This window comes from Pristiophorus japonicus, chromosome 27 (genome assembly GCF_044704955.1).
Source record: "Pristiophorus japonicus isolate sPriJap1 chromosome 27, sPriJap1.hap1, whole genome shotgun sequence".
Lineage (NCBI taxonomy): Eukaryota > Metazoa > Chordata > Chondrichthyes > Pristiophoridae > Pristiophorus > Pristiophorus japonicus.
Window position 1 is genome coordinate 5,222,292 of NC_092003.1, and position 71,428 is coordinate 5,293,719.

Consider the following 71,428-nt stretch of genomic DNA (forward strand, 5'->3'; position numbering starts at 1 on the left):
CCAGTGGGAGCCTGCTGGGTGCGTCAGTGCAATCTTCTGTGCCTGGCCGGTGCCGTATGGTGTAGTCATACACAGCCAGCGTGAGGGCCCATCGCTGTTTGCGAGTTGACGCGTTAGCGTTGACAGCCTTGCTGTCGGACAACAGGGATGTTAACGGCTTGTGGTCCATCTCAAGCTCGAACTGTCTACCGAAAAGGTAGTGGTGCATCTTTTTCACACCGTACACACACGCGAGTGCCTCCTTCTCGACCATGCTGTATCCACGCTCTGCCTGGAGGCGTAAGCCACCGTCATTACCCTGCTGCAATACACACCCAACCCCATAGGATGACCCATCGCATGTTAAAACCAGTTTTTTACAGGGGTCATACAAAGTCAACAGTTTGTTGGAACACAGCAGGTTCCTCGCCTTATTGAAAGCCCGTTCTTGACAATCCCCCCAAACCCATTCACAACCTTTACGGAGGAGCATGTGTAACGGCTCCAACAATGTGCTTAAGTTCGGCAGAAAGCTCCCAAAATAGTTCAAAAGTCCCAGGAATGATCGCAACTCCGACATGTTGCCGGGCCTGGGCGCCCGGCGAATCGCCTCAGTTTTTGATCCAGTGGGCCGGATCCCGTCTGCGGCAACCCTCCTGCCCAGGAACTCGACCTCTGGGGACAAAAACACGCACTTGGCCTTTTTGCAGCCGCAAGCCTACCCGTTCCAATCGGCGTAGCACCTCCTCCAGGTTGCAGAGGTGTTCCTCGCTGTCTCGACCCGTTATAAGGATGTCGTCTTGGAATACGACCGTTCCAGGGATGGACTTGAGCAAGCTTTCCATGTTTCGCTGAAAGATAGCCGCTACCGAACGAATGCCAAATGGACACCTGTTGTCGACAAATAATCCTTTGTGCGTCGTGATGGTGGGCAGAAGCTTGGAATCTTCTGCCAGTTCCTGAGTCATGTAGGCCGAAGTGAGGTCCAGCTTCGTGAACAGCTTGCCACCTGCCAGCGTGGCAAAGAGGTCCTCTGCTGTCGGAAGCGGGTATTGGTCTTGCAGTGACACTCGGTTGATGATGGCTTTGTAGTCGCCACAAATCCTGACCGAGCCATCTGCTTTGAGGACGGGAACGATGGGACTTGCCCAGTCGCTGAATCCAACGGCCGAAATTATGCCCTCTCTGAGCAGCCTGTCCAGTTCACTTTCAATTTTCTCACGCATCACGTACGGCACCGCTCTGGCTTTGTGGTGCACTGGTCTGGCGTCCGGAGTGATGCGTATCACTTCTTTGGTGCCCTTGAACGTTCCGACACTGGGTTGAAAAAGTGATTCGAATTTTTGCAATACCTGCGAGCATGAACTTTGCTCCACGGATGAAATGGCGTGCACATCCCCCCATTTCCAATTCATCTCAGCTAGCCAACTCCTCCCCAAAAGCGCGGGGCCATTTCCCGGAACAATCCAGAGTGGCAGCCAGTTCTGTGATCCATTATGCGTTACAACCAAGTTTGCACTGCCCAGCACTGGGATGATCTCTTTGGTGTACGTACATAGCTGCGTCTCAATGCGTTCCAGTTTGGGCCTGCTAGCTCTGTGTGGCCATAGTCTCTCAAATTGTTAGGCGCTCATGAGTGACTGGCTAGCTCCCGTATCCAGCTCCATGTGCACCGGGATGCCATTCAGTGAGACTTTCCTCATCATGGGTGGTGTTTTAGTGTATGAGCTGTGGGGTGCGAGCAGGTCTTTCATCAGCGCATACGTCTGTGGACCACAGCTGGTCAGTAGATGTGCCCTCCGCTTGTCAGCCGCTGTCTCTTCCAGCCAGTCCTTTGTGACAAAGCTCTGCTGGAGTCTTTCCACAAAGTCGTCCCAGTCCTTACCCACACAGGAGCATTCCTGTGTGCCACCGGTGGCCATCCTCGTGGTTCGGTGATTCCCGTTTCTCGTCGCCAGATGTGGTGTCTCTGCACCTTGTTACAAACTCACACGAGGCATGTATATATCAGACACGGTCACTCTGTAACCTTCACTTTATTCCCAGGACCAAAGAGTGCTGACCCTGGGTGGGACCTCCCCTTTTATACCTGGAAACCCAGGTGAGGAGTGTCTCCCACAAGCTCACCCCCTGTGGTCAGGGTGTGCATTTCAAGGGTACAGGTACAGTGTGCATGAGTTACAGTTACATAACTATTGCCATTGCAAGATGGTGAAATACATGACAACGGGAACCAGTCTCTGTCACAGGTAGAACAGACAGTCATTGAGGGAGGGTGGGACAGGTTTGCCGCACGCTTTTTCCGCTGCCTGCGCTTGGTTTCTGCATGCTGTCGGCGACGAGACTCGAGGTGCTCAGCGCCCTCCCAGATGCACTTCCTCCACTTAGGCTGGTCTTTGGCCAGGGACTCCCAGGTGTCGGTGGGGGTGTTGCATTTTATCAGGGAGGCTTTGAGGGTGTCCTTGAAACGTTTCCTCTGCCCACCTTGGGCTTGTTTGCCATGTAGGAGTTCTGAGTAGAGCGCTTGCTTTGGGAGTCTCGTGTCTGGCATGCAGACAATGTGGCCTGCCCAACGGAGCTGGTCGAGTGTGGTCAGTGCTTCGATGCTGGGGATGTTGGCCTGGTCGAGGACGCTAACGTTGGTGCGTCTGTCCTCCCAGGCGATTTGCAGGATCTTGCAGAGACATCGTTGGTGGTTTTTCTCCAGCGATTTGAGGTGCCTACTGTATATGAGCTCTACAGGAGGGCGGCTATTACTACAGCCCTGCAGACCATGAGTTTGGTGGCAGATTGGAGCGCCTGATCTTCGAACACTTTTTTCCTCAAGCGGCCAAAGGCTGCGCTGGCGCACTGGAGGCGGTATTGAACCTCGTCGTTCCCGAGGCTCCCGAGGTATGGAAAGTGGTCCACGTTGTGCAGGGCTGCGCTTTGGATCTTGGTGACTGGGCCGCAGTGCTGTGTGGCAGGGTCAGGTTGGTGGAGGACCTTTGTCTTACAGATGTTTAGTGTAAGGCCCATGCTTTCGTATGCCTCAGTGAAGATGCCCCTGCATTTTGCTATAAAGAAAGAATTGTATTTCTCTAGCGCCTTTCACAACCACCGGACGTCCCAATGTGCTTTACAGCCAATGAAGTACTACTTGAAGTGTAGTCACTGTTGTCATGTAGGAATCTACAAGGCACAAGTCAGGAGTGTGATGGAATACTCTCTACTTGCCTGGATGAGTACAGCTCCAATAACACTCAAGAAGCTCGACACCATCCAGGACAAAGCAGCTTAATATTTTTCCATGCCCTCTCTTTGCTTTCCTAATTTTCTTTTTAATTGCACTGTCTATATTCTTCTCGGCTTTCTGCAGCATTGAGCCCTCGGTATCTGACATAAGCTTCCATTTTTATGCCTTATCCTACCTTGTAAGCCCCTTTACTTTCAGGGGACTCTCGATTTGTGAGTCCCACCCTTTTTCTTAGTGGGTACATACTTGCTGTGGACCCTCATTATCTGCTCCATGAATCTCTGACACTGCCTTCAAGTTGCTGCTTCCAACCCACTTCGGCTAAAATCACAGCTCAAAGACAAAAAAGACTTGCATTTATATAGCACCTTTCACGACCACCGGACGTCTCAATACTCAGTACAGCCAATTAAGTACTTTTGGAGTGCAGTCACTGTTGTAATGTGGGAAACGCAGCAGCCAAGTTGTGCACAGCAAGCTCCCACACACAGCAATGTGATAATGACCAGATAATCTGTTTTTTGGTTATGTTGATTGAGGGATAAATATTGGCCCGAGAACACCGGGGATAACTGCCCTGTTCTTCTTAGAAATAGTGGCAAGCAATCTTTTGCGTCCACCTGAGAGAGCAGAAGGGGCCTCGGTTTAACGTCTCATCCGAAAGACGGCACCTCCGACAGTGCGGCGTTCCCTCAGTACTGCCCCTCCGACGGTGCGGCGCTCCCTCAGCACTGCCCCTCCGACAGTGCGGCGTTCCCTCAGTACTGCCCCTCCGACGGTGCGGCACTCCCTCAGCACTGCCCCTCCGACGGTGCGGCACTCCCTCAGCACTGCCCCTCCGACAGTGCGGCGCTCGCTCAGCACTGCCCCTCCGACAGTGCGGCGCTCGCTCAGTACTGCCCCTCCGACGGTGCGGCACTCCCTCAGTACTGCCCCTCCGACGGTGCAGCGCTCCCTCAGTACCGCCCCTCCGACTGTGAGGCGCTCCCTCAGTACCGCCCCTCCGACTGTGAGGCGCTCCCTCAGTACCGCCCCTCCGACAGTGCAGCGCTCCCTCAGTACCGCCCCTCCGACTGTGAGGCGCTCCCTCAGTACCGTCCCTCCGACAGTGCAGCACTCCCTCAGTACCGCCCCTCCGACTGTGAGGCTCTCCCTCAGTACTGCCCCGCCGACAGTGCGGAGCTCCCTCAGCACTGCCACTCCGACAGTTCGGAGCTCCCTCAGTACTGTCTCTCCGACAGTTCGGAGCTCCCTCAGCACTGCACTGGGAGTGTCAGCCTAGATTTATGTGCTCAAGCCCCTGGAGTGGGACTTGAACCCACAGCGTTCTGTTTCAGACGTGAGGGTTCTACCCACTGAACCATGGCTGCTGACACAAAGCTTTAGACCCGAACCATTAACCTCTTTTTACATTTCCTTCTCCCGCTTTTTCTCTCTTTCCCTCAATGGTCAATATCTAATGTGTTATAAAATTGTTGTGAAGCGCCTTGGACGTTTTACTACGTTAAAAGCAAGCGCTCTACTCGGAACTCCTTCGCGGCAAACCAGCCAAAGGTGGGCAGAGGAAACGTTACAGGGACCACCCTCAAAGCCTCCCTGATAAAGTGCAACATCCCCCACTGACACCTGGGAGTCTCTGGGCCAAAGACCAGTCTGCCCTAAGTGGAGGAAGTGCATCCGGGAGGGCGCTGAGCACCTCGAGTCTCGTCGCCGAGAGCGTGCAGAAACCAAGCGCAGGCAGCGGAAGGAGCGTGCGGCAAACCAGTCCCACCCTCCCCTTCCCACAACCACTGTCTGTCCCACCCTCCCCTTCCCTCAACCACTGTCTGTCCCACCTGTGACAGGGACTGTGGCTCCCGTATTGGGCTGTTCAGCCACCTGAGAACTCACTTTAAGAGTGGAAGCAAGTCTTCCTCGATTTCGAGGGATTGCCTATGATATAAATAAAAGTTGTCATTATTTAATAAAATTGGCCTTTATCCTTTATTTTCAGCATAGGTGGTCCCTCGAAGCGAGGATGACTTGCTTCCACGCCAAAAAAGGGATGAGTTCACTGGTGTTTCAATAAAGGACCTAATATTCCCGATCCCGAACTACATCCTGAAGGATGGGAGATGCCTGTGCGTGGATTTTTTTAACGTGGGGTGGCCGTTGCACCCTTTTGTATCGGTACTGCCCACTATTTGTTGCACTAATACCGTATCGGCAATAACTCGACCAATGCAAAAGTGCTGATGAATCTCAGGAGGTCCGCAGGTGCCCTGCAACCTTCCCCCTCTGGGCTCCCCTGAACCTGGGTCTGAACAATCACTGCAGTGGGAACTACATGTCCCAGAGCGCTTTGCGAGAGTGCGCGCATGCGCAGCCAGAACACTGAGAGGTGGGGTGGGGGGGGGCAGGATGAGATGTTTGATTTAATTAGTTTTCAAAAGAAAGCTCCTCACATTTGAAAAGCTATGACGGGGGGGCGGGGGAATGATGTTTGTTTAAAAAAAAAAGATCTGTCGTAAAAGACTACAAGTCCCGTGGTGCCCTGCGGCCGGCATGCATGCGCGGTGTCGTGTTTACCGGTGAGGCGGTGCAGTGCGCAGGCGCGGGGGGCGCGGTGCGCAGGCGAGGAGCGGGTAGTGCGCAGGCGCGGGGGTGTGTGTGTTGTGGTTCCGAGTAAAATGGAGGCGGAGTGAGGGGAGGGATCGGGAGAGGGAGATATACACAGACACGGAGAGAGGGTCCGGGAGAGGCCGCAGCTCCCATTCTCCACAAAGACCCCTCCCCGGGGGCCGGTGCCGAGGATGTGACAGGCCCGACACACACACAGCCGCCTTTTATTGTAAGTGCCCGAAATGTTAATGGTGGCAGGGGTTGGGCACGGTGTGGGTACACTGGGGCGGTGAGGGCACGGTGTGGGTACACTGGGGCGGTGAGGGCACGGTGTGGGTACACTGGGGCGGTGAGGGCACGGTGTGGGTACACTGGGGCGGTGAGGGCACGGTGTGGGTACACTGGGGCGGTGAGGGCACGGTGTGGGTACACTGGGGCGGTGAGGGTACGGTGTGGGTACACTGGAGCGGTGAGGGTACGGTGTGGGTACACTGGGGCGGTGAGGGCACGGTGAGAGTACACTGGGGCGGTGAGGGCACGGTGTGGGTACACTGGGGCGGTGAGGGCACGGTGAGAGTACACTGGGGTGGTGAGGGCACGGTGTGGGTACACTGGGGTGGTGAGGGCCCGGTGTGGGTACACTGGGGCGGTGAGGGCACGGTGTGGGTACACTGGGGCGGTGAGGGCACGGTGTGGGTACACTGGGGCGGTGTGGGTACACTGGGGCGGTGAGGGCACGGTGTGGGTACACTGGGGTGGTGAGGGCCCGGTGTGGGTACACTGGGGTGGTGAGGGCACGGTGTGGGTACACTGGGGCGGTGAGGGCACGGTGTGGGTACACTGGGGCGGTGTGGGTACACTGGGGCGGTGAGGGCACGGTGTGGGTACACTGGGGTGGTGAGGGCCCGGTGTGGGTACACTGGGGCGGTGAGGGCACGGTGTGGGTACACTGGGGCGGTGAGGGCACGGTGAGAGTACACTGGGGCGGTGAGGGCAAGGTGTGGGTACACTGGGGCGGTGAGGGCACGGTGTGGGTACACTGGGGCGGTGAGGGCACGGTGAGAGTACACTGGGGCGGTGAGGGCACGGTGTGGGTACACTGGGGTGGTGAGGGCACGGTGTGGGTACACTGGGGTGGTGAGGGCACGGTGTGGGTACACTGGGGTGGTGAGGGCACGGTGTGGGTACACTGGGGCGGTGAGGGCACGGTGTGGGTACACGGGTGGTGAGGGCACGGTGTGGGTACACTGGGGCGGTGAGGGCACGGTGTGGGTACACTGGGGCGGTGAGGGTACGGTGTGGGTACACTGGAGCGGTGAGGGTACGGTGTGGGTACACTGGGGCGGTGAGGGCACGGTGAGAGTACACTGGGGCGGTGAGGGCACGGTGTGGGTACACTGGGGCGGTGAGGGCACGGTGTGGGTACACTGGGGCGGTGAGGGCACGGTGAGAGTACACTGGGGTGGTGAGGGCACGGTGTGGGTACACTGGGGCGGTGAGGGCACGGTGTGGGTACACTGGGGTGGTGAGGGCACGGTGTGGGTACACTGGGGTGGTGAGGGCACGGTGTGGGTACACTGGGGTGGTGAGGGCACGGTGTGGGTACACTGGGGCGGTGAGGGCACGGTGTGGGTACACTGGGGTGGTGAGGGCACGGTGTGGGTACACTGGGGTGGTGAGGGCACGGTGTGGGTACACTGGGGTGGTGAGGGCACGGTGTGGGTACACTGGGGTGGTGAGGGCACGGTGTGGGTACACTGGGGTGGTGAGGGCACGGTGTGGGTACACTGGGGTGGTGAGGGCACGGTGTGGGTACACTGGGGTGGTGTGGGTACACTGGGGTGGTGAGGGCACGGTGTGGGTACACTGGGGCGGTGAGGGCATGGTGTGGGTACACTGGGGCGGTGAGGGCACGGTGTGGGTACACTGGGGCGGTGTGGGTACACGGGTGGTGAGGGCATGGTGTGGGTACACTGGGGCGGTGTGGGTACACTGGGGTGGTGAGGGCACGGTGTGGGTACACTGGGGTGGTGAGGGCACGGTGTGGGTACACTGGGGTGGTGAGGGCACGGTGTGGGTACACTGGGGTGGTGAGGGCACGGTGTGGGTACACTGGGGTGGTGTGGGTACACTGGGGTGGTGAGGGCACGGTGTGGGTACACTGGGGCGGTGAGGGCATGGTGTGGGTACACTGGGGCGGTGAGGGCACGGTGTGGGTACACTGGGGCGGTGTGGGTACACTGGGGTGGTGAGGGCATGGTGTGGGTACACTGGGGCGGTGTGGGTACACTGGGGTGGTGAGGGCACGGTGTGGGTACACTGGGGTGGTGAGGGCACGGTGTGGGTACACTGGGGTGGTGAGGGCACGGTGTGGGTACACTGGGGTGGTGAGGGCCCGGTGTGGGTACACTGGAGCGGTGAGGGCCCGGTGTGGGTACACTGGAGCGGTGAGGGTACGGTGTGGGTACACTGGAGCGGTGAGGGTACGGTGTGGGTACACTGGAGCGGTGAGGGCACGGTGTGGGTACACTGGGGTGGTGAGGGCCCGGTGAGGGTACACTGGGGTGGTGAGGGTACGGTGTGGGTACACTGGAGCGGTGAGGGCACGGTGTGGGTACACTGGGGCGGTGAGGGCACGGTGTGGGTACACTGGGGCGGTGAGGGCACGGTGTGGGTACACTGGGGCGGTGAGGGCACGGTGAGAGTACACTGGGGCGGTGTGGGTACACTGGGGCGGTGAGGGCACGGTGTGGGTACACTGGGGCGGTGAGGGCACGGTGTGGGTACACTGGGGTGGTGAGGGCACGGTGTGGGTACACTGGGGTGGTGAGGGCACGGTGTGGGTACACTGGGGCGGTGTGGGTACACTGGGGCGGTGAGGGCACGGTGTGGGTACACTGGGGTGGTGAGGGCACAGTGGGTACACTGGGGCGGTGTGTTTGCACGGTGTGGGTACACTGGGGAGGTGAGGGCACGGTGTGGGTACACTGGGCCGGTGAGGGATGGTGTGGGTACATGGGCGGTGAGGGCACGGTGTGGGTACACTAGGGCGGTGTGGGATGGTGTGGGTACACTAGGGCGGTGTGGGATGGTGTGGGTACACTGGGGCGGTGTGGGATGGTGTGGGTACACTAGGGCGGTGTGGGATGGTGTGGGTACACTGGAGCGGTGAGGGTACGGTGTGTGTACACTGGAGCGGTGAGGGCATGGTGTGGGTACACTAGGGCGGTGTGGGATGGTGTGGGTACACTGGAGCGGTGAGGGTACGGTGTGTGTACACTGGAGCGGTGAGGGCATGGTGTGGGTACACTGGGGCGGTGTGGGATGGTGTGGGTCCACTGGGGCGGTGTGTGGGCACGGTGTGGGTACACTTAGGCGGTGAGGGTACGGTGTGGGTACACTGCGGCGGTGAGGGAACGGTGTGGGTACACGGGCGGTGAGGGCACGGTGTGGGTACGCTGGGGCGGTGTGGGATGGTGTGGGTACACTTGGACGGTTTGGGTACACTGGGGCGGTGAGGGCACGGTGTGGGTACACTGGGGCGGTGAGGGCACGGTGTGGGTACACTGGGGCGGTGAGGGCACGGTGCGGGTACACTGGCGGTGAGGGCACGGTGCGGGTACACTGGGGCGGTGTGGGTACACTAGGGAGGTGTGGGTACACTGGGGCGGTGAGGGCACGGTGCAGGTACACTGGGGCGGTGAGGGCACGGTGTGGGTACACTGGGGCGGTGAGGGCACGGTGTGGGTACACTAGGGCGGTGTGGGCACGGTGTGGGTACACTGGGGAGGTGTGGGTACACTGGGGCAGTGAGGGCACGGTGCAGGTACACTGGGGCGGTGAGGGCACGGTGTGGGTACACTGGGGCGGTGAGGGCACGGTGCGGGTACACTGGGGCGGTGAGGGCACGGTGCGGGTACACTGGGGCGGTGTGGGCACGGTGTGGGTACACTGGGGCGGTGTGTGGGCACGGCTGCAGGGTGGTGTGGGTACTCGCGGTACCCTCTTGAGCATCGTTGATCCGTCGGTGGCCATTCCTTCTGTTGCCTGGGCCCCAAACTGTCGAACTCCCTCCCTAAACCCCTCTACCTCTCTTTCCTCCTTTAAGACGCTCCTTAAAACTCTTTGACCAAGCTTTTGGTCACCTGCCCTAATTTCTTCTTTTGTGGCTCGGTGTCAAATTTATCTGTTACATTGCTGTGAAGCACCTTGGGACCTATTACGACATTAAAGGTGCTATATAAATAAGTTATTATATTCCTGTTGTAATGTGGGAAATGCGGTAGCCAACTTGTGCACAGCAAGCTCCCACAGGCAACAATGTGATAATGACCAGATCATCTGTTGTAGTGATGTTGATTTGAGGGATAAATATTGACCCCAGGACACCAGGGATATCTACCCTGTTCTTCAAAATAGTGCCGTGGGATCTCTTATGTCTACCTGAGAGAGCAGATGGGGCCTTGGTTTAACATCACTTCCGAAAGACGGCATCTCCCACAGGGTAGTGTTCTCTCAGTACTGCACCGGGAGCGTCAGTCTAGATTTATGTGCTCAAGTCCCTGGAGTGGGACTTGAACCCACAACCTTCTGGCTCAGAGGTGTGTGTGTGTGTGTGTGTGTGCTACCCACTGAGCCACAACTAACTTACATATGTCTGTATTGTGCATCTGCTAATGCAAGAGTTACTGTGTAAGGCAGTCAAGTCTGTCTGCTGCTTATTCATGTGGAGTATTGTTTACAGTATTGAATAATATATAAATTGAATTGATTGTTTTTTTCGCTCGCTATTCTCCAATCTCAGTTGGGACGTTCCAAATAGCTCAGTTTCCTCTTTCATGCCACCCCCTCCCAAGCAACTCTCGCCGAGTTGTTCAAAACTCTCGAAGTCTAAGTCTGTCCCATAACCAGGGAGATATTCTTTCTCGCCAGCTTCTGGAGCAGACCTGTCTGGGTGATCCTTCTCTCATTTTCAAGTTTCTAACATTTGCAAATTTCTTCATTTTATTACTGGTACTATGCTCATGGTTTTCCTCTTTAGTTACTCCTTAGCTGTGAATGTGCTGCTCTCAACAATCTTCCTTCTGCCCGTGTCATCAGTGTTCAAATAATGATCGCTAGTCTAACTTGTTATTTCCCAGGACCTCAAAATGGTGCAACTGCAGGGGAGTTATAAGAACATAAGAATTAGGAGCAGGAGTCGGCCATTCGGCCCCTCGAGCCTGCTCCGCCATTCAACGAGATCATGGCTGATCTACCTCAACTCCACTTGCCTGCACTATTCCCATATCCCTTGAATCCCTTAGTATCCAAAAATCTACTGATCTCAGTCTTGAATATACTCAACGACTGAGCCTCCACAGCCCTCTGGGACAGAGAATTCCAAAGATTCACCACCCTCCAAAGAAATTTCTCCTCATCTTGGTCCTAAATGGCCGCCCCTATATCCTGAGACTGCAATCCCTGGTTCTAGACTCCCCAGCCAGGTGTCCTGGTCAATATTTATCCTTCAGTCAACATAACAAAAACTGATGATCTGGGTCATTATCACATTGCTGTTTGTGGGAGCTTGCTGTGCGCAAGTTGGCTGCTGCGTTTCCCACATTACAACAGTGACTGCACACCAAAAGTACTTCATTGGCTGTAAAGCGCTTTGAGACATCCGGTGGTCGTGAAAGGTGCTATATAAATGTTTTTTTTTTAACTCCATATCTCCTTCAATCTTCCCTTTTCTCCAGAAAGCACGAGCTTTTTAAAACTCCAGCTTAGTTTATCCTTCTTCGCTTAGAGGGCTCTGGCACTGTGGGCCTTAATCTAAACGTAACCGTGTGAGGGATTCGGCTTGTTTCAAATGTTCGTGTCGGCTGAGTTTTACTTAAGTTTGAAAGCCAAGCCCCGTGCCTCTCCAAACGTGAAGCAGTGGGCTTCGCCATTTGTACAGTTTGAGGTATTGTTGTTGCTACGTCTCCGTGTAGGGTTCGTGTGCAGTCGCAGTTGTTGGGTGAAATCGTCTCGAAATAACATTTTAAAAAGTTGGTTTCAGTAAAAGCGACCATGAAGCTGTCGGGTTGTCGAACCTAACTGGTTCACTGATGTCCCTGAGGGAAGGAAATCTGCCTGTATGTGATTCCAGACCCACCCCAATGTGGTTGACTCTGAACTGCCCATCTAATGTGGCCCAGCGAGTCTCTGTTGAATCAAAAGGGGGGATAAGCAACGCCCTTAGCCAGCGACACCCACATCCCCAGAATTAGTTTTTAAAAATCAGTTCTTTGTAAGATAAGCACACATTCTATCTATATCCAGCCTCCTCGCCGCATATGCAGTGCAGGACTGAAGAAATGCTTTATCTTTCCCGTTAGTGAGTTGAGCCTTTTTTTAAATATCTAATAAATGTCTCTGGTTTTTAACTTGAACAGAAGGAAATTAGTCTTCAGAAGGAATATTTTTTATGGTGCAGGTGAAGATTGGACCTTGGCCCTTTGGCCTCTCGTAGAGCATGGCACGGCTGATAGAAAAACAGAAAGGACAAAGGAAAGAAAGACTTGCATTTATATAGCGCCTTTCATGACCTCAAAGCGCTTTTACAGCTAGTGAAGTACTTTTGGAACGTGGGGAAAGCGGCAGCGAACTTGCTCACACCAAGCTCCCGCAAACAGCAGTGTGAGAATGACTGGATAATCTGTTTTTGTTGCTTTGCTTGAGGGATAAATATTGGCCCCAGGACACCGAGGTCATCTTCGAAATAGTCACCATGGGATCTTTTACATCTACCCGAGAGAGCAGACGGGGCCTCGGTTTAACGTCTCATCCAAAAGACGGCACCTCCGACAGTGCGGCGCTCCCTCGGCACTGCACTGGGAGTGTCGGCCTGGATTTATGTGCTCAAGTCCCTGGAGTGGGACTTGAACCCACAACCTTCTGACTCAGAGGCGGGAGCGTGCTGCCCACTGAGCCACGGCTGGCACTGAAGGAGGAGATGAAGGGAATTGAGAAGCAGTCATCAAGTGCTGTTGAGCTTGCGTTTTGTGATGCTCTAAATGTAGGTGGATAAGTGAAGCAGTTTTGAGGTCGGGGAAAGAATGAGTTGAAGGAGGAGACTATATTGATTGGAGATGAGAGTGCAGGGGGATGAAATGTAGTGCAGTGCAGAGCACTCTCTATCGACTGTTGCATGGCACTGAGGTGCCTTATTGTCTGCCTGCAATTCATTTATTTTGAAGTGGGGAGTCCATTGTTTTGTCAGTGAAATACAAGGCAGATCTCAAAGTAGGTGAGAGAATGTGATGATATTTGAAGGACAGGGAGTTAGGTATTGTCCCGCACAATACTGTACTCTGCTACTGTGCAACTCTGTGAAACTGCCTGTTCCATTAGCCCCACAGTAGAATTTCTGTGTCTTGAGGCTAGTTCGAAGATAATTGCTCTGAGATCGCAAGGTTACCGACCGCGAGCTGGAAAGTCATCATCATAGGCAGTCCCTCGGAATCGAGGAAGACTTGCTTCCACTCCTGAAGTGAGTTCTTTGGTGGCTGAACAGTCCGATACGAGAGCCACAGACCCTGTGGGACAGAGAGTCGTTGAGGGAAAGGGTGGGTGGGACAGGTTTGCCGCACGCTCTTTCCGCTGTCTGCGCTTGATTTCTGCACGCTCTCGGCGTTGAGACTCGAGGTGCTCAGCGCCCTCCCGGATGCACTTCCTCCACTTAGGGTGGTCTTGGGCCAGGGACTCCCAGGTGTCAGTGGGGATGTTGCACTTTATCAGGGAGGCTTTGAGGGTGTCTCTGTAGGGTTTCCGCTGCCCACCTTTGGCTCGTTTGCCGTGAAGGAGTCCCGAGTAGAGCGCTTGTTTTGGGAGTCTCGTGTCTAGCATGCAGACAATGTGGCCCGCCCAGCGGAGCTGATCGAGTGTGGTCAGTGCTTCAATGCTGGGGATGTTGGCCTGGATGAGAATTAGGCGGGATAGCCTCTTGTTGGCCGGCACTTCGATGATTCAATTCGCGGTCAGCCTGACTTTCTATATCTTTTTGGGGTGTGATTCCTGAAGCTAATTACATTTATTTTATTACTCAGGACGCTGCTTTGTAGATTTCTTTCTCTCTCCATCCCTCTCCACAACTCCTGTCTGAGGCTGAACCACACTATTCGCAACCTTGGTGTCATATTTGATGCTGGAATAAGCTTTCGACCACATAGCCGCAGCCTAACCAAAACCATCTATTTCCACCTCCGGAACATCGCCCATCTCGGCCCCTTGCCTCAGCTCATCCGCTGCTGAAGTCCTCATCCATGTCTTTGTTACCTCTACACTTGACTATTCCAACGCACTCCTGGCTGACCTCCCACATTCTACGCTACGTAAACTAGTGGTGATCCAAAACTCGGCTGCCCGTGTCTTATCTTGCACCGAGTCCCACTGACCCATCACCCCCTGTGCTCGCTAACCTACATTGGCTCCCAGTTAAGCAACGCCTCGATTTCAAAATTCTCATCCTTGTTTTCAAGGGCCTTGCCTCTCCCTGTCTCTGTAATCTCCTCCAGCCCCACAACCCCCCCGAGATGTCTGCACTCCTCTAATTCTGCCCCCTTGAGCATCCCTGATTATAATCGCTCAACCATCGGTGGCCGTGCCTTCTGTTGCCTGGGCCCCAAGCTCTGGAACTCCCTGCCTAAACCTCTCCACCTCTCTTTCCTCCTTCAAGACGCTCCTTAAAATCTACCTCTTTGATCAAGCTTTTGGTCACCTGCCCTAATTTCTCCTTTTGCGGCTAGGTGTCAAATTTGTTATCTCATAACACTCCTGTGCAGCGCCTTGGGACGTTTCACTACGTTAAAGGCGCTATATAAATGCAGGTTGTTGTTGTTTAATTCGGGTCGCAGAAATCTGCCTGTGTAACATTCTCGCACCTGCAGTGTGACGGAAACAGCCCTCAGATCTTTATACGCGGTGCTGTGGACTCTGCACTCTAACCACCAGCGGCGGGAGGGTGCAGTCTGGTCGTTTTCAGTACGGTGCTTAGCGAAAAGGACACCGTTTGCATCAGGGGTTCACACGAGCTTCAGTTCTTGAGGAACTGGGAGATGAGCACCAGTGACTCCGTTTTAAAAGATCTTCCCTGAGAAATGGTCTGGCAGGTAACAGTGACGAGGAGCTTTGTGCTGGATTTATTTTAAATTATTTCTAGTAGTTTTGTCTGAAGTTGGATTTATCCAATCCCCGATGACTTGTTATTTTGATTGCTTTTTGTCTGCAGCCCTGTGGACTATTGATTCTAATGCTCCATTCACGCACAGTGAACAGTAACAGCCCTGTTGAGAGGAATACTCTTTTGTTAAGGCAGCCATGCTGCGGTGCATGACTTCAATGTTTTCGCATTTTTCCTCCCTCTAAATTTCTTCCTTTTCACAAGGCCTTGCTGGACACTAGATTTTATTTACAAGCGATATTTCGCAGTGTTAAGTATTTGCTTCATGGGTTCTTTGCTGAAGAATTAATAGCAACACTTTGCTATAAAGAACTAGTTGGTTTATTAACAAAGGTTGAACATTCGCACGACACATTACCAATTCATCCCCATCATCATCATCATCATCATCATAGGCGGTCCCTTGAACGAGGATGACTTGCTTCCACATAAGTTTCAATGAAGGACCCGATGTTCCAGTCCTGCACTCCAATTGAGGGGGCGGAAGATGCCTGTGGGTGGATTTTTTTAACGTGTGGTGGCCGTTGCACATCAGCCACTACATGGGCTTGACAAAGCTAGGCCTTTGTCCAGTGGCAAGGGTTGAACCAGGACAACTGGAGACCTGCTCTGCTGCAAGGACTGAGCGCTCACACGCATCGCAGTGTGGTGGATGAAATTCCAGTTCATCCACCAGGCTCACAACCACCTGCCTCATCGTAGATCTCCCGAACCCAACTGGCTGGGGTTTTATTGAGTCTTGTGAACATCACATGACTGGCTTAAGCCACTCACAGCTCTGCAAACCTGTGAGCATTCTGGCAGATACATACATCACACGCAGTAATTCAGTTTCGATTAAATTCCTTCAGCTGCACTACGAGCGTGGCACAGGTGGGGACGAGGTCTATGCTTCCACAGTTGCTGACTGTGCTGAAATGGCCATGTTTCGTATGTGAGCTTGGGCAGGCTGGACACTGCAGCAGAGCCTGACCCAGCTATCCACAAGCACTCGCTTCCGAACACGAGTTACTGGATAGCACGGATTCCCACTGAATTTTCTCCCCGTCCCCACCGCCTTAAATTAAGAACATAAGAAATAGGAACAGGAGTCGGCCATTCAGCCCCTCGAGCCTGCTCCGCCATTCAATGAGATCACGGCTGATCTTCGACCTCAACTCCACTTTCTCGCACTAGTCCCTTAATTCCTTTAGTTCCCCCAAATTTATCGACCTTTGTATAGGATACTGAAAGCAGTGGTGCTGTACTAATATTTTTCCATTTTAAATGTACTTTATTGTCGAATTCATAGGAACAGGAGGAGGCCATTCAGCCCCTCGAGCCTGTTCTGCTATTCAATGAGATCATGGCTGATCTGTGTCTTAACTCCATCTAACCGCCATCAGACATGGGCGGATCACGCTGGCTGTCCACAAGTCATTGATTCTTGTCTTAACCAGGTGACCCTGCTACAATACTGAGATACTGACCCCTCCCCACTGCAGTTCATGTGAGCGATCTCCCCACTTCATCTTGCTCTTGGCGGGGGAGGGGTCAGCCGTGGTTCAGGCATCTCTCCCCCTGAGGTCAAGAAACGCGGGGTTTCAAGACCCCACTCCAGAGACTTGAACGCAGAATATTGGCTGACGTTCCAGTGCAGTACTGAGGCAGCATTGCACTGTCGGGGGCGCTGTCCATCAGATAAGGCGTTAAAGCGAGGCTCCGCCTGCCACCTCAGGCAGACGTTGTAACGTATGCACCTGTGAGTATGCTCACAGGTTTGGTGCCAGAGAGACTGGAGTGCATCATCACCCCCGGCAACCAAATTTTAATTTGATTAGTGTTTAAAGTTTAATTTGTTTTATTGCCGGGTTTTCGTGCCCCCCCCCCTTTTTAGCCAGGGGGCACATGTATAATTTGTGTTTATTGCCCTAAAAAAAAAGGGGGCATTTGAAAAGTGTTTTGAGTGTTCCCCTCTTTAATCAGGGCCACTTGATTTAATTGTTTATTTTGTTTTGCAACAAAAGAGAGTTGTAGAGCTGTTGAAGGGGGCACTTGATTTATTGTTTTACTAAAATAGTTGTAGAGCTGTTGAGATGTGATTGGCTGAGCCGGTCAAGTGATGTTCACATGACTCAATAAAACCCCAGCCAGTTGGGTCTAGGTCCTCCACGATGAGGTATGAGGTTGTAAGCCCAGTGGATGAACTCGTAATGTGTCGTGTGATTGTTAAACCTTTGCTAATAAACCAACTAGTTCTTAATAGCAATGTGTTGCTATGAATTCTTAAGCAAAGAACCCATGAAGCAAATACTTTACAGATGTAAAAGATCCCATAGCACTTTTTCCAAAGAAGAGCAGTTGTGAAAGGATGCCTTTCTTGCACTATTGCCTCCTGGTGACTCGGCCTCGTGCATGCGGTGGTGACACCACAGTAAACTTGCCGCGTTGGTGAGGCTGGCGGCCGCAAAGACCCTGCGGCCCACCCTGCGGCCCACCTGCCTGCCAGCTTCGGGGCACCTGGCTGGGTTGGTGTTGCGTCCAGCTCCAGAGACACTGGTATCGGGGATAGGAGGTATGAGGCACGAGTTAGATATGAGAGCTTGCAGCAATGTAAAAAGCAACTCCTACAGCGTCTCGCTGTCTCCCTCCCGTGTGGGGGTAGCTCCTTCCTCTGTTCCCAGTGCTTGCATTGTTTTTCACCGAAATGGGTTTTTAATTGGGGAATCGCGAGAGGGTAGAAATCGTTACAGGAAAATCTCATCAGTTCAGATAACATTGTCCGCCTTGAAAGCAACTCGGGAGCAGCTCATTATCTGAAGCTTGTGAATGAGATCATGTCTTTGTGATCAGACATTTCTGTCTGACTTTTTTCCGTGCTCATCGGTGAGGGACTGGAATATTTTGCATTTCAGACACACCCAGTGTCAACATCACACACTCCCAGGGCAGGTACAGAGTAAAGCTCCCTCTACACTGTCCCATCAAACACACCCAGGGCAGGTACAGGGGGTTAGATACAGAGTAAAGCTCCCTGTACACTGTCCCATCAAACACTCACAGGGCAGGTACAGCACGGGGTTAGATACAGAGTAAAGCTCCCTGTACACGGGGTAGATGGCCAATTAACTTCCCTCCATTTTGCACCAATACTGTGTACCATACCTTTTTTTATAGATTAATTTGTAAATAGTGTGTTACAGCATTAGTATGGAATTCCTCTGTCTTTTGTTATAAAGACTTCATTAGGAGGACGAGTTAAAATAATGGACAGCGGATTTTCATCCGAACATGTTAATGTATCTGTTACTAATATAACCGTGTGATTGCAATGCCGCTGAATCCCACTCCAGGAACTTGATCACACAAATCTAGGCTGACACTCTAGTGCAGTGCTGAGGGACGGGCAGTACTGAGGGAGTGCTGCACCGTCGGAGGGACAGTACTGAGGGAGTGCTGCACTGTCGGAGGGGCAGTACTGAGGGAGCGCCGCACTGTCGGAGGGGCAGTACTGAGGGAGTGCTGCACTGTTGGAGGGACAGTACTGAGGGAGTGCTGCACTGTCGGAGGGGCAGTACTGAGGGAGCGCCGCACTGTCGGAGGGGCAGTACTGAGGGAGTGCTACACTGTCGGAGGGACAGTACTGAGGGAGTGCTGCACTGTCGGAGGGGCAGTACTGAGGGAGTGCTGCACTGTCGGAGGGGCAGTACTGAGGGAGCACCGCACTGTCGGAGGTGCTGTCTTTCGGATGTGATGTTAAACTGAGGCCCCATCCGTCTCTTTAGGTGAAAGTAAAAGATTCCATGGCACGATTTCGAAGAAGAGCAGGGGAGTTCTCCCCGGTGTCCTGGGGCCAATATTTATCCCTCAATCAACGTAACAGAAACAGATTATCAGGTCATTATCACATTGCTGTTTGTGGGAGCTTGCTGTGTGCAAATTGGCTGCTGCGCTACGACAGTGTCTACACTCCAAAAAGTACTTCATTGGCTGTAAAGCGTTTTTGAGTCGTCCGGTGGTCGTGTGATGCAGGTCTTTTCTTTAACGTTTAAGATCTAGTGGTTTTAAATGTGCTTTTCCCCTGCAGTATATCGGTGCTGATATGCGAGAGCACCGCAGTTGTCCTGTGCGATGAGGTGTGAGACACTCTCCTTTTATTTCGCAGGTGGAAGAGGAGGACGCTTGTCTGTCGCTGCCGATGACTGGCTGCGTGCTGGATTAAGCTGAGCTCGTGAGGGGCGTCAGGGAAACCTCCAACGGAGCCCTGCGTAGAAGAGGAAGAGGAGGCTCACAGTCCTGGGTTAATGACTGTTTCCCAGCACTGGGATGGGACTAGGTTACACACCATTAACATCGGTGCAGCCCACCAAAGGAACAGCATTGCTTTCCTCTTGCCGGGGGCGGGGTGGGTGGGAGGGGTAGGAACCGGAGTCCGATCTGAACCGGCGAGAAGAAAGATCACCCCATTTTTATGAGCAGCTTTTTTTAATTCCGCGTTATTTTTTTTAACCGAGTGGCTCGCGCGCAGCCGACTTTGGGCGTCTGCTCAGCCGAAGGAGAAACACCTGAAACAGGAGACGAACGTTTTCGCGCCTTCTCGATCTGCAAACTGGACCGTTTGTTCACAAAACCCGAGGCCTCTCACCGCTGGGCCTCCTATCACACACTTTGCCCCCCCCCCCCAGCCAAGACAGAAGTGACGAGGAGTACTGAACCCAGAGGGATTCAACTTTTAAAAAAAAAATAAGTCTCTACTTGTGAGGGCGTTTGTGTCCCTTTTTGGCATCCGTCAGCCATTTTGGGAGTTTCCTGTGTGGACAATAGCACTGAAGTAATTGAGGTCTAATCAGACTGAAGTTGGCCTGGATACTCGCGTGAGACTTACGTCAGCAAAGGTTTAAATCGTTGGTTTTCCTAATGTTTTTATTCGTTGTTCGGGATCCGATGCTTACTTAGCATTCTAAAGGTTCCCCATTTTTCCTTTATTTGCCTGGAAATCGACCTGATGTGACCTCTTGTGTGGAGGTGACGGGGAACCCCTCCCCCAGGCGTGTGTAAATGTTGATGACTTTTTTTTCCCCCCGCCCCCGTTTGCATTTGTCGATTTAGCAGTCTCGATCCAGTCAGCCGTTGGCCCACAACAACACACAACTGTCGGCAAATTCACTGAGTCAGCGGTGTCTCGCTGAGGCCACAGGACAGCTGATGCGGGCAGTTGGAAAATATCCCACTGCGAGGGTTGCTGTTCCGACTGGTGTTTTACTCCACCTCCAGCCAAGCCGTGCCTGGCCTGGCAGAATGGAGAAACTGTTGATTGCCCGGCACTGGACCCCTTCCCGTCAAAGGGGAGTATTTGTCAACGTATGGGGAGGGGGATGGGGGTTGAGGGGGGGGGGAGGAATCATTCATGACTCTGGCAAAACAGCAACAGATCTTGCTGCAGGTGAAAGCTGGCAATCTGAGGTAGCAGGCTCTCCGCTGACAGTACCTTCTCCAGGTCTCAGCCTTGTGCTTAACATCCCATGTTGGCCAAATAGCTTTGTTTTTACAGGAGTTAAAATTGCTCCCAATCAGAGCTGAGTGTTTTCAAATGTCACTTACAAAGTTGTTATAAATTACCCTTAAAGCAGGGGTGGGGTCAAATGAGTGCATTTCCGCCCCCTTCCTCTCCCGGAGGTGCCTGGCCATACCGGCTCACGGTTTCCCTGGGTGTCGGTTAGCGGCCAGTGCCTTTCCATGGTGGATATTCTTCACCTCTGACCCTTAATGACGAGCGGCGAGCATTACAGCTGAGCCCAATGCTGTCCTCCCGACCTGCCTTTCCTCGTCTGCATCACTGCCCAGTGATTGGAGCCATGAGCTCCAGCTGTATTTGCTTCTCCCCTTGCTCTCTCAACTTACTCTGTATCTGTTGCTTAACCAGAACGTAGACTTCTGAATTCACCCCCCCCCCCCCCCCCCCCCCCAAACTCAACAGTTGCCAAATTTGAAGGATCCCCATAATACCAGACTGATTCCTGGGAATGTCCTATGAGGAGAGATTGAGCAGACTAGGCCGGTATTCTCTGGAGTTTAGAAGAATGAGAGGTGATCTCATTGAAACATACAAAATTCTTCCCGGGTAGATGCAGGGAGGATGTTTCCCCCGGGCTGGGGAGTCTAAAACCAGCGGTCACACAGTCTCAGGATAAGGGGTCGGCCATTTAGAACTGAGATGAGGAGGAATTTCTTCACTCCGAGGGTGATGAATCTTTGGAATTCTCTGCCACAGAGGGCTGTGGAGGCTCAGTCGTTGAGTATATTCAAGGCTGAGATAGATAGATTTTTGAATAATTAAGGGAATATCAAAGGATATGGGGATCGGGCAGGAAAGTGGAGTTGAGGTAGAAGATCAGCCAAAATCTCATTGAATGGTGGAGCAGGCTCAAGAGGCCGAATGGCCGGCTCCTGCTCCTACTTCTTATGTAATAACTGGTTCGGGGTAGGAAGCTGTACTGTACAGTTAGTGCCTGTGTTTAACAATCCCTTCCATCGGAGATGTCTGGCTGCTATCTACGAGCCCACTGATTGATTAATAATTAAAGGTTAAACCTGATTAAATCTCTTTCCTTCCAATAGGTTATTCTGAGATCAGGTCAGCGCCTGGAGCAGTGTTGGCACTCGACTTGGAGATGGATGGAGTTGAAGCTGTGGATGTTCGGTTGAGCACGGTGAACCCAGAGCCCCTGCAACCCGCGGTTCCGCCCTCTGTCACTCTGGGACTGACCATCGTCTATACTGCACTTTACGGACTCCTCTTCTTGCTCATCTACACCCAGCTCTGGCTGGTGTTGCACTACCGGCACAAGAAGTTCAGCTACCAGACGGTCTTTCTCTTCCTGTGTCTGCTCTGGGCTGCCCTGAGGACTACACTGTTCTCCTTTTACTTCCGAGACACGCTCAAAGCCAACACTCTTGGCCCCTTTGCTTTCTGGCTGCTCTACTGCTTCCCAGTGTGTCTGCAGTTCTTCACCCTCAGCCTCATGAACATGTACTTTGCTCAGGTGAGTGCGATAAGCTCTCGAGACATGCTACTGGGAGCATTGATTTATTTGATTTTGTTTTGAGCAGTGCCGCAAGGCTGGAATCTTTCTTGTTAATGAGTCCCAAATCATCACGTGTGACCTTGGCTTGATTGGTCGTACTCTTGCCTCGAGTCCCACGGTTGCGAGCTCGTGTCCCACTCCTAATCAGTGTCAGCCGTGGCTCTGGGTAGCACACTCGCCTCTGAGTTAGAAGGTTGTGGGTTTGAGTCCCACTCCAGGGACTTGAGCACAAAAAATCCAGGCTGACACTCCCAGTGCAGTGCTGAGGAAGCGCCGCACTGTCGGAGGGGCGGTACTGAGGGAGCGCCGTACTGTCGGAGGGGCAGTGCTGAGGGAGTGCTGCACTGTCGGAGGGGCAGTGCTGAGGGAGTGCTGCACTGTCGGAGGGGCAGTGCTGAGGGAGTGCTGCACTGTCGGAGGGGCAGTGCTGAGGGAGTGCTGCACTGTCGGAGGGGCAGTACTGAGGGAGCGCCGCTCTGTCGGAGGGGCAGTACTGAGGGAGCGCCGCTCTGTCGGAGGGGCAGTACTGAGGGAGCGCCGCTCTGTCGGAGGGGCAGTACTGAGGGAGCGCCGCTCTGTCGGAGGGGCAGTACTGAGGGAGCGCCGCTCTGTCGGAGGGGCAGTACTGAGGGAGCGCCGCACTGTCAGAGGGGCAGTACTGAGGGAGCGCCGCACTGTCGGAGGAGCAGTACTGAGGGAGCGCCGCACTGTCTGAGGGGCAGTATTGAGGAAACGCTGCACTGTCGGAGGGGCAGTACTGAGGGAGCGCTGCACTGTCGGAGGTGCCGTCTTTTGGATGAGACATTAAACCGAGGCCCCGTCTGCTCTCTCAGGTGGACATAAAAGATCCCATGGCACTATTTCAAAGAAGAGCAGGGGAGTTCTCCCCGGTGTCCTGGGGCCAATATTTATCCCTCAATCAACATAACAAAAAAACCTGAGATGATCTGGGTCATTATCGCATTGCTGTTTATGGGAGCTTGCTGTACGCAAGTTGGCTGCTGCATTCCCCACATTACAACAGTGACTATACTCCAAAAGTACTTCATTGGCTGTAAAGCCCTTTGAGACGTCCGGTGGTCATGAAAGGTGCTATATAAATGCAAGTCTTTCTAATTGTTTCCCCTAGTGCTGATGCAGTGCCGCCTTAGCAGAGGTGCATCTTTCAGATGGATGTTAAATCAAGGCTCTGTTCAAGTGGATGTTAAAGGACCCATGGCACATTTTGAAGAACGCCAGGGAGTTCTCCCCGTCTTGAGCAACATTTCCAGAAATGATTCCTTTTATTTTTTTCTTGCTGTGTGCAGATTAGTTTGCTGTGACGCACTTTGGTTTTTCTCAGAGATGTGATCTGGAACTTTGTAAATACAAGCATTTCCTTTTAAAAATATTTGCATATTTAAGCCAAGCCTTGGCGGACTAAAGGGGCATTTAGCTCCTGTGTGCAGATTATGAACAAACTGTTCGAGTTTCGCTCTTGTTCTTTGTCCTCTCTTAAACCTCAGACGCGTCACTTTCATAATCTACTCCCTTTCCCTTTATCTATCGAAAAAAAGACTTGCATTTATAGAACGCTTTTCATAACATCAGGACGTCCCAAAGCGCTTTACAGCCAATTAAGTACTTTTGGAGTGCAGTCACTGTGGGGAAAGGTCTCAGCCAACATGTGCACGGCAAGCTCCCACAAACAGCAATGAGATATGTGACGGGATAATCATTTCGATTGATGTTGGTTTAGGGATAAATATTGACCAGGACTAGAGGGAGAGCTCACCTGCTCTGCACTTGCCTGTATTGGTATATATATTCTAATCCCACACCACCCTTCCATTGATAAAACAGTCTTTGCATATGGCTCTTATCCTAATCTCTCTCTTGTTCAGTCACGCCCTCGTGATGAGGTATTCTGGTTGACTCTTTCCTCTTGCATCCCGTCAAAGGACACGGAGGGCAGTTGCAATGCCTTAGACTCCCGAATCATAGTACAGCAACCTCCTGTTCAAAACTCCGAAAAAGCGGTGATAAAGCCGGGGCCGAGGCCAAGTCTCGCTCCTCCCGGGCCGGACTGCAGTTCCCTGTGGGCCGTGTTCACAGGCTCCCTGCGGAAGGGGAACTACGCTGAGCGTGTGGGTGCCGGAGCCCCGGTCTACGTGGCTGCTGTGTTCGAGTATCTGGTCGCTGAAATCCTGGAGCTGGCCGGCAACGCGGCCCGCGGCAACACGAAGACCCGCATCATCCCCAGGCACCTGCAGCTGGCCGTCCGCGACGACGAGGAGCTCAACAAGCTGCTGGGAAAGGTGACCATCGCTCAGGGCGGCGTGCTGCCTAATATCCAGGCTGTGCTGCTGCCAAAGAAAACCACCAGTTTGCGTCCAAGAGCAAGTAAAGTGGACAGGATTTAATCTAATAACAGAATGGCTCTTTTCAGAGCCACCCACAGTATCTTAAAACAAACAAACAAACGAACCAGCAGTCAACGTGTAGAATCCAGCGCATTATTTTTGTAAGTGAGCGTGAGCTAAGCTAATTTCTCCTCGTTATCGAAGTTTGATGACTCACTGGCTCCTTGAATTTTTTCCCTGCTCTGTGCATGGTATGAGGGATTGGTAACGTGACTGATAGCCGGGGGGTCAGGACAAAGGGTGTTTGGCATGCAGCGCTGACATGAGCTGTAGCTGACGGGAGAAAAATGTGATTACTGCTTGTTTTGGTCAAACAGTTCGTTCAGATTCAGATCAGCTCTGGCCTTTATTCCCAGTCTGTGAAGTCAGGCTTCCTGCTTCTAATCCCTGTCCGGTGACTGCTGGAAAGTGCACCCTCCGACGTGGGCATTTGGCTGGGTCTCTGTTGTAACGCCCTTTGTATTTGAATAGCTGCTGACGTTTCAATGCCTTCGTGTCAGCCGTGGTCCACTGGGTAGCAGCCTCCCCTCCGAGTCTGAAGGTTGTGGGTTCAAGACCCACTCCAGTGACTCGAGGACAAAAATATAGGACGATGCTCCATTGCAGTGCTGAGGGGAGTGTCCCAGTGTCGGAGGGACAGTACTGAGGGAGCGCCGCACTGTCAGAGGGGTAATGCTGAGGGAGCGCCGCACTGTCGGAGGGGCAGTGCTGAGGGAGTGTCCCAGTGTTGGAGGGATAGTACTGAGGGAGTGCCGCACTGTCGGAGGGGCAATGCTGAGGGAGCGCCGCACTGTCGGAGGGGCAGTGCTGAGGGAGCGCCGCACTGTCGGAGGGGCAGTGCTGAGGGAGCGCCGCACTGTGGGAGGGGCAGTGCTGAGGGAGCGCCGCACTGTCGGAGGGGCAGTGCTGAGGGAGCGCCGCACTGTCGGAGGGGCAGTGCTGAGGGAGCGCCGCACTGTCGGAGGGGCAGTGCTGAGGGAGCGCCGCACTGTCGGAGGGGCAGTGCTGAGGGAGCGCCGCACTGTCGGAGGGGCAGTGCTGAGGGAGCGCCGCACTGTCGGAGGGGCAGTGCTGAGGGAGCGCCGCACTGTCGGAGGGGCAGTGCTGAGGGAGCGCCGCACTGTCGGAGGGGCAGTACTGAGGGAGTGTCGGAGGGGCAGTGCTGAGGGAGAGCCGCACTGTTGGAGGGGCAGTGCTGAGAGAGCGCCGCACTGTCGGAGGGGCAGTACTGAGGGAGCGCCGTACTGAGGGAGCACCGCACTGTCGGAGGGGCAGTACTGAGGGAGCACCGCACTGTCGGAGGGGCAGTACTGAGGGAGCGCCGTACTGAGGGAGCACCACACTGTCGGAGGGGCAGTACTGAGGGAGCACCGCACTGTCGGAGGTGCAGTACTGAGGGAGCGCCGCACTGTCGGAGGTGCTGTCTTTCGGATGAGACGTTAAACCGTGGCCCCCAGCTGCTCCCTCAGGTGGACGTAAAAGATCCCATTTTGCTATTTTGAAGAGCAGGGGAGTTCTCCCCAGTGTACTGGGGCCAATATGTATCCATCAATCAACATCACTAAAACAGAAGATCTGGTCATTTTAACAGTGCTGTTTGTGGGATCTTGCTGTGTGCAAATCGGCTGTCACGTTTCCTACATTACAACAGTGACTTGAAAAGTACTTGATTGGCTGTAAAATGCTTTGGGACGTCCAGTTTCATGAACGGGGCTGTATTACGAAGAGCCTTTGGGGAGAATAATCAGCACATGTGGAAATGTAACCCAGAAAGGAATCGCCACCTTCAGGGGAAGAGAGCGGTGGGAAGCTGTTTATAAACGCTAATAAAATGCTGAGCCAAGCCATCTAGCTGCTCAGTGGCAGGTTTAACACAAAGCCCGCCCTTGCAGTGTTTACTGCTGTAATTGTTAATGAAGTGAATGTGGGTGGAGATGTATCTGAGTCTGCTTTTTCCTCAGTTCTTATGTGGCTATGTGTCAGCGTTTGGAAGCTCCTGTGGTTGTTAACAAGCCTTGGGTTGCTGCAATGTTTAGAGGTGTGAGCTGCGATTGCTGTGAATCACACCAGTTGTAATTACTTCACAACAGCGTCTGCAGAGAAGGAGCAGTGTGGGGGGGGGGTCATCACATTCTTTCATCACCACTTCTTTCCCCAGGGGTTTTTCTTTTGCTGCTGGGGTTACAGTTCCACAGGACATAAGCACATAAGAAATAGGAGCAGGAGTCGGCCATTTGTCCCCTTGAGACTACTCTGCCATTCAATAAGCTCATGGCTGATTTGATCTTGGCCTCAACTCCACTTCCCTGCTCGCTCCCCATAACCCTTGACTCCCTTATCGTTCAAAAATCCATCTATCTCCACCTTAAATGTATTCCATGACCCAGCCTCCACAGCTCTCTGGCGTAGAGAATTCCAAAGACGCACGACCCTTAGAGAGAATAAATTCTTGCTCCGTTCCGTTTTAAATCGCCGACCCCTTACTCTGAGACTATGGCCCCTGGTTTAAGATTTCCCCCACGAGGGGATCCTCTCGGCATCGACACTGTCAAGGCCCGAAGAATCTTGTACGCTTCAGTAAGATCACCTCATGTCCTCTGACACCTCACCCCAGTTATGGGTGTTCTTCCCGTGACCCTGGGCACTGACTGTCGCCAGGCCAGCCAGCAGGTCAGTGATCTGGCTTGCAAGGGTGCTCGGGTTCCCGGATCGAGGTCAGGAGTGGGATGCCTGTCCCTCTTTTTTTTACTTTCGCTCCCTAACCTAGAAGTGCTGACACCAGTATAGTGGCCCCCACCGTCCTATGGGAATCCAGGGAGATGGCTTGATTGGCCGTAAAATGCTTTGGGATGTCCGGTGGTCGTGAAAGGCGCTGTTTTACAAAGAGCGTTTGGGTCGCAGTACTGGAGAGTAACCAGGAACACAAAGTGAGTATGCAGGTACAGCAAGTAATTGGGAAGGCAAATGGAATGCTGGCCTTTATTGCAAGCGGGATGGGGTATAAAAGCAGGGAATTCTTGCTACAACTATACAGGGTGTTGGTGAGGCCATACCTGGAGTACTGCGTACAGTTTTGGTCTCCTTATTTAAGGAGGGATATACTTGCATTGGAGGCAGTTCAGAGAAGGTTCATGAGGTTCATTCCTGAGATGAGGGGGTTGTCTTATGAAGAAAGGTTGGGCCTATACTCATTGGAGTTTAGAAGAATGAGAGGTGATCTTATTGAAACGTATAAGATTCTGAGGGGGCTTGACAGGGTAGATGCAGAGAGGATGTTTCCTCTCCTTGGGGAATCTAGAACTAGGGGGCATAGTTTCATAATCAGGGGTTGTCCATTTAGAACGGAGATGAGGAGGAATTTCTTCTCTGAGAGGGACCTGTGGAATTCTCTGCCCCAGAGAGCTGTGGAGACTGGGTCATTGAAAAATTTAAGATGGAAATAGACAGATTATTGAACGATGAGAGAGTCGAGGGTTATAGGGAGTGGGCAGGGAGGTGCAGTTGGGGCCAAGATCAGATCAGCCATGATCTTATTGAATGGCGAAGGAGGCTCGAGGGGCCAAATGGCCGAGTCCTGCTCATAATTTTTATGTCCTGTCAGCTTACTCGGTGTAAATGGGGAATGTAGTCTCTCTGATTTTTACATACGCTTTTTATTTTAAAAAGCATTCGGTTCTTTATACTGGAGCAGTGTTGTGCTGTTGCCATGGTACCAGTGTAATGTCCAGAATATAACTTGTGCTGAATTATTCTAAGCCTCTCGCGTTGCACTGTGTAATACGTCTGAACTCCATCTGTTTATATTGTCGTGCTGGAAACCACAGCATTGAAGTCACTAGTTACCGCAGCCAAAATTTTTGTTCATTTGCAGTGGCTTGAAGTCACAGCATTGATTCCCAGCCAGGAGTAGTCCAGGTAAGTGAGCACCACGAAAAAACACGAGGAAGTAAATCTAATCGCGCGCTCGCTCTAAAATCGTGATATGTGTTTTCCTGCTTTTTGTTTTCATTGGGTTGGGTGGGCATTCTGGAAAGTAGTGCCTGTCCCGAGTCTTGCTTTCCAGTGTGGGAGAAGGTTGGCCATCCCTCCCACCCCCGGGTCGGTGCCGCGTGAGGCTTAAAACACCGCGTTGCGTGCGTGGACTCTGCCTTATTAACGCACCGCGAATAACCCAACGCCTTTTATATTCCAGGTGGTTTTCAAGACGAAAGCAAAGTATTTCCCCGAGATGGCCAAAAGGTTGTAAGTGACACTTCTACTGTAATAAACTCTGAAGTACAGAGCACAGGCGCGAGTTCAGAATTGGAGAATTTATAAAGCATGTTGTTGGCAGAATTCCCATGAAGTTGCATGATCAGCCATGATCAGATTGAATGGTGGTGCGGGCTCGAAGGGCCGAATGGCCGGCTCCTGCACCTACTTTCTATGTTTCAGCACCTATTTAAAACAATGTATTAGTTCCTGGGATGTGGGTGTCGCTGGCAAGGCCGGCATTTATTGCCCATCCCTGATTGCACTTGAGAAGGTGGTGGTGAGCCGCCGCCTTGAACCGCTGCAGTCCGTTTGGTGAAAGTGCTCCCACAGTGCTGACTTTGTCGGTACAGCTGGGTGGCTCCCCCATTTTAGAGGGCACCACATTGCTGTGGGTCTGGAGTCACGTATAGGCCAGACCGGGTAATGACGGCAGATTTCCTTCCCTCAAGGACGTTAGTGAACCAGATGGGTTTTTATGACGATCCGGTAGTTTCATGGTCACCATTACTGATGCTAGCTTTTGTTAAATTACAGATTTAAAAACATAGAAAATAGGTGCAGGAGTAGGCCATTGGGCCCTTCGAGCCTGCACCACCATTCAATGAGTTCATGGCTGATCATGCAACTTCAGTATCCCATTCCTGCTTTCTCTCCATACCCCTTGATCCCTTTAGTCATAAGGGCCACATCTAACTCCCTTTTGAATATATCTAACGAACTGGCCTCAACAACTTTCTGTGGTCGAGAATTCCACATGCTCACAATTCTCTGAGTGAAGAAGTTTCTCCTCATCTCGGTCCTAAATGGCTTACCCCTTATCCTTAGACTGTGACCCCTGGTTCTGGACTTCCCTAACATCAGGAACATTCTTCCTGCATCTAACCTGTCCAGTCCCGTCAGAATTTTATATGTTTCTATGAGATCCCCTCTCATTCTTCTAAATTCCAGCGAATATAAGCCTAGTCGATCCAGTCTTTCTTCATATGGCAGTCCCGTCATCCCGGGAATCAGTCTGGTGAACCTTCGCTGCACTCCTTCAATAGCAAGAATGTTCTTCCTCAGATTAGGAGACCAAAACTGTACACAATATTCAAGGTGTGGCCTCACCAAGGCCCTGTACAACTGCAGTAAGACCTCCCTGCTCCTATACTCAAATCCCCTAGCTATGAAGGCCAACATGCCATTTACCACCTTCACCGCCTGCTGTACCTGCATGCCAACTTTCAATGACTGATGAACTATGACACCCAGGTTTCGTTGCACCTCCCCTTTTACTAATCTGTCACCATTCAGATAATCTGCTTTCCTGTTTTTACCACCAAAGTGGATAACCTCACATTTATCTACATTGTACAGCCTCTGCCATGTATTTGCCACTCACCTAACCTATCCAAGTCACCCTGCAGCCTCACAGCTCACACTGCCACCCAGCTTAGTGTCATCTGCAAACTTGGAGATATTACATTCAATTCCTTTGTCTAAATCATTAATGTATATTGTAAATAGCTGGGGCCCCAGCACTGAACCTTGCGATACCCCACTAGTCACTGCCTGCCATTTAATTAACTGAATTTAAATTCCCCAGCTGCAGTGGTGGGATTTGAACTCATATCTCTGGATTATTAGTCCAGGCCTCTGGATTACTAGTCCCATGTGATAACCAGTATGCTACTGCACCTGGTGGTTGGGGTACAGCATGGTTCTAATTTGAATCTGTGCCAGTCGGGTGGACCTGGGACGAGAGTCCAACACCACCAGGGCAAATGCCACTACAACAGGCTGGCACCACGAAGGCAAAACAGCTTAACTATAAGTGCGTGTGTGGTATATTAGATATCAATTTGGCTCTCAGCATCAATGAGGCACACCACATCCTACAGCGCCGACCAGTCGCTGTTGGTTAGATGCCGAGTCAAGCAACTCCTACTTTGTGGTCTTCTGAGCGAGATTGGCCATTTTGTGCTGAATTTGGGGCACATTTTGTGTGGTGGACCCTGGTCTAAGATTCTAAGGGGGATTGACAGGGTTGATGACGCTCGGTTGTTTCCCCTGGCTGGAGAGTCTGGAACCAGGGAGCACAGTCTCAGTTTGCTGACGATACAAAGATGGGAGGAAAAGCAATGTGTGAGGAGGACACACAAAATCTGCATAAGGACACATACAGGCTAAGTGAGTGGGCAAAAATTTGGCAGATGAAGTTTAATGTTGGAAAGTGTGAGGTCATGCACTTTGGCAGAAAAAATCAAAGAGCAAGTTATTATTTAAATAGAGAAAGATTGCAAAGTGCTGCAGTACAGCGGGACCTGGGGGTACTTGTGCATGAAACACAAAAGGATAGTATGCACGTACAGCAAGTGATGGAATCTTGGCCTTTATTGCAAAGGGGATGGAGTATAAAAGCAGGGAAGTCTTGTTATAGCTGTGCAGGGTATTGGTGAGGCCACACCTGGAGTACTGCGTGCCGTTTTGGTTTCCATATTTACGAAAGGATATACTTGCTTTGGAGGCAGTTCAGAGAAGGTTCACTCGGTTGATTCCGGAGATGAGGGGGTTGACTTATGAGGAAAGGTTGAGGAGGTTGGGCCTCTACTCATTAGAATTCAGAAGAATGGGAGGTGATCTTATCGAAATGTATAAGATTATGAGGAGACTTGACAAGGTGGATGCAGAGAGGATGTTTCCACTGATGGGGAAGACTAAAACTAGAGGGCATGATCTTAGAATAAGGGGCCGACAATTTAAAACTGAGATGAGGAGAAATTTCTTCTCTGAGGGTTGTAAATCTGTGGAATTCGCTGCCTCAGAGAGCTGTGGAACCTGGGACATTGAATATATTTAAGACAGAAATAGACAGTTTCTTAAAAGATAAGGGTTATGGGGAGCAGGCAGGGAAGTGGAGCTGAGTCCGTGATCAGATCAGCCATGATCGTATTGAATGGCGGAGCAGGCTCGAGGGGCCGTATGGCCTACTCCTGCTCCTATTTCTTATGTTCTTATGATAAGGGGTTGGCCATTTAGGACTGAGATGAGGAAGAATTTCTTCACTCAGAGGGTGGTGAATCTTTGGAATTCTCTGCCCCAGAGGGCTGTGGATGCTCTGTCATTGAGTATATTCAAGGTTGAGAGATTTTTGGAGTCTAGGCATCAAGTGATATGAGGATTGGGTGGGAAAGTGGAGGTGAGGTCGAAGATCAGCCACGATCCTATTGAATTGGGGAACAGGCTCTAGGGGTCGAATGGCCAACTCCTGTTCCTAATGTGTTATGTACTGAAGTTACTGAGTTAATGTTTTGTAACTCTGAAGAAAGGATTTGACGCATTGAACACATTAACATACACCTCATCTTATCCGTGGCAAAACCTCTTTTATTAAAAGGTGCCCAAATAATTTGCTGGGGTAATGAAATGGAATCTTTCCTGTTTCAGGCAGTCAGTGACTGCAGCAAGCAATCGCAGGGGAAATCAAAGGGGGAAAACTGCAATTGAGTCGATGCTTAGTCCAGAGGGGTGCAGAATACCCGGCAGAAAGGAGATTCTATTCCTGAAGCTGAGTCGAGTTTTGTTGGAACAGTGCTGGTGATCAAAGACCGAGGTCAGAGCGGGAATAGAAGGATGCTTAAGGTGGGGGTGCAAGGGGCGACTGTGGGTCTTGCTAGCGGGCAGGATGTTCATGACGTCGTTACCTCACCTGTGTTTGGCCTTCCCAGTGTTGAGGAGACTGCACCATTAGCAGTAAATACAGTGCGTCAGATTGCAACAAGAGCGTGTTGCTATTTCTCTGTCACGGAGTGAGTGTTTTGGAGCATTGGATAATGGACGAGTGCCGCCTATCCTCTGGACTGCCCAAAGTTGGAAGCAATAGAATAGTGAACTCGGGTATTGCGATAAGGCCCATCACTCCTGAAAGAGTGTCGGGGGAGTGGAAAATGTGCTTGGTGCTAGATCTTGTTGTCGGTGGAAAATGATCTGACGAATATGGAAGCTGCTGGGGTCAACGACTAGGGGAAGGCAAGAGCAGGAGCCCGGAAAATGGGGTGGGCTTTGTCCCGATTCCTGTCGACCACTGTAGACACGGTCACTCATTCCACGTAGGACCCTTGAGAGTTTCAAACCATCAGTCTGGGTTATGTTCAAAAGTGAGGAGTCGGAGTCTGACCCACCCCAGATATAGCTTTTCCAGCTCGAATGAAATCTCCGCGCTTTACTCGTTCCGTTCGGGTTGGCAGCTCAAATGCCACCACTTCTTCAGAGCTGAGCTTTGGCCTCACCCTCTCCTCTGCAGACTTCGCTTTAACTTTCTCTTCGCCCCAGCTCAATTCGAATCTGATTCTTGCAGCTGCAGCCTTATAGAAAGTAGCTGTTTGTTGTGAAGCAGCTTTCAATAGCTTGCAGGAAGGCTGGAGGAAGTGTGTCACCACAGAGCTGTCTTTTTCCACCACCTCAGCCAAGCCAGCATTATGTCGTAGAACTTGGTGCGTACAAACCTCAACTGTTGAAGACACTGAACGGCTTTTTGTGCCTGTTTGTGTGACCAGTTTCCTAGATGAACTCCACATTGTTTGCAATGTTCGCACTTTACGTATAGGTTTTGTGTAAGAATCTCCTCCCCAACTTCTCTGGCTTAATGGGGGACATTAGGCGATACAGATGAGGAAGGTAACAAGAAAGAAAGAAAGAAAGAAAGAAAGATTTGCACGACCACCGGACATCGCAAAGAGCTTTTCAGCCAGTGAAGTACTTTTGGAGTGTAGTCACTGTTGTAATTTGGGAAACGCGGCAGCCAAATTGCGCACAAGCAAGCTCCCACACACAGCAATGTGATCATTACCAGATCGATTGTTTTATTGTTATGTCGATTGAGATCTCATCCAAAACACGGCAGCTCTGACAGTGCGGCGCTCCCTCGGCACCGGCCCTCCGACAGTGCGCCGCTCCCTCAGCACCGCCCCTCCGACAGTGCGGCGCTCCCTCAGCACCGCCCCTCCGACAGTGCGCCGCTCCCTCAGCACCGCCCCTCCGACAGTGCAGCGTTCCCTCTGCACCGCCCCTCCGACAGTGCGGCGCTCCCTCAGCACCGCCCCTCCGACAGTGCGGCGCTCCCTCGGCACTGCACTGGAATGTCAGCTTTATGTGCTCAGTCCCTGGAGTGGGACTTGAACCCACAACCTTCTGACTCCGAGGTGAGAGTGCGACCCTCTGAGCCACAGCTGACACTCTGAGGACTGATCCTCATATCTCTTCTGACTTGACTGTGCGGTAGTTTGCCCCCGAGCCCTAAGAGCAATATCAGCTCGGGTTCCTGCTCCAAACCAATAGCCGGCGGTTGCTGCTGGAGTTGGGACATCAGTTGAGATAATCAGGCCTGGCTGTGATGCCTCCACAGTCAAACAACTTAATAGTCATTGTTTCGGTTGGCATAAAGAATGGCCACTTGGGTAAGTGGAGGATGCCCAGCATCTTCAGACGAGGCGGTGAGATAACTGAGGCTAAAGAAAGATCTGCGTTCGTATTCTCCCCCTCTTGTCACTGGATTGTGATAGCTCAGCGCGCTCGTGTCTCGCCAAGTTCCGGATTGATGTTTTGGCTCGAGCTCATTTCACCTGGGACTTGTAGAGCAGGCAGAGAGAGAGAGAGAGAGAAAGAGGAGATTTTCATCCAATTGAACAGGCTTGATTTAAGCGCAGGTGTCAGAGGTGAAAGGATAACACTGGATCTATTCCGTCTTTTTTTTAAAATTCATTCATGGGATGTAGCCGTCGACAGCAAGGCCAGCATTTATTGCCCATCCCTAATCGCCCTTGAGAAGGAGGTGGTTGCTGGGCCATTTCAGAGTCACGCACATTGCTGCGGGTCTGGAGTCACGTATAGGCCAGACTGGGTAAAGACGACAGATTTCCTCCCCTAAAGGACATTAGTGATCCAGATGGATTTTTACGACAATCCGGTAGTTTTATGATCACCATTACTGATGCTAGCTTTTTATGCTAGATTTATTTATTAACTGAATTTAAATTCCCCAGCTGCCGTGGTGGGATTCGAACTCGGATCTCCCTATCATCAGTCCAGGCCTGTGGATTACTGGTCCAGTAACATAACCACTACGCTACCACTGTACCTGTAGCAAAGCTTTGTTTGGAGCCATTTCATTTTCAGTCAGTCCGAACTAGCACTTAATCTGCTGCACTGCGCAAATTGGGGACAGTAATAATATCACTGGACACCCCACAAGTTTTCCTCTCTTTCCCCGGCACACCTTACCAGCGCTGATTTAAAATATTTAATAAGCAGAGTGGTTTTTTTAATGACTCCTTTTTATTCTGAAAAGCGCCTTTTTTTTTCTCCCCACTTCTACTTTCTGTACTTTCTCAGATATTTGCATACTTCCTCAAACGTTGATAAGGTGGTTAAGAAGGCCGACGGAATGCTTTCCTTTATTAGCCGAGGCAAAGCATACAAGAGCAGGGAGGTTATGCTTGAACTGTATAAAACACTAGTTAGGCCACAGCGAGAGTACTGCGTGCAGTTCTGGTCACCACGTTACAGGATTGCACGAGAGAGGGTGCAGAGGAGATTTACGAGGATGTTGCCAGGATTGGAGAATTTTAGCTATGAGGAAAGATTGGAGAGGGTGGAGTTGTTTTCTTTGGAACAGAGGAGGCTGAGGGGAGACGTAATTGAGGTGTATAAAATTATGAGGGGCCTGGATAGAGTGGATAGGACAGATCTATTTCCCTTAGCAGAGGGGTCAACAACCAGGGGCCATAGACTTAAAGTAATTGGTAGGAGGTTTAAAGGGGAGATGAGAAAACAAAATTTCACCCAATGTGGTGGGGGTCTGGGGCGGAACTCACTGCCTGAAAGGGTGGTAGAGGCAGAAACCCTCACCACATTTAAACAGCCCTTGGATGTGCACTTGAAGTACCGTAGCCGACAGGACTACAAACCAAGAGCTGGAAAGTGGGATTCGACTGGATAGCTCTTTGTCGGCCGGCACGAACACGATGGGCCGAATGGCCGCCACCTGTGCTGTAATTTTTCTATGATTTCCATTCCTTGTGTCTTTACAGCTGCTTGTTCCGCCTGTCAATCTGTAAACATTCCTTCTCCGGTTGAATAGCGCGCAACTTTCCCAGTTGGCTGCAAACCCAACAGCAGAAGCAAATCCTGCCGGAATTGTCGAGCAAAGAGAATTATATTATCTGGCGATGGGCTCTTTAAGCTGGGAACAGTGCAAGCCCAGTATGGGGAATTGATGGGAGCTGATTGCTTTAAATCCAGAGTGGTGGTGGGTGCGTGTGATTATTTGCATTGTAATCTCACCCAGGGCTGGAGAATAAAGTGCAAAAGCACTTTGTGGTTTTCTGATGATCCTGCGATGGTTTAATCACTTCCACCCGCACTCTCCTAATAACCATTTCCTGTTGATGTTCGTTTGATTAAAAAATAAATCCAAGCTATTGGGGCCGTCTGTGGAAGGCCCTCTATCCCTCCCACTCTGCCTGGCATACTCGCACGATAATCGTGCCCAATAGTATCTTTGCTGAAGGACTCTCTTTTTCTTCTTCTTTCCGACCCCCCTCCCTTCATTTTTCTCTCTTTCTCTTCTCTCAAAGTGCTTAGTCTGTTATTACAACAGTGACTACACTCCATAAGTACTTCACTGGCTGTAAAGCGCTGAGACATCTGGTGGTCGTGAAAGGCGCTATATAAATGCAAGGCTTTCTTTCCTCCTGGGATATGTCTTTTTAAAAGAAAGTCAGTGTTGGGAGAGGTTCAGCGCCCCCAAATAATGTACAAGCTTCGATACGGAGTGTCAGTAATCTGAGGGGTGAGAGTGTTGCCGCTGTATCCGATCTTGTCCTCCTCAAAACAGCTCCCCGCGTGGACTTTCTAGTGCAGGTTACTGGATAGTGAGGAGGAGCAGGAACTCTGGCTGGGTTCTATTCTTTCCCTCACCCTCTTCCCCCATCCCTACCATTCACCCTCCCCAGCTGCCTCAGCATAAGACAGAGCTTGCAATATGGGAATGGTAGGATAGTGGTTATGTTACTGGACTAATGATCCAGAGGCCCGAGTTCAGATCCCAGCACGGTAGTTGTGGAATTGAAATTCAATTCATTAAATAAATCTGGAATAAAAATCTAGTATCAGTAATGGTGACCATGAAACTACGAGATATACTTTCTCTCTATCTACCCAACTGTTCCCCTTAATACCCTGAAAACTTTGATCAGATTGCGCCTTGCAGCGAAGGTTCACCAGATTGATTCCTGGGATGGCAGGACTGACATATGAAGAAAGACTGGATCGACTAGGCTTATATTCACTGGGATTTAGAAGAATGAAAGGGGATCTCATAAAAGCATATAAAATTCTGATGGGACTGGACAGGTTAGATGCAGGAAGAATGTTCCCGATGTTGGGGAAGTCCAGAACCAGGGGTCGCAGTCTAAGGATAAGGGGTAAGCCATTTAGGACCGAGATGAGGAGAAACTTCTTCACTCAGAGAATTGTGGACCTGTGGAATTCTATACCACAGAAAGTTGTTGAGGCCAGTTCGTTAGATATATTCAAAAGGGAGTTAGATGTGGTCCTTACGGCTAAAGGGATCAAGGGGTATGGAGAGAAAGCAGGAATGGGGTACTGAAGTTGCATGATCAGCCATGATCATATTGAATGGTGGTGCAGGCTCGAAGGGCCGAATGGCTTACTCCTGCACCTATTTTCTATGTTTCTGTGCTAACCTTCTAAATTCTAGGGAATACAACCCTAACTTCTGTAATCTCTCCTTGTAACTTAATCCTTGAAGATTGTAATAAAAATCCATCTGGTTCGCGAATGTCCTTGAGGGAAGGAAATCTGCCGTCCTTACCTGGTCTGGCCGATATGTGACTCCAGACCCACAGCAAGTTGACTCTTAATTGCCCTCTAAAATGGTTGAGCAAGTCACTCAGTTGTACTCAAGAAGGCAGCTCATCACCACCTTCTCGAGGGCAATTAGGGATGGGTAATAAATGCTGGTCCAGTGATACCTATATCCCCTTTTTTTTTTAAATTATTTTTTTGGTGAAAAGGGATCGAACTTGGGACCTCCCTTGTCTCTCTAGCTAAGTACCACAAAAGCTGTGTTTACCATTACAACACAAACGCAAAATACTGCGGATGCTGGAATCTGAAATAAGAACAGAAAATGCTGGAAATACTCAGCGGGTCGGGCAGCATCTGTGGAGAGAGAGAATACAAAGTTAACGTTTCAGGTCAATGACCCTTTGTCAGAACTGGATGTAACAGGTTTTTAAGCGAGTGCAGAGGCAGGGAAAGGGGAGGGAAAAGGTCAAAATGGAAGGTCTGTGATAGGCTGGCAGGTAGAAGAACATAAGAAATAGGAGCAGGAGTCGGCCATACGGCCCCTCGAGCCTGCTCCGCCATTTAATATCATGGCTGATCTGATCATGGACTCAGCTCCACTTTCCTGCCCGCTCCCCATAACCCTTTACTCCCTTATCGGTTAAGAAACTATCTATTTCTGTCTTAAATTTATTCAGTGTCTCAGCTTCCACAGCTCTCTGAGGCAGCGAATTCCACAGATTAACAACCCTCTGAGAGAAGAAATTTCTCCTCATCTCTGTTTTAAATGGGCGGCCCCTTATTCTAAAATCATGCCCTCTAGTTCTAGTCTCCCCCATCAGTGGAAACATCCTCTCTGCTTCAACCTTGTCAAGCCCCCTCATAATCTTACATGTTTCGATAAGATCACCTCTCATTCTTCTGAATTCCAATGAGTAGAGGCCCAACCTACTCAACCTTTCCTCATAAGTCAACCCCCTCATCCCCCGGAATCAACCGAGTGAACCTTCTCTGGACTGCCTCCAAAGCAAGTACATCCTTTCGTAAATATGGAAACCAAAACTGCACGCAGTATTCCAGGTGTGGCCTCACCAATACCCTGTATAACCCTGCTTTTATACTCCATCCCTTTTGCAATAAAGGCCAAGATTCCATTGGCCTTCCTGATCACTTGCTGTACCTGCATACTATCCTTTTGTGTTTCATGCACAAGTACCCCCAGGTCCCGCTGTACTGCAGCACTTTGCAATCTCTCTCCATTTAAGTAATAACTTGTTCTTAGATTTTTTTCTGCCAAAGTGCATGACCTCACACTTTCCAACATTATACTCCATCTGCCAAATTTTTGCCCATTCACTTAGCCTGTCTGTGTCCTTTTGCAGATTTTTTGTGTCCTCACACATTGCTTTTCCTCCCATCTTTGTATCGTCAGCACTCAGTCTATTCTTCCAAGTCGTTTATATAGATTATAAATAGTTGGGGTCCCAACACTGATCCTTGCGGCACCTCACTAGTTACTGGTTGCCAACCTGAGAATGAACCATTTATCCCGACTCTCTGTTCTCTGTTAGTTCGCCAATCCTCTATCCATGCTAATATATAACCCCCTACCCCGTGTACTTTTATCTTGTGCAGTAACCTTTTATGTGGCAGGAGAGGTTAAATGACAAAAGAGATGATGGTGCGAGGCAAAAGGAGATGGTGATGGGACAAGTTATGAAACAAAAGATGAGTCTCGATGGGGTGTAAATGGAGATTGCAGAATCATCAGCAGCTGCCGTGGGAAAGAGAGAAAGCAGGAAAAAAATAGGGGTACAAATGATGCTTTGGTTTGAAATTGATGAACTAGATGTCGAGTCCAGCAGGCTGTAAAGTGCATAAACGACAGATGAGGTGCTGTTCCTCGAGCTTACGTTGAGCTTCATTGGAACAGTGTAGGAGGCCGAAGACGGAGAGAGCGGGGAATTAAAGTGACAGGCGACCGGAAGCTCGGGGTCACGCTTACAGACTGAACGGAGGTGTTCTGCAAAGCGGTCACCCAAAATCTGCGTTTGGTCTCCCCAATGTCGAGCTGAATGTTTACCATTGCAAGCTTACTCGAGTTTAAATCAATGGCGGGTCGCTCGGTAAAGGCGCTGCTCTTTCAGTACGACCTGACTTAAGATTGACGAGTGTAGAAGGATTTGTGTTTGTATTTCAGGCTGCCGATACGCTTGGCTTTCCTGGTTGCGAGCCTGCTGTTTCTGACGGTGAACTTGACCTGTGCCTTGCTGGTGAAGATTCAGCACGCGGAGACCAAAACCATCGTCTTGGCGCGGGTGATCATCAACGACTCCCTCTTCGTTGTCGGCGCCGTCTCGTTGGCAGCCTGCCTGTACGTCATTGCCAAAACGTCGCCCTCCACCAACATCTACCTGGAATCCAAGGTTAACGCAGTCAGTAAATGTGCCGTGCAGGCGCGCCGTGATGTGTAAAGCGCGGTTCCGTATTTTTCAAATGCCTTTTGCGTTCGATGGAGATGAAGGGAATGGAAAATTGGATGGAACCATTTCATTTTTGGAATACTAGTACAAAAGCAAAATACTGCGGCTGCTGTAATCTGAAATAAAAACATAAAATGCTGGAAATCCTCAGCAGGTCAGGCAGCAGCTGTGGAGCGAGAAACAGAGTTAACATTTCGGGTCAACGACCCTTCGTCAAAACTGGCAATAGTTCGAATTGTAACAGATTGTTAAGGAAGTGCTGGGCGCGGAGAGAGGGGGTGGGCGGGGGTGCATTTTCCGTGGCAGCTGGCAATTAATCCGCCATTCACACCCTATCTAGACGTCTCCGCAAGATCCTACAAATTCCTGGGAGGACAGGTGCACTAACATCAGTGCCCTCATTCAGGCTAACATCCCCAGCATCGAAGCACTGACCACACTCGATCAGCTCCGCTGGGCAGGGCCACATTGTCCGCATGCCCCCCCCGACACGAGACTCCCAAAGCAAGCGCTCTACTCGGAACTCCTTCACGGCAAACGAGCCAAAGGTGGGCAGAGGAAACGTTACAAGGGACCACCCTCAAAGCTTCCCTGATAAAGTGCAACATCCCCACCGACACCTGGGAGTCCCTGGCCCAAAGATCAGTCCGCCCTAAGTGGAGGAAGTGCATCTGGGAGGGCGCTGAGCACCTCGAGTCTCGTCGCCGAGAGCGTGCAGAAACCAAGCGCAGGCAGCGGAAGGAGCGTGCGGCAAACCAGTCCCACCCTCCCCTTCCCTCAACCACTGTCTGTCCCACCTGTGAACGGGACTGTGGTTCCCGTATTGGACAGTTCAGTCACCTAAGGACTCATTTCAGGAGTGGAAGCAAGTCTTCCTCGATTCCGAGGGACTGCCTATGATGATGATGATGAGGCTCACCTTTTGTTTCCTAACTTGTGTTATTACCATCTCAATTCGGCCCATCATCTCCTTTATCTCTCCAATCTCTCCTGCCTTCCACCCTATCACAGACCTTCCCTTTTCCTCTTTCCTCCCTGCCCCACCGCCACCCCTTTTCCCTCTTTCCGGGCCGCAGCATTTCCTTAAGAATCTGTATCATCTCAAGCTATTGCCGATTCTGACGAAGGGTCATCAACCTGAAACGTTAACTCTGTTTCTCTCTCCATCGATGCTGCCTGACCCGATGAGTATTTCCAGTATTTTCTGTTTTTATTTAATTTTTGGAATATGTTGCACTGAAGGTTTTGCGCCAATAGGAAGTGTTTTTGGAGAGAGGGTGGGTGTGGTGAGAAGATGGATAAGTGAGGCTGCTCTGTCAAAATGAGTGGGCCATTCCTGTTCTTAAACATTCTGTGTTGTCGTTTGTGGAACTGAAATTAAGTGTCGTTAGTTTTTCTGACCTTGCTGCTGTTTTGTGCAGGGGACATCGGTCTATCAGACCACGGCTGTTGGAGCGTTGGTAATCCTGCTGTACACCAGCAGAGCCTGTTACAACCTGGTTGCCGTGATGCGTTCACCAGCCTCTCATGTGGACACTTTTGACTATGGCTGGTACAATGTCTCTGACCAGGTAATAGCGGGCTTCTAAATCCTCTCCATTCCTGAATGCGATTTGCTGTCTACATCAGAATTAGGAGCAGGAGGAGACCATTCGTTCCCTCGAGCCTGCTCCGTCATTGAATACGATCATGGCTGATCTTCGACCTCAACTCCACTTTCCTGCACTGTCCCCATATCCCTTGATTCTCTCAATATTCAAAAATCTATCACTCTCTGTCTTGAATATACTCAAAGCCTCCACGGCCCTCTGGGGCAGAGAATTCCAATGATTCACCCCCCTCTGAGTGAAGAAATTCCTCCTCATCTCCGTCCTAAATGGCCGACCCCTTATCCTGAGACTGTGACCCCTGGTTCTAGACTCCCCAGCCCGGGGGAAACATCCTCCCTGCATCTACCCTGTCAAGCCCCTGTAAAAATTTTGAAGGTTTCAATGAGATCGCCTCTCATTCTGCTAAACTCGAGAGAATACAAGCCTTGTCTACGCAATCTCTCCTCGTAGGACAATTCCCCCCCATCCCAGGAATCAGTCTGGTGAACCTTCGTTGCACTCCCTCAATGGCAAGTATATCCTTGGGTAAGGAGACCAAAACTGTGCACAATACTCCAGGTGCGGTCTCACCAGAGCCCTATATAATTGCAGTAAGACGCCTTTACTCTTGTACTCCAGTACTCTTGTAATAAAGGCCAACATACCATTTGCTTTCTTAATTGCCTGCTGTACGTGCATGTTAACATGTGTACTCAACCTGACTCTGCTCCCAGCTGGTGAACGCAGTGAGTGCCTGACTCCCCTGGGTGAGGGTGAGGGAAGCAAATCAAACGCTTGATCCCACAATTTTTCTCATCTGTTGTGGATAAATGTTTGGTGGAATCTGCTCCAGTTACTACTTCCCAAGTACTGCAGTAGAATCTCAGCCTCGATAACAACAACTTTTATTTATATGGCACCTTCAACGGAGTGAAACGTCCAAACTTCACAGGAGTGTTATGAGATTTTAAAACTTGACACCGAGTCGCAGGTGACCAAAAGCTTGGGTCAAAGAGGCAGGATTTAAGGAGCGTCTTGCAGGAGGAAAGCGAGGTAGAAAGGTGGAGAGGTTTAGGGAGGGAGTTCCAGAGCTTGGGGCCCAGGCAACAGAAGGCACGGCCACCGATGGTGGAGCGATTATAATCAGGGATGCTCAGGAGGACAGAATTTGAGGAGCGCAGAGATCTCGGGGCGGGGTTGTGGGGGGGGTGCGGTGTTGTGGGACTGGAGGAGATTACAGAGATAGGGAGGGGACGAGGGCCATGGAGGGATTTGTAAACAAGGATGAGAATTTTGAAATTGAGGCGTTGCTTAACCGGGAGTCAATGTCGGTCAGCGAGCACAGGGGGTGATGGGTGAGCGGGACTTGGTGCGAGTTAGGACATGGGGCAGTGAGCGCAGGGGGTGATGGATGAGCGGGACTCAGTGCGAGTTAGGACACGGGGCAGTGAGCACAGGGGGTGATGGGTGAGCGGGACTCGGTGCAAGTTTGGACACGGGGGCAGTGAGCACGGGGTGATGGGTGAGCGGGACTTGGTGCGAGTTTGGACACGGGGCAGTGAGCACGGGGTGATGGGTGAGCGGGACTCGGTGCGAGTTAGGACATGGGGCAGGCGAGTTTTGGATCATCTCTAGTTTACGTAGGGTAGAATGTGGGAGGCCAACCAGGAGTGCTTTGGAATAGTGAAGTCTAGAGGTAACAAAGGCACGGATGAGGGCTTCAGCAGCGGATGAGCTGGGGCAGGAGGCATAGACGGGCAATGTTACGGAGGTGGAAATAGGCGGTCTGAGTTATGCTGCGGATATATGGCCGGAAGCTAATTTCAGGGTCAAACGTGCTCCAATCTCTAGTGAGGCTTGAACCCGCAACTTCTCGAATATAGAAAACATAGACATAGACATAGAAAATAGGTGCAGGAGTAGGCCATTCGGCTCTTCAAGCCTGCACCACCATTCAATGAGTTCATGGCTGAACATGCAACTTCAGTACCCCATTTCTGCTTTCTTGCCATACCCCTTGATCCCACTAGTAGTAAGGACTACATCTAACTCCTTTTTGAATATATTTAGTGAATTGGCCGCAACAACTTTCTGTGGTAGAGAATTCCACAGGTTCACCGCTATCTGGGTGAAGAAGTTTCTCCTTATCTCGGTCCTAAATGGTTTACCCCTTATCCTTAGACTGTGACCCCTGGTTCTGGACTTCCCCAACATTGGGAACATTCTTCCTGCATCTAACCTGTCTAAACATTTCAGAATTTTAAATGTTTCTATGAGATCCCCTCTCATTCTTCTGAACTCCAGTGAATACAAGCCCAGTTGATCCAGTCTTTCTTGATATGTCAGTCCTGCCATCCCAGAAATCAGTCTGGTGAACCTTTGCTGCACTCCCTCAATAGCAAGAATGTCCTTCCTCAAGTTAGGAGACCAAAACTGTTCACAGTACTCCAGGTGTGGCCTCACCAAGGCCCTGTACAACTGCAGTAAGACCTCCCTGCTCCGATACTCAAATCCTCTCGCAATGAAGGCCAACATGCCATTTGCTTTCTTAACCGCCTGCTGTACCTGCATGCCAACCTTCAATGACTGATGTACCATGACACCCAGGTCTCATTGCACCTCCCCTTTTCCTAATCTGTCACCATTCAGATAATCTGCCTTCCTGTTTTTGCCACCAAAGTGGATAACCTCACATTTATCCACATTGTACTGCATCTGCCATGCATTTGCCCACTCACCTAACCTGTCCAAGTCACTCTGCAGCCTCTTAGCATCCTCCTCACAGCTCACACCGCCACCCAGCTTAGTGTCATCTGCAAACTTGGAGATATTACACTCAATTCCTTCATCTAAATCATTAATGTACAATGTAAACAGCTGGGGCCCAGCACAGAACCTTGCGGTAGCCCACTAGTCACTGCCTGCCATTCTGAAAAATACCCATTTACTCCTACTCTTTGCTTCCTGTCTCTTCCAACCAGTTCTCAATCCACGTCAGCACACTACCCCCAATCCCATGTGCTTTAACTTTGCACATTAATCTCTTGTGTGAGACCTTTTCGAAAGCCTTCTGAAAGTCCAAATACACCACATCAACTGGTTCTCCCTTGTCCAATCTACTGGAAACATCCTCAAAAAATTCCAGAAGATTTGTCAAGCATAATTTCCCTTTCACAAATCCATGCTGACTTGGACCTATCATGTCACCTCTTTCCAAATGCGCTGCTATGACATCCTTAATAATTGATTCCATCATTTTACCCACTACTGATGTCAGGCTGATCGGTCTATAATTCCCTGTTTTCTCTTTCCCTCTTTTTTTTTTAAAGTGGGGTTACATTGGCTACCCTCCACTCCATAGGAACTGATCCAGAGGCTATGGAATGTTGGAAAATGACTGTCAATGCATCCGCTATTTCCAAGGCCACCTCCTTAAGTACTCTGGGATGCAGTCCATCAGGCCCTGGGGATTTATCGGCCTTCAATCCCATCAATTTCCCCAACACAATTTCCCGACTAATAAGGATTTCCCTCAGTTTCCTTACGAGACCCTCTGACCCCTTTTATATCCGGAAGGTTGTTTGTGTCCTCCTTAGTGAATACCGAACCAAAGTACTTGTTCAATTGGTCTGCCATTTCTTTGTTCCCCGTTATGACTTCCCCTGATTCTGACTGCAGGGGACCTATGTTTGTCTTTACTAACCTTTTTCTCTTTACACATCTATAGAAACTTTTGCAGTCCGTCTTAATGTTCCCTGCAAGCTTCCTCTCGTACTCTATTTTCCCTGCCCTAATCAAACCCTTTGTCCTCCTCTGCTGAGTTCTAAATTTCTCCCAGTCCCTGGGTTCACTGCTATTTCTGGCCAATTTGTATGCCACTTCCTTGGCTTTAATACTATCCCTGATTTCCCTTGATAGCCACGGTTGAGCCACCTTCCCTTTTTTATTTTTACGCTAGACAGGGATGTACAATTGTTGTAGTTCATCCATGTGGTCTCTAAATGTCTGCCATTGCCCATCCACAGTCAACCCCTTAAGTATCATTCGCCAATCTATCCTAGCCAATTCACGCCTCATACCTTCAAAGTTACCCTTCTTTAAGTTCTGGACCATGGTCTCTGAATTAACTGTTTCATTCTCCATCCTAATGTAGAATTCCACCATATTATGGTCACTCTTCCCCAAGGGGCCTCGCACAACGAGATTGCTAATTAATCCTCTCTCATTACACAACACCCAGTCTAAGATGGGAGAGAGAGCTACCAATGGAGCCAAGCTGATGAGTTCGTGCCTTCAGGAGATGGGAGATAATCATAAGTTGTTCCCGCACGACTGAAAAGTCAGACACGCTGGTGAACGGAATGACATTTTGTGCCAAAATGCAGTAGCACCACATTTCTGCACGGATCCACGCACATGGGCACATCGCCAATTTGTCTTGATGTGTGCGAGGGAGGGTTTTTTTCAAGAAAGATAACACTTTTGTCTCCGCAGGCTGATCTGATGTCAAATCTCGGGGACAAAGGTTACCTTGTGTTCGGTTGCATCCTGTTCTTCTGGGAGTTGCTGCCGACTGCCCTGTTGGTGCTGTTTTTCCGTGTGCGGAGACCAGCTCAGGACCTGGTGAGCCTAGTGGGAAGTTGGATTCTATCCCTTGCTCCCCGTTCTCTTGTAGTGAAAGCGGGTGAGCTGCAGGCTGGTGCTTCAGAGGCATTCTCGGCACAGCTGCGATCAGTCGTTCACCAACTCATTTATGAGCTCTGCCCACACGATCGATACCAATGGGTTTAATCCATCTCCACTCCCTCATGCAGAAAAAAAACCTGCGGTAACAGTGTGTACAGAAACTGGCCATTCGGCCAGTGACAGCTGTGGCTCAGTGGGCAGCACGCTCGCCTATGTGTGAAGGTTGTGGGTTCAAGTCCCACTCCAGGGACTTGAGTACATAAATCTAGGACTGAGGGAATGCCGCACTGTCGGAGGGGCGGTGCTGAGGGAGCGCCGCACTGTCGGAGGGGCGGTGCTGAGGGAGTGTCGGAGGGGCGGTGCTGAGGGAGCGCCGCACTGTCGGAGGGGCGATGCTGAAGGAGCGCCGCACTGTCGGAGGGGCGATGCTGAAGGAGCGCCGCACTGTCGGAGGGGCAGTACTGAGGGAGCGCCGCACTGTCGGAGGGACGGTGCTGAGGGAGCGCCGCACTGTCGGAGGGGCGATGCTGAGGGAGCGCCGCACTGTCGGAGGGGCAGTACTGAGGGAACGCCGCACTGTGGGAGGGGCAGTACTGAGGAAACGCTGCACTGTGGGAGGGGCAGTACTGAGGGAGCGCTGCACTGTCGGAGCTGCTGTTTTTCGGATGAGACATTAAACCGAGGCCCCTGTCTGCTCTCTCAGATGGACGTAAAAGATCCTATGGCACTATTTCGAAGAAGAGTGGGGGAGTTATACCCAGTGTCCTGAGGCCAATATTTATCCCTCAATCAACATAACAAAAACAGATGATCTGGGTCATTATCACATTGCAGTTTGTGGGAGATGCTGTGCGCAAATTAGCGTTTCCCACATTACAACAGTGACCACACTTCAAAAAGTACTTCATTGGCGAGAAAGCGTTTTGAGACGTCCAGTGGTCGTGAAAGGCGCTATATAAATGCAAGTCTTTCTTTTAACAGTCCTATGCCGATAATTACGCTCCCCACCAGGCTCCTCCCTCCCACCCTGCAACATCTCGCCCCATCAGCGGAACCGTTTGTTCCTTGCAGTTATCTAGCTTTCCATTTAATGCAGTTTTCCTTCCACTGACACCTCCCCATTGCAGTTTCCTCATTGACTCAGGATTTATGCAACCCCCTCCCCCACACCGCACTTGGGAGACTGTTCGGCCTGTTGATCACAGTCATCACGTCTTCAAGTGCTTCATAGTGCAGTCACTGCTCTGAATGGCCAGACATGCCGGCAGCCAATTTGCGCACAGCAATATCTCAGCAGAAAATCAGTGCATGTCCTGGTATTCTGTTTCTGGTGATTTTAGAGATTACTGTAGGCCGGGAGAATGCAACTCTTGGAATAGTGCCATGAGATGGTTAACAGCCTCAGTTATGAGCTTGCAAATTCTGGAGTGGGATCTGAACTCGGTCTTCAGCCTTGCAGGGGGAGTGTTTCCCCCCTCTGTGAGCGCGCCTGTGTGGCGCTTGTGCTTGTGCGTATACCTGTGGTTGTGCTTGTGTGTGTTTGTGCGTGCGTGTCTGTGTGCGTGTGTTTGTGCGTGCTTGTGCGTGCGTGTCTGTGTGCGTGTGTTTGTGTGTGTGTGTGTGTGTGCCCGTCTGTGTGTGTGCCTGCGTCTCTGTGCGTGTTTGTTTGATGATTATCAGAACTGAAGACAGAATACGTCTGTAGAAGTTACGCCCAGCCTTTGCTACGCTATCAGTAAGATCATGTTGGATAGCCACGATTTAACTCTTGTAGGGTACGTTTCCCAAGCCCTCACTGTGGTGAGTTTATCACAGAAAATGGCAGGCAGACTGTTACTGGAACAGTCTCCTGGAACCTTGAGCATCCACTTGAGCAGGTGGGCGGGTCCTCTATTAATTTCGATTTTGCTGGAACTACAAACTGCTCCGGAGCCGAGCTTCCCACGGGTGTGAACTTAGAAAATTTCCGTCCGTGTTGCCAAGAGCAGACGGCTCATCCCTCTTGTCTGTCTCCCAAGCTCGAAGCACACTCTGCACAGCCTCTTTGTTCCCAGCGGGGTGGGCAGCAGCTGCAGTGGAAACTAGTGTGACGTGCGCTGAAATGGTGTGGACTTGGTGCACAGACATTACCTGAAATGTGATGGTGGTGATCAGGGTAAAGGGTCATCTGCAATCGAAGGGGGCATTAAAATGATTGTTAAGTTGACTTTGAATTTAACACCGTGGGGTGATGTTCCTGGGTGTGATTGTTGTGCGCTCTGACGTGTTCTGTTTTTTCCATTCCTGCAGGCCGGGACCGGTATCATTAGCGGCCAGAGCTTTGCTTCCCGCTCATATTTCTTTGACAACCCTCGGCAGTTTGAAGGGGATGACTCTCCTTGGGCAGCGGGTTCACAGAGCGAGCAGGGCAGGTACGCAATCCCGTATGCTTTTGTTCCACTCACCTATCACCCGCTGTGCTCATTGCCCCTGTGTCCTAACTCGCACCGAGTCCTGCTCACCCATCACCCCCTGTGCTCACTGACCCCGTGTCCTAACTCGCACCGAGTCCCGCTCACCCATCACCCCCTGTGCTCACTGACCCCGTGTCCTAACTCGCACCGGGTCCCGCTCACCCATCACCCCCTGTGCTCACTGACCCCGTGTCCTAACTCGCACCCAGTCCCGCTCACCCATCACCCACTGTGCTCACTGCCCCGTGTCCTAACTCGCACCGAGTCCTGCTCACCCATCACCCCCTGTGCTCACTGACCCCGTGTCCTAACTCGCACCGAGTCCCGCTCACCCATCACCCCCTGTGCTCACTGACCCCGTGTCCTAACTCGCACCCAGTCCCGCTCACCCATCACCCACTGTGCTCACTGCCCCGTGTCCTAACTCGCACCGAGTCCCGTTCACCCATCACCCGCTGTGCTCACTGCCCCTGTGTCCTAACTCGCACCGAGTCCTGCTCACCCATCGCCCCCTGTGCTCGCTGCCCCGTGTCCTAACTCGCACCCAGTCCCGCTCACCCATCGCTCCCTGTGCTCGCTGCCCCATGTCCTAACTCGCACCCAGTCCCGCTCACCCATCGCCCCCTGTGCTCGCTGCTCCGTGTCCTAACTCGCACCCAGTCCCGTTCACCCATCACCCCCTGTGCTCGCTGATCTACATTGGCTCCCGGTTAAGCAACATCTTGATTTCAAAATTCTCCATCCTTGTTTACAATTCCCTCCATGGCCCTCGCCCCTCCCTATCTCTGTAATCTCCTCCACCCCACAACCCCCCGAGATGTCTGCGCTCCTCTAATTCTGCCCTCTTGAGTATCCCCGATTTATAATCGCTCCACCATCGGTGGCTGTGCCTTCTGTTGCCTGGGCTCTAAGCTCTGGAGCTCCCTCCCTAAACCTCTCCGCCTCTCTACCTCTCTTTCCTCCTTTAAGACGCTTCTTAAAACCGACCTTTTGGACCGTGATTTTGGTCGTCTACCGTAATTTCTTCTTCTGTGGCTCGGTGTCAAATTTATTTGTTTTGTCTTAAAACAATCCTCTGAAGCGCCTTGGGACGTTTTACTATATAAATGCAAGTTGTTGTTGATCGAAGGGGCCAGATGTTCAAAGATGTAAATCTTATCTCAACAGATGTTTGAACTCGTGTTTTCATTGGGCCCATCCTGGGTCGTCTGTACAATTGCCACCAGAGCAAGCAGTGTGTGAACAAGGACACTGAATGCTCCACATTACGTGGGGGGTGAGGGGGGAGCAAAGATTGTTGGAGTTAATCTCGCTCCCAAAAGTGCCCCAACTCGGTCAGCGTTGATGGAGCTACGGGAAGTGTATCCACCTCCAGCTCCTGACGGTCCGCGTTGCGGAATTGGAGCTGAGGGTGGATTCACTCTGGAGCTTCCACGATGCTGAGAATGACGTGAGTAGCACGTGTAGCGAGTTGGTCTTACCGCAGGAGAAGGGTTCACAGCCAGATAGGGAATGGAAGACCAGCAGGAAGAGTAGTGCAAGGAAGGTAGTGCAGGGGTCCCCTGCGGTCATCCCCCTGCAAAACAGATACACCGTTTTGAGTACTGTTGAGGGGGATGACTCATCAGGGGAGGGCAGCAGCAGCCAAGTTCATGGCACCGTGGCTGGCTCTGTTGCACAGGAGGGCAGCAAAAAGAGTGGGAGAGCGATAGTGATAGGGGATTCAATGGTGAGGGGAATAGATAGGCGTTTCTGCGGCCGCAACCGAGACTCCAGGATGGTATGTTGCCTCCCTGGTGCAAGGGTCAAGGATGTCTCGGAGCGGATGCAGGACATTCTAAAAAGGGAGGGAGAACAGCCAGTTGTCCTGGTGCACATTGGTACCAACAACATAGGTAAAAAAAAGGGATGAGGTCCTACGAAACAAATTTAAGGAGCTAGCAGCTAAATTAAAAAGTAGGACCTCAAAAGTAGTAATCTCGGGATTGCTACCAGTGCCACGTGCTAGTCAGAGTAGGAATCGCAGGATAGCTCAGATGAATACGTAGCTTGAGCAGTGGTGCAGCAGGGAAGGATTCAAATTCCTGGGGCATTGGAACCGGTTCTGGGGGAGATGGGACCAGTACAAACCGGACGGTCTGCACCTGGGCAGGACCGGAACCAATGTCCTAGGGGGAGTGTTTGCGAGTGCTGTTGGGGAGGAGTTAAACTAATATGGCAGGGGGATGGGAACCAATGCAGGGAGACAGAGGGAAACAAAAAGGAGGCAAAAGCAAAAGACAGAAAAGAGATGAGGAAAAGTGGAGGGCAGAGAAACCCAAGGCAAAGAACAAAAAGGACCACTGTGCAGCAAAATTCTAAAAGGACAAAGGGTGTTAAAAAAACAAGCCTGAAGGCTTTGTGTCTTAATGCAAGGAGTATCCGTAATAAGGTAGATGAATTAACTGTGCAAATAGATGTTAACAGATATGATGTGATTGGGATTACGGAGATGTGGCTCCAGGATGATCAGGGCTGGGAACTCAACATCCAGGGGTATTCAACATTCAGGAAGGATAGAATAAAAGGAAAAGGAGGTGGGGTCGCATTGCTGGTTAAAGAGGAGATTAATGTAATAGTTAGGATAGACATTAGCTTGGATGATGTGGAATCTATATGGGTAGAGCTGCAGAACTCCAAAGGGCAAAAAACGTTAGTGGGAGTTGTGTACAGACCTCCAAACAGTAGTAGTGATGTTGGGGAGGGCATCAAACAGGAAATTAGGGGTGCATGCAATAAAGGTGCAGCAGTTATCATGGGTGACTTTAATATGCATATAGATTGGGTTCGCCAAACTGGAAGCAATACGGTGGAGGAGGATTTCCTGGAGTGCATAAGGGATGGTTTTCTCGACCAATATGTCGAAGAACCAACTAGGGGGGAGGCCATCTTAGACTGGGTGTTGTGTAATGAGAGAGGATTAATTAGCAATCTCATTGTGCGAGAGGCCCCTTGGGGAAGAGTGACCATAATATGGTGGAATTCTGCATTAGGATGGAGAATGAAACAGTTAATTCAGAGACCATGGTCCAGAACTTAAAGAAGGGTAACTTTGAAGGTATGAGACGTGAATTGGCTAGGATAGATTGGCGAATGATACTTAAGGGGTTGTCTGTGGATGGGCAATGGCAGACATTTAGAGACCGCATGGATGAACTACAACAATTGTACATTCCTGTCTGGTGTAAAAATAAAAAAGGGAAGGTGGCTCAACCGTGGCTATCAAGGGAAATCAGGGATAGTATTAAAGCCAAGGAAGTGGCATACAAATTGGCCAGAAATAGCAGCGAACCCAGGGACTGGGAGAAATTTAGAACTCAGCAGAGGAGGACAAAGGGTTTGATTAGGGCAGGGAAAATGGAGTACGAGAAGAAGCTTGCAGGGAACATTAAGGCGGATTGCAAAAGTTTCTATAGATATGTAAAGAGAAAAAGGTTAGTAAAGACAAACGTAGGTCCCCTGCAGTCAGAATCAGGGGAAGTCATAACGGGGAACAAAGAAATGGCAGACCAATTGAACAAGTACTTTGGTTTGGTATTCACTAAGGAGGACACAAACAACCGTCTGGATATAAAAGGGGTCAGAGGGTCTAGTAAGGAGGAGGAACTGAGGGAAATCCTTATTAGTCGGGAAATTGTGTTGGGGAAGTTGATGGGATTGAAGGCCGATAAATCCCCAGGGCCTGATGGACTGCACCCCAGAGTACTTGAGGAGATGGCCTTGGAAATAGTGGATGCATTGACAGTCATTTTCCAACATTCTATTGACTCTGGATCAGTTCCTATTGAGTGGAGGGTAGCCAATGTAACCCCACTTTTTTAAAAAGGAGGGAGAGAGAAAACAGAGAATTATAGACCGGTCAGCCTGACCTCAATAGTGGGTAAAATGATGGAATCAATTATTAAGGATGTCATAGCAGCGCATTTGGAAAAAGGTGACATGATAGGTCCAAGTCAGCATGGATTTGTGAAAGGGAAATTATGCTTGATAAATCTTCTGGAATTTTTTGAGGATGTTTCCAGTAAAGTGGACAAGGGAGAATCAGTTGATGTGGTATATTTGGACTTTCAGAAGGCTTTCGACAAGGTCCCACACAAGAGATTAATGCGCAAAGTTGAAGCACATGGGATTGGGGGTAGTGTGCTGACGTGGATTGAGAACTGGTTGTCAGACAGGAAGCAAAGAGTAGGAGTAAATGGGTACTTTTCAGAATGGCAGGCAGTAACTAGTGGGGTACCGCAAGGTTCTGTGCTGGGGCCCCAGCTGTTTACATTGTACATTAATGATTTAGACGAGGGGATTAAATGTAGTATCTCCAAATTTGCAGATGACACTAAGTTGCGTGGCAGTGTGAGCTGCGAGGAGGATGCTATGAGGCTGCAGAGTGACTTGGATAGGTTAGGTGAGTGGGCAAATGCATGGCAGGTGAAGTATAATGTGGATAAATGTGAGGTTCATCCACTTTGGTGGTAAAAACAGAGAGACAGACTATTTGAATGGTGACAGATTAGGAAAAGGGGAGGTGCAGCGAGACCTGGGTGTCATGGTATATCAGTCATTGAAGGTTGGCATGCAGGTACAGCAGGTGGTTAAGAAAGCAAATGGCATGTTGGCCTTCATAGCGAGGGGATTTGAGTACAGGGGTAGGGAGGTGTTGCTACAGTTGTATAGGGCCTTGGTGAGGCCACACCTGGAGTATTGTGTACAGTTTTGGTCTCCTAACTTGAGGAAGGACATTCTTGCTATTGAGGGAGTGCAACGAAGATTCACCAGACTGATTCCCGGGATGGTGGGACTGACCTATCAAGAAAGACTGGATCAACTGGGCTTGTATTCACTGGAGTTCAGAAGAATGAGAGGGGACCTCATAGAAACGTTTAAAATTCTGACGGGTTTAGACACGTTAGATGCAGGAAGAATGTTCCCAATATTGGGGAAGTCCAGAACCAGGGGTCACAGTCTAAGGATAAGGGGTAAGCCATTTAGGACCGAGATGAGGAGAAACTTCTTCACCCAGAGAGTGGTGAACCTGTGGAATTCTCTACCACAGAAAGTTGTTGAGGCCAATTCACTAAATATATTCAAAAAGGAGTTCGATGAAGTCCTTACTACTCGGGGGATCAAGGAGTGTGGCGAGAAAGCAGGAATGGAGTACTGAAGTTGCATGTTCAACCATGAACTCATTGAATGGCGGTGCAGGCTAGAAGGGCTGAATGGCCTATTCCTGCACCTATTTCCTATGTTTCTATGACACACATGTACTGGGAGTGTCTAGACTGCGCTGGGTGTCTAGACCGTGTTGCCGGAAGTCCGATGGTGAAGATAGTAAAGAAGGGATAAAACCTCTTTTTAATATCTCCACATATTTCCTACAAATATGTGACTACACTCCAAAAGCACTTCATTGGCTGAAAAGCGCTTTGAGACACCTGGTGGTCGTGAAAGGCGCTATATAAATGCAAGTCTTTCTTTATATCTGTCCTATGTCCATTGGGCAGTTATCTTTTGGAAGGAAGCAGAATTGAAATCCTAGATGTGTTCGACAGCCTTTTAACTGCTTTTTGGAATTTAGAAGAATGAGAGGTGATCTTATTGAAACATATAAGATTCCAAGGGGGCTGGACAGGGTAGATGCAGAGAGGATGTTTCCCCTCGTGGGGGAATCTAGAACTAGGGGGGCATGGTTTCAGAATAAAGGGTCACCTATTTAAGACAGAGATGAGGAGGAATTTCTTCTCAGAAGGTGGTGAATCTTTGTAATCCTTGACCCCAAAGAGCTGTGGAGGCTGGGTCATTGAATATATTCAAGGCTGAGATCGACAGATTCTTGAACTACAGGAAGTGGAAGGTTATGGCAGGGAGCGGGCAGGGAAATTGAGTTGATTCCAAGATCAGATCTTATTGAATGTCGGAGCAGGCTCGAGGGGCCGTATGGCTGACTCCTGCTCCTATTTCTTGTGTTGTATTGCCTGCCTCACGCTTGCTCTTTCTTTCCCCCCCCCCCAGTTTATCCGGCAGCCTCCAGCGTAACGGTTGGTATGGCACTGACAGGACTAGCGTTGAACCAGCCTGGTATGACGGTGTATCCCAAGGCACCACCGCACCGTTACTCTTTGCCAGAGACCACGTGCAGGGCACCAGTTACCACCACACCTTCTACTCCACTCCGCAGACGTAGAGTCTCCAGCCATTCCATTGGGACACTCCCCGCAATCGCCGAGCAGCTTGTTTTATTTATTACTGTTCCAAACTAATCCCCTCTCCCTGTCTCTCTCTCTCGGAGGAAGCAGGCAGCGGGCACTGCTGTCGGAATCTGAGCGAGGTAGCCAAACGGATGTGTCACGTCACCGGGGCCGAAAAGAGCAGGGGGAACCACGCTGAGCGCCACCTGGATGCTCCTTTTGAAAATATCTTCATCGCTACTGAATAGAAGCTGTCGGCCGCTAACTGTATTCGGCATTCGAGCAGGTTGTTGCTGCAGTGGCCTCTCTCGTATCCGCTTCTAGCTGTCGGATGTCTCGCTTTGTTTGGGCTCGGTCCCATTCTCGAAGGCACGGCTGTCATCCCACACGTACCCTAACCGAGCGGGCCGTTTTTCGCGCGTGGGGAGGTGCTTGCAGCGAAATTGGACGCGGGCTGCAAAAAAAAAAAGGCCATTCGCCCTTGTTGAGTCCCCGCCCAGTGTCCAGCTTCACCCCTCCCCACGCACAGCAGTTTGTGATCGTCCCCTGCGGAGCGCTACTGACCTCGGTCATGAAATCCGCGGCTTGTCGGCGGAACAACGGGAGGCCGCGCGGTTCGCCCAGGGCAACAGGTCAGTTTGCACCGGCTGAACCACCTTTGCCTGCGAGTTTTTGGAGAAGCGGTTGACCTCGAGGGCTTAAAAGGTTCTCGGGGGCCAAAATATCGTCAACTTGCCATGTGACGGTTGAGTGACGGGCAAATTGAAGTCAAGACTGGGAGGGGTGGAGAGTGGCGGGAGGTACCAGGTGATGTGTGGGGTGTTTGCCCGTACCGGGCTGGATTTGAGCCGCAGTTATTTACCACCGTTGACACTTTAAGGACACGTGTTGCGATCAGCTGGCCAGAGAAACGCCCATTGAGTTTGCAGGCACGCTGGAGCAGTGACATCTGGGCACGGTGTGAGATTGGTATTGGTGCCGTTCCGATTGTGGAGGGGACGTTAGCCGAGCCTGACCCTTGCCAGCTTCCCTACTCCCATCCCCACGCACACACACACACACACGCATCTTCTTTGCAGCTAGAGTCGCCGGATAGCAGCGGGCGCCAGAACCTTGTCGGGCTTTTGCATTTCCCGCTCCTACACCAGGGGCGCCGTGAGCAACTGCAGCTAGTACTCTCGCTACAATCGCTCAACTCCGCACAGACCAAAGACCGGTCTTGGGTCTGTGTGGCTCACTGCCGCACTGGATGGTGTATGTACACACTATCAGCCATCAGGGGGAGCAGTGGGGCCAGATATAGAGGCAGGAGAGGAGGAGAAGCCTGGCTATCAGACTTCCAACTGCAGCCCTGTAGTGCTTGTATACGTCTGACCAATGTTTCCCCCTCCCCAGGCCGCACGGCTGCGCAGTAATAGGAAAGGTCCCGCGCAGGCCACTCACCGGCTGCCCCACTGTAAACACCGGGCACGCACGCACAGAAATTTAAAGGGACCACGCACAGGCCGGGCGGATCAAAGTGCAGCTCGCGGGGGAACTTTGGCTCTGACGCACTTCGCCGCTTGTAAGCGTGTGGTCGTGCGGAAAAACGCCCTCAGTACAGCCAAACGATGATAAGGATTGAACGGGAACAGCGAGGCAGCCTGAAAAGTGATGACGGGTCTCCTGAATCGATATATTTTCTGAGACGCCTGTATAAGAACATAAGAACTAGGAACAGGAGTAGGCCATCTAGCCCCTCGAGCCTGCTCCGCCATTCAATAAGATCATGGCTGATCTGGCCGTGGACTCAGCTCCACTTACCCGCCCGCTCCCTGTAACCCTTAATTCACTTATTGGTTAAAAATCTATCTATCTTTGACTTGAAAACATTCAATGAGCTAGTCTCAACTGCTTCCTTGGGCAGAGAATTCCACGGATTCACAACCCTCTGGGAGAAGAAATTCCCTCTCAACTCGGTTTTAAATTGGCTCCTCCGTATTTTGAGGCTGTGCCCCCTAGTTCTAGTCTCCCCTACCAATGGAAACAACCTCTCTGCCTCTATCTTGTCTATCCCTTTCATGATAAATGTTTCTATAAGATCACCCCTCATCCTTCTGAACTCCAACGAGTAAAGACCCAGTCTACTCAATCTATCATCATAAGGTAACCCCCTCATTTCTGGAATCAGCCTAGTGAACCGTCTCTGTACCCCTTCCAAAGCTAGTATATCCTTCCTTAAGTAAGGTGACCAAAACTGCACGCAGTACTCCAGGTGCGGCCTTACCAATACCTTATACAGTTGCAGCAAGACCTCCCTGCTTTTGTACTCCATCCCTCTCGCAATGAAGGCCAACATTCCATTCGCCTTCCTGATTACCTGCTACACCTGCAAACTAACCTTTTGGGATTCATGCACAAGGACCCCCAGGTCCCTCTGCACCGCAGCATGTTGTAATTTCTCCCCATTCAAATAATACTCCCTTTTACTGTTTTTTTTCCCAAGGTGGATGACCTCACACTTTCCGACATTGTATTCCATCTGCCAAACCTTAGCCCATTCGCTTAACCTATCCAAATCTCCTTGCAGCCTCTCTGAGTCCTCTACACAACCCGCTTTCCCACTAATCTTTGTGTCATCTGCAAATTTTGTTGCACTACACTCTAGGTCATCTATGTATATTGTAAACAGTTGTGGTCCCAGCACTGATCCCTGTGGCACACCACTAACCACTGATTTCCAACCGGAAAAGGACCCATTTATCCCGACTCTCTGCTTTCTGTTCGCCAGCCAATTCTCTATCCATGCTAATACATTTCCTCTGACTCCGCGTAACTTTATCTTCTGCAGTAACCTTTTGTGTGGCACCTTATCGAATGCCTTTTGAAAATCTAAATACATCACATCCATCGGTACACATCTATCCACCATGCTCGTTATATCCTCAAAGAATTCCAGTAAGTTAGTTAAACATGATTTCCCTTTCATGAATCCATGCTGCGTCTGCTTGATTGCACTATTCCTATCTAGATGTCCTGCTATTTCTTCCTTAATGATAGTTTCAAGCATTTTCCCCACTACAGATGTTAAACTAACCGGCCTATAGTTACCTGCCTTTTGCCTGCTCCCTTTTTTAAACAGAGGCGTTACATTAGCTGCTTTCCAATCCACTGGTACCTTCCCAGAATCCAGAGAATTCTCATTTATTCCCATCATCTTCAGGGCCAACACGAGTGGCCAGTATAGAAGACTGATCAAATCTATATGAAGTTTACACTGTTTCCCTCCCTCTGTACGGTAGCATTTGCACTCCAGGCTTCTTTGACTGTAAAGGACCGTGTTCAAATCGAGGAGCCCCCCTTGCCCACACCCCTTAATTTCTATGATATTTTCCATTCCTGTCCCTCCAGTTTCCTTACCGTCGGAGCAGGCAGTTGAATTTCTCCAGAATTAATGCCGTTTAATTTTATCACTGCCCCCCCCCCGTCCCCCCCGTCCCCAATTTTGTCCTCTTATCTCCCTGAAAGTGTAGACTTAACGCTGGGGTATAGTTCCAAAGGTGCCCGTTCACATCCTGACACCTTACCCAATGCTTCACGTGTATACTTGGGCGAGAATGGCTGGCTAGCTGTCGGGAACTGCTTCGTGTGTGTGTGTTCGTGTCCCGCTCCCAGCTGCTGATATCCGACAACTCGGCACTGATGGAGGATGGAGCATCTCATCTCTTCATGGTCGTGCCTTCACCCGCTCTGGTCTCCGGAGACCCACCTTGAGCCACGAGGTTGCACAAGAGGAATGAACACGGATTAATTTACTGACTAATCTTTTTATATTTAGATTTTTTGTCTCATTCCCCTGTCGTCTTTATAATCTGCAGCCATTTAATGGCATGGCTGAGATGAGCTGGGTGGAGGCACAGCTGACATTATGGGCTAGCACTTGTGACCTCCTCCCCCTGTGGCACTGCGAGTTGGAGTCGAGCACTAATTGCACTGCTTTCCTTCATTTTATATCCGAGTGCCTGTAATATATAACTTTATACCCGAGTTAAGTGACCTGCCCAAGCAGAGTTTTGACTTTCTACTGGTTACTGTATAACTCCTGAAAGGTATTTGAATAAAGATTTCTTCTACCAACAGTCCGCCAGGGCAGATCATTGCACAAGCGAGTTAAAACCTCTGGAAACTTATTCTGATCTCCATTTAATTATTCTTGACTTGTTTCTTGATTTTTGGTTCGAGTGCCAGTCCAAGTGGCCTAGTGGTTAGCACACTCGTCTCGGAGTCGGAAGGGCTGTGGGTTCGAGTCCCACTCCAGGGACTTGAGCAAATAAACCTAAGCTGACACTGCAGTGCTGTACTGAGGAAGCGCCGCACTGTCGGAGGGACAGTACTGAGGGAGTGCCGCACTGTCGGAGGGACAGTACTGAGGGAGCGCCGCACTGTCGGAGGGAGAGTACTGAGGGAGCGCCGCACTGTCGGAGGGACAGTACTGAGGGAGCGCCGCACTGTCGGAGGGACAGTACTGAGGGAGCGCCGCACTGTCGAAGGGGCAGTACTGAGGGAGCGCCGCACTGTCGGAGGTGCCGTCTTTCAGATGAAATGTTAAACCGAGGCCCCGTCCTGCTCTCTTAGGTGGACGTAAAAGATCCCATTGCACTATTTTCCGAAAAAGAGCAGGGGAGTTTTCCCCGGTGTTCTGGCCAATATTTATCCCCTGACCAACATAACAAAAACAGATGATCTGGTCATTATCACATTGCTGTTTGTGGGAGCTTGCTATGTGCAAATTGACTACCGCGTTTCCCATATTACAACCGTGACTACATTCCAAAAGTACTTCATTGGCTGTAAAGCGCTTTGAGGCATCTGGTGGTGGTGAAAGACTCGATAGAAATTATAGTCTGTTTTTCGAGCATGCTTATTTAGACGCTATGCCACTTTCTGCCCATGGACCCCTCTCACAAATTTCTGGTAAATAATCAACGCGCTCCTCTGGAAAATCTATCCTTACCACGTCTCTGCATTGTCGCGGTCATTCCTCTGGTTCCTCAAACTGTAGACGATATGCCTGAGATATAACAATTTCAAGTGTGCTATCTTTAGAAGGCATGACATGATGGACCCAAGACTTTAAATTATATAAATGAGTCATTTTTCTCCAGGATAATTTTAGCTCTCAGTAGAAAACCACGAGCAATCTTCATTCCGAAGAGTCTAGTGACTGATCAATATGACCTCTCTGTTTGTAAATAATAATTTCTAGTTTAAATGGGCTGGGCGTGTAATGTATTTGCTTCATGGGTTCTTTGCTTACGAATTTATTGCAACACATTGCTATTAAGAACTGGTGGTTTATTAACAAAAGATTTACCAATCACACTGCACATTACCAATTCATCCACTAGGCTCACAACTGCATACCTCATCGTGGATGACATGGACCCAACTGAATGGGGTTTTATTGAGTCTTGTCAGCATCATGTGACTGGCTAAGCCACTCAATGCAACAGCTCTATAACTTTGGTAGAACTTTAATTCAAGTGCCCTCTTGTAAGAGCACAAAATCCCCACAAATTAACTAAAACATCAACAGCTCTACAACTATTAGTTTCAATAGCTCTACAACTATTTTTGTAGAAAACAATCAAGTGCCCCCTGATTAAAGGGGGAGGGGCACACTCCAAAACCTTTTCAGGTGCCCCCTTTGTTTTTTTTTTGGGGGGGGGGGTTTCCCCCAAGGGCACCAAAACACAAATTATACAAGTGCTCCTGGCTAAAAAAGGGGGGCACTAAAATCAGCAAATTAACCTTTAGATACGAACAGTTCAAATTAAAGTTTGGTTGCCGGGGGTGATGATGCACTCCAGTCCCTCTGGCACCTACCTCTCGCGGAAGGCTGCGAGTGTACCGGTGGACACCGCGTGCTCCATCTTTAGGGACACCCTGGCTCGGATGTAACCACGTGAGAGAGGCAGGCAGTCGGACTAAACGACCGCCCGCTGCCTGGACCGGCTGATGGTGCCCTTGGCCATGCCCAGGAGCAGTCCTACGAGGAGGTTTCCGACCTGCCCGTCAACAGCTCTACAACTCTTTTTGGGAAGCAAAATTAAACATTTAATTCAAGTGCCGCCCGATCTGGGGGACACTCCAAACACTTTTCACGTGCCTTTTTTTTTTGGTGATTTTTGTGGGGTTTTTTGGGGCAGTAAAACCATAAATTTTACAAGTGCCCCCTATAAAAGGGGAGGGGGACTAAAACAAGCGGAGGTGTCAAATCTTTAACACAATAACGACGAGGGTAGGAGCACACTCATTCAGCAGTCAATCGCCTGAATCTCTCGGCCATCTCGTCCAACAGCTCTACAAACCTGTGAGCATATTCACAGGTGCATACATTATAGGGTGGGGGAAACATGAGGAGAGAATGTTTGAAAGAAACCCCACTATCAGTCCAAGGACCGAGATGCCCAAGCCCAAACTGACCTTGTGTGGAGCTGGGGGAAGATTTCAGACTACATTTGTGTTGCAGACACTGTGCTCCTTGATTATATTCACAGCAAGGGTGGATTGCCTTTAAGACATTACAATTTCTTGACCGAAGAGGTCATTGGTATGAAATAACCGAATGAGGTCATGCTATTAAACTCTGGCCAATTTAGTGCAATCTTTAATTTAGTTTGTTGAGTTGTCTGTGTGGCAAGACGGGGAGGAAAATTGTGTTGGCTCACTCTCCTTCCTCATTTTGGAAAAAAAATACACTCGTAACGTTCCTCGTCTCTCTAGTTGTGGCAAAATACTTTAATTGGAAAAAAACACAATTCTGAGGGTCTGTCTGCGATATCCTGGATGGGAAGATTGAATTGCTGTCAGTTTGAGAGACTGACGAGAGACGCCATCCCGTGCAAGGCTCTAATATTCAGTGCGGAGGTTGGATGGAGAATTAAACACAGCACCACCAGCAGAAGCAGGAAACCCCTCCTGCATGGGGTAAGTAAATGTGCATCAATAAGGAAAGTTTATAGAGTCTGCAGCAGGGCACTTTGTAAACATAAGAAATAGGAGCAGGAGTAGGCCATTCGGCCCCTTGAGCCTGCTCCACCATTCTTCAATAAGATCATGGCTGATCTACCTCAACTCCACTTTCCTGCACTATTCTCATATGCCTTGTCACCCAAACCTTTTTGTGAAGAGTCCCTCCCTGTGAGGACCACTTCAGTCAAAAAGCACAGTGATTTGCTTTACGCAATACAACAGCAGCTTGTATTTATATAGCGCCTTTAACATGGTAAAATGTTCCAGAGCACTTCACAGGAGTGTTTTACATAGAAAATAGGTCATTTGATGCCAAACCACATAAGGAGAAATTCGGACAGGTGACCAAAAGCTTGGTCAAAGAGGTAGGTTTTAAGGAGCATCTTAAAAGGAGAGAGAGGTGACGAGAGAGGAGAGGTTCAGTGAGGGAATTCCAGAGCTTAGGGCCCAGGTGGCTGAAGGCACGACCACCAATGGTGGATCGATGGAAATCGGGGATGCTCAAGAGGGCTGGATTAGAAGAGCGCAGATATTTCGCGGAGGGGGCTGGATTGTGGGGCTGGAGGAGATTACAGAGGTAGGAAGGGCCGAGGCCATGGAGGGATTTGAAAACCAGAATGAGAATGTTAAAATTGAGGCGTTGCTTAACCGGGATGAGAATGTCAAAATCGAGGCGTTGCTTAACCAGGAGCCAGTGTAGGTCAGCGAGCACAGGAGGTGATTGGTGAGTGGGACTTGGTGCAAGTTAGTACATGGGACAGCTGAGTTTTGGATGAGCCAAGTTCACCTAGGGTAGAACGTAGGAGGCTGGCCAGGAGTGTGCGTTGGAAAAGTCAAGTGATGTATTTGCATTTTTTTTAGTAAAATATTTTGGAGTTGAATGATGAGTGATCGGAGAACTTTTCTTGGAAGAATGACGAAACCCAATGGATCTTGGGAAGATTTGTTGCAAAGCCAGAGTGCTACAGTGATGCTGTGCATGTTAATTAGCTTACTTAGACCATCAAGAGCAGTAACGCTCCCTGGCACCAGCACTTCCAGTGATGCCGTCTGCATGCTAATTCTGATCACTTCCGATCAGCTCAGCGACATTCTTTATACAAGGGACCACGACCGTGGAATGAGAATGTTTAAAAAATAAACCGCGTGACCCAAAAAAAATAAGATGAGGCTTTTGAGGGAACTTTTGGGTCCATGGCTGATGCTGCAACAAGGAATAATAATTAATTTCTTGCCCTTCCCACCGCCAACCCATAAACTATGCAACTTTGTGTAGGTGCAGTTGCCTGCAAGTTGTGTTCACCAGTTTAAAGGTTTATTTAACTAGAAGAGGGACTGGGGTACTATCAGATAGAATAGACACACTGATAAATGAATGAGGAAGATGGAAGAGGGCGGGGGGGTTGGGGGGCGAATAGGGTTTTTAAAGGAGTATGAGATAAATAACAATAACTTGTATTTATATAGCGTCTCTCATGTAGTAAAACGTGCCAAGGCTCTTCACAGGAGTATTAGAAGCCAAAAAATTTGACACCGAGCCACATAAGGAGAAATTATGGCAGATGACCAAAAGCTTGGTCAAAGAGATAGGTTTTAAGGAGCGTCTTAAAGGAGGAAAGAGAGGCGGAGAGGTTTAGGGAGGGAATTCCAGAGCTTGGGGCCCAGGCAACAGAAGGCATGGCCACCGATGGTGGAGCGATTATAATCAGGGATGCTCAAGAGGTCAGAATTAGAGGAACGTAGAGATCTCGGAGGGTTGTAGGAGATAGGGAGGGGCGAGGCCATGGAGGGATTTGAAAACGAGGATGAGAATTTTGAAATCAAGGCATTGCTTAACCAGGAGCTAATGTAGGTCAGCAAGCACAGGGGGGTAATGGGTGTTGTCAGCCCCAAGCAGATCACATCACGATACAGAACTGAGGAAAGTATCCAGCAAGCGCACTGTTTTAATGATGGGGCACTTTGACCAGATTTAGAATGGACTGCGTGCAGCGCTAGTACAGAAAAAGACTTGGAAACGTCTGAATGTGGTCAAGGGCCATTACATGACTCAACATTTAAGGGCGGGGGGACAAGCTTGTTTTCAACCCAATGTTGGCCAACACTGGCAACATTACAGTGCAGCAACTAGGGAGCAGTGATTATGGGGCTCAAATCCAGGTTAAGGAAAAGAAGTATAACATTAGACCATTGCACGTCGGGAGAGCAGTTTGGAAGATAATATACACATGGAGAATGGGGAGGAGCGGTAGCTCAATGGATCTGTGCAGTAACAGTAAAGAAAAACCTTCACAATAAAGTCGTGTGTGACAAAGGGTGATAGGAATCCATACAATGCAAACACTCAATGTGAAGTACTGTTGAAGAACAAAGCAGACATGAAAGAATTGCTTTCAAGAACTCGGCATTCTCTTTTCAAGAGAGAAGAGCTCCAGCTTTCCTGTTCAGTCCATACCAGATAGTTATAACCTCACAGTGCCTCAATATCCTTTTTGAACAATGGCGACTTGACCTGTAAACAGTACTCCAGTTGTCGTCTAACCAATTTCCCATACACCAGCACCAGAGATATTTTGTGATTCGCGAGGAAGCCTTGAATAGCCAAGGTGGAGCCTTTATTTTAAAGGGAACATCCATTTTGCTTCTGTTATGTATGTAACCATGTAATATTTGCCACCAGAGGGCGCGACTGTTGGAGTTCTAATAGTCACCTGCACACACGTGCAGGGCCAGTATAAAAGGTCGGCCATGTTGTTTCGGCACTCTGGAGTTGTAATAAAGAAGACTTCGGTCACACTAAGTTTAGCTCACAGTACTCAGCCTCGTGGAGTTCTCCTATACACAACAGCTTCTGTGCTTTTCGAGCTTTGTGTGATGTACATTTTCTAGCGGGGAGGGGGTCACGTTTGGCGACTGAAATTAATTGTCCGTTCGTTTCCCTTCCCCTCCCCGTCTACTCTTTATTGAACTAGGAACTAGGAACCCTCGGACTATATGCTTTCATCATCATCATAGGCAGTCCCTCGGAATTGAGGAAGACTTGCTTCCACTCTTAAAATGAGTCCTTAGGTGGCTGAACAGTCCAATACAAGAGCCACAGTCCCTGTCACAGGTGGGACAGATAGTCGTTGAGGGAAAGGGAGGGTGGGACAGGTTTGCTGTACGCTCCTTCCGCTGCCTGCGCTTAATTTTTGCATGCTCTTGGCGATGAGACTCGAGGTGCTCAGCGCCCTCCTGGATGCATTTCCTCCACTGAGTACCACAATGGCTGGTGCCTTTATCCACTTAGTCATGGGTAAGGGGCTTGTTCTTTGCAACATCATCATCATCATAGGCAGTCCCTCGAAATCGAGGAAGACTTGCTTCCACACTTAGCATGAGTTCTTAGGTGGCTGTACAGTCCAATACAAAAACCACAGTCTCTGTCACAGATGGGACAGACAGTGGTGGAAGAGAAGGGTGGTTGGGGAGCCTTGTTTGCCGCACACTCCTTCCGCTGCCTGCGCTTGATTTCTGCACGCTCTCGGCGATGAGACTCGAGGAGCTCAGCGCCCTCCCGGATGCACTTCCTCCACTTAGGGCAGTCTTTGGCCAGGGATTCCCAGGTGTCAGTAGGGATGTCGCACTTTATCAGGGAGGCTTTGAGGGTGTCCTTGTAATGTTTCCTCTGCCCGCCTTTGGCTCGTTCGCTGTGGACGAGTTCCGAGTAGAGCGCTTGCTTTGGGAGTCTCGTGTCTGGCCTGCGAGCTATGTGGCCTGCCCAGCGGAGCTGGTCGAGTGTGGTCAGTGCGTCAATGCTGGGGATGTTGGCCTGGACAAGGATGCTAATATTGGTGCGTCTGTCCTCCCAGGGGATTTGTAGGATCTTGCGGAGACATCGTTGGTGGTATTTCTCCAGCGACTTGAGGTGTCTCCTGTACATGGTCCATGTCTCTGAGCCATACAGGAGGGCGGGTATTACTACAGCCCTGTAGACCATCAGCTTGGTGACAGATTTGAGGGCCTGGTCTTCAAACACTCTTTTCCCCAGACGGCCGAAGGCTGCACTGGCGCACTGGAGGCGGTGTTGGATCTCATCGTCAATGCCTACTCTTGTTGATAGGAGGCTCCCGAGATAAGGGGAGTGGTCTACGTTGTCCAGGGCCGTGCCGTGCATCTTGATGTCTGGGGGGCAGTGCTGTGCGGCGAGGACAGGCTGGTGGAGGACCTTTGTCTTACGGATGTTTAGCGTAAGGCCCATGCTTTCGTATGCCTCAGTAAATACGTCAACTATGTCCTGGAGTTCAGCCTCTGTGTGTGCACAGACACAGGCATTGTCCGCGTACTGTAGCTCGACGACAGAGATAGGGGCGGTCTTGGGCCTGGCCTGGAGACGGCGAAGATTGAACAGCTTCCCACTGGTTCTGTAGTTTAGTTCCACTCCAGTAGGGAGCTTGTTGACTGTGAGGTGGAGCATGGCAGTGAGGAAGATTGAGAAGAGGGTTGGGGCGATGACGCAGCCCTGCTTTAGCCACTGAGTCACGGGTAAGAGGCTTGTTCTTTGCAACAATAAGGCTTGCCTTAACACAATGGGATCACAGATAATCTTTTATGATGAGAGATGCACGACATTAGTTCAAACCGCAGCACGCACAGGGGACTGAATCTGACACCGTGACACTCGGTGTCTGGCCCCATACACAAAGAATGGCCTTGCAAGAGTGAGCGAGATGTTGGATTGACACTCCAGTGCAGTGTTGAGGGAGCAGCGCACTGTCAGAGGTGTCGTCTTTCGGGCCCCGTCTGCCCTCTCAGGTAGCCATAAAAGATCCCATTGCACGATTTCGAAGAAGAGCAGGGGAGTTCTCCCCGGTGTCCTGGGGCCAATATTCATCCCTCAATCAACATAACAAAACATTATCTGGTCATTATCACATTGCTGTTTGTGGGAGCTTGCGCAACAGTGATTACACTCCAAAAGTACTTCATTGGCTGTAAAGCGTTTTGAGACGTCCGGCGGTCATGAAAGGCGCTATATAAAAGCAAGAAGTCTCTTTTGTTATTGGCACCTCCGGAACGGAGCCCCACCCAGGAATCAATCCCTTTAGGAGAGAACTGGAGAGAAAAAAATCTCTTTAAACTGGAATATACTTTTAAACAAAAACACCAGCCCTTAAGAACTGGTCAAACCAGTTTAATTTTTTTAAATATATAAGTTTCCTGCTTTTCTGACACGCCCGTGTTTTGACAGTGTCTCCCATATTTGGATGCCCCACTTCCTCCAGAACAGGTCTGTTCCCAACTTGCGCGTGCTTGCTGATGATTCCTTGACAAGTGACGTGGAAAACCAGGCTAGTAATTCTGGAGACATGGGGAATCGGGAGATTAAATGGGACGGTGGGGGGGGGATGAGTCCACAGTAATGCAGATTCTATGCGCTGGGAGTTATACGCTATGCGTTTCTCTCCGAGGTATGTGTGGGAGTGCTGGGCTGGGCGGCCATTTCTCAAAGTGTACTTTCCTCTCTTCATCCGTCACAGAACCTGTATATGTGCTTTTACCTCCTTTTGACTAAAGCCTGTTCATCGATATGGAAATAACCAGCAAGTGGGTAGTGTCAGGATCAGAACACTGCCCTTTCCCCAGCGGCAAGCTGGGTTTGAAGGCAAGGCTATATTGATGATAGAAACATAGAAAATAGGTGCAGGAATAGGCCATTCGGCCCTTCGAGCCTGCACCACCATTCAATATGATTATGGCTGATCATGCAATTTCAGTACCCCATTCCTGCTTTCTCTCCATACCCCTTGATCCCTTTAGCCGTAAGGGCCACACTTAACTCCCTTTTGACTATATCCAACGAACTGGCCTCAACAGGTTTCTGTGGTAGAGAATTCCACAGGTTCACAATTCTCTGGCTGAAGAAGTTTCTCCTCATCTCGGTCCAATATGGCTTACCCCTTATCCTTAGACTGTGACCCCTGGTTCTGGACTTCCCCAACATCGGGAACATTCTTCCTGCATCTAACCTGTTCAATCCCATCAGAATTTTATATGTTTCCATGAGATCCCCTCTCATTCTTCTAAATTCCAGTGTGAATATAAGCCTAGTCGATCCAGTCTTTCTTCATATGTCAGTCCTGCCATCCCGGGAATCAGTCTGGTGAACCTTCGCTGCCCTCCCTCAATAGCAAGAATGTCCTTCCTCAGATTAGGAGACCAAAACTGCACACAATACTCAAGGTGTGGTCTCACCAAAGCCCTGTACAACTGCAGGAAGACCTCCCTGCTCCTATACTCAAATCCTCTCGCTATGAAGGCCAGCATGCCATTTTCTTTCTTTACTGCCTGCTGTACCTGCATGCCAACTTTCAATGACTGATATACCATGACACCCAGGTCTCATTGCACTTCCCGTTTTACTAATCTGTCACCATTTAGATAATAATCTGCCTTCCTGTTTTTGCCACTAAAGTGGATAACCTCACATTTATCCACATTATACTGCATCTGCCATGCATTTGCCCATTCACCTAACTGTCCAAATTCCCCTGCAGCCTCCTAGCATCCTCCTCGCAACTCACACTACCACCCAGTTTAGTGTCATCTACAAACTTGGAGATATTACATTCAATTCCTTCATCTAAATCATTAATGTATATTGTAAATAGCTGGGGTCCCAGCACTGAACCCTGCGGCACCCCACTTGTCACAGCCTGCCATTCTGAAAAGGATCCATTTATTCCCACTCTTTGCTTCCTGTCTGCCAACCAGTTCTCTATCAACGTCAATACATTACCCCCAATATCATGTGCCTTAATTTTGCACACTAATCTCTTGTGTGGGACCTTATCAAAAGCCTTTTGAAAGTCTAAATACACCACATCCACTGGTTCTCCCTTATCCACTCTACTAGTTACATCCTCAAAAAACTCAAAAATTTGTCAAGCATGATTTCCTTTTCATAAATCCATGCTGACTTGGACTGATCCTATCACTGCTTTCCAAATGCGCTGCTATTACATCTTTAATAATTGATTCCAGCAATTTCCCCACCACCGATGTCAGGCTAACCGGTCTATAATTTCCTGTTTTCTCTCCCTCCTTTTTTAAAAAGTGGGGTTACATTAGCTACCCTCCAATCCATAGGAACTGAACCAGAGTCCATGGAATGTTGGAAAATGACCACCAATGCATCTACTATTTCTAGGGCCACTTCCTGAAGTACTCTGGGATGCAGACTATCAGGCCCTGGGGATTTATCGGCCTTCAGTCCCTTCAATTTCCCTAACACCATTTCCTGACTAATAAGGATTTCCCTCAGTTCCCCCTTCTTGTTTGACCTCGGTCCCCTAGTATTTTCGGGAGATTGTTCGTGTCTTCCTTAGTGAAGCAAAGTATTTGTTGACTTGATCTGCCATCCCCTGATTCTGACTGCAAGGGACCCACGTTAGTCTTCGTTAATCTTTTTCTCTTCACATATCTATAGAAGCTTTTGCAGTCAGTTTTTATGTTCCCTGCCAGCTTGCTCTCATACTCTATTTTCCCCCTCCTAATTAAACCATTAACCCTCCTCTGCTGAATTCTAAATTTCTCCCAGTCCTCAGGTTTGCTGCTTTTTCTGGCCAATTTATATGCCTCTTGGATTTAACACTTTCCCTAATTTCCCTTGTTAGCCACGGTTGAGCCACCTTCCCTTTTTTATTCTTACGCCACACAGGCATGTACAATTGTTGTAGTGCATCCATGTGATATTTAAATGTCTGCCATTGCCTATCCACCATCAGATCTTTAAGTATCATTCTCCAGTCTATCCTAGCCAATTCACTTCTCATACCGTCGAAGTTTCCTTTCTTTAAGTTTAGGACCCTGAATTAACTGTGTCACTTTCCATCTTAATGAAGAATTCTACCATATTATGGTCACTCTTCCCCAAGGGCTCCGCACGACCAGATTGCTAATTAATCCCCTCTTGTTACACTAGACCCAGTCTCAGATAGCATGCTCCTCCTAATTGGTTCCTCGACATATTGGAAAACCATCCCTTATACACTCCAGGAAATCCTCCTCCACCGTATTGCTACCAGTTTGGTTAGCCCAATCAATATGCAGATTAAAATTGTTATGTCTTGAATAAAGAGTCAGACCAGATACTGCTAGCTCAAAGTAAGGTGTGACCATAGTGCCTCTCCAGCCTGTGAGGCCTCCTTATGTACAGGTGCTCCCAAGGGATTGTGGGATCCCTTGGGACTCCAGGGGATGAGCCCTCTGGTGGTTAAATATGGTATTTACAGGTTTACATATATAACAAAAGTCACCCATGATAACTGCTGTAGCTTTATCCCTAATTTCTTGTTTGATGCCATCCCCAACCTCCCTACTACTGTTTGGTGGTCTGTACACAACTCCCACTAATGTTTTCTGCCCTTTGGTGTTTTGCAGCTCTACCCATATGGATTCCACATAATCCACACTGATGTCCTTCCTTACTATTGCGTTAATCTCCTCTTTAACCAGTAACCTCCTTTTCTTTCCTGTCTGTCCTTTCTGAATATTGAATACCCCTGGATGTTGAGTTCCCAGCCTTGGTTATCTTGGAGCCATGTCTCCGAAATCCCAATTACATCATATCCGTTAATAGCTACCTGCGTAGTCAATTCATCCACCTTATTATGAATGCTCCTCGCATTGAGACTCAGAGCCTGCAGGCTTGTTTTTTTTTAACACTCTTTGCCCTTTTAGAACTTTCCCCTCTACGGTGCTCGTTGGTTGCTTTTAGTTTTCAAGCACTTCAGTTTCGGGTTGGCACGTGTCGTGCTGTAGCTGCAATCACTCCCTGTGTTTACACTTTCAGCCCCTGTCATTCTCCCATCGGGTGCTGGGCTGAAGTGGAGCCAGACACAGCTCATAAACCCCATGACAAAGTCGTCTCCACTGCCTCAGAACAAAGGCAACCGGTTGAAACAAACCATGTACTTTCACATGTAATTGTTCCTTAAATTACCAGCCCAGCTCCAGTGTCAGCTGTGGCTCAGTGGGTAGCACACTCACCTCTGAGTCAGAAGTTTGTGGGTTCAAGTCCCACTTCAGAGACTTGAGCACAAAACAATCTAAGTTGACACTTCAGTGCGGTACTGAGGGAGTTTCTTGGAGTTGAGGATGACTTGCTTTGACACTAAAAATGAGTTCTTGTTTGGCTATTGAGTCCGATGTGGGATCTACAGTCTCTGTCACAAGTCATGGGCCAGGGATTCCTAGGTGTTGGTGGGGATGTTGCACTTTATCAGGGAGGCTTTGAGGGTGCCCTTGAAGTGTTTCCTCTGCCCACCTGGGGCTCACGTGCCGTGTCGGAGCTCCGAGTAGAGTAAAGCGCGTGTTTTGGGAGTCTCGTTTCGGGCATGCGGACGACATGGCCC

At 50.1% G+C, this 71,428-nt stretch overlaps 1 protein-coding gene across 2 annotated transcripts; it reads left to right on the forward strand.

Annotated features, from left to right (window-relative positions):
* The first annotated feature begins 5,860 nt into the window (after positions 1–5,860).
* On the forward strand, positions 5,861–59,140 carry LOC139239432 (integral membrane protein GPR137-like). 2 transcript variants are annotated; one of them, XM_070868159.1, is made up of 9 exons: positions 5,861–6,044; positions 19,165–19,894; positions 21,618–22,042; positions 28,679–28,728; positions 39,788–40,013; positions 41,492–41,641; positions 46,154–46,282; positions 48,635–48,756; positions 54,844–59,140. In XM_070868159.1, the coding sequence occupies exons 3-9, from the start codon at positions 21,671–21,673 to the stop codon at positions 55,013–55,015; spliced, it is 1,221 nt and encodes a 406-aa protein (XP_070724260.1). In that variant the 5' UTR covers positions 5,861–6,044; positions 19,165–19,894; positions 21,618–21,670; the 3' UTR covers positions 55,016–59,140. The 2 variants fall into 2 exon arrangements, with proteins under 2 accessions (XP_070724260.1, XP_070724261.1); XM_070868160.1 differs by having other exon boundaries at positions 28,679–28,725.
* Positions 59,141–71,428: the final 12,288 nt, after the last annotated feature.

Excerpts from the sequence above, each read along its gene's own strand:
- LOC139239432 (XM_070868159.1), top strand. The coding sequence starts at position 21,671 with ATGGATGGAGTTGAAGCTGTGGATGTTCGGTTGAGCACGGTGAACCCA. Across the intron at positions 41,642-46,153 it reads GGTACAATGTCTCTGACCAG|GCTGATCTGATGTCAAATCT; the intron begins GTAATAGCGGGC and ends TTGTCTCCGCAG. Across the intron at positions 46,283-48,634 it reads GGAGACCAGCTCAGGACCTG|GCCGGGACCGGTATCATTAG; the intron begins GTGAGCCTAGTG and ends CCATTCCTGCAG.